This window comes from Patiria miniata, unplaced genomic scaffold, assembly GCF_015706575.1.
Source record: "Patiria miniata isolate m_02_andy unplaced genomic scaffold, ASM1570657v1 HiC_scaffold_19, whole genome shotgun sequence".
Taxonomy (NCBI): Eukaryota; Metazoa; Echinodermata; class Asteroidea; order Valvatida; family Asterinidae; genus Patiria; species Patiria miniata.
In genome coordinates, this window is record NW_024037057.1 from 529414 (window position 1) to 587762 (window position 58349).

Genomic DNA, 58349 nt, shown 5'->3' on the forward strand with positions numbered 1-58349 from the left:
TCCACAGGAACCGAAGCATGCATCGGTCACACTCTAAAGTGCGCACACAGTGAAACATCGCTTTGATGTCACCGGACACAGCTACTCGATGCTGTCTGAATCGTACTAGCACTCCAACCAGCGGTGAACCCAGGGTAGGCCCAGGAAGCAAGTGGTCGTTCAGAGACTCTCCCCGGTACGGGAACGCACAGTTGAAAACCAGTCTTGTCTTCCCATTCTGCCGAACAACATGGTGGGGTATATACCAATGCCGCTCGTGGTTTCTCTCTTTCTCCTCAGCAGTGAGCATGCGGACGAGTCCTGCTTCCTTCAGTTCCCGGATTTTCTTGGAGTGCTCAACAGCGAGTGCTGGATCTCTCTGGAGACGTTGCTCATTCCGTTTCAGAGCAGGTGACACTGCACTTGCCGGACAGGTAAGTACCTCGTTGTCACGTCTCCACAGGAGGGGGGTTGCGACACGGTCAATTCCATCTACATTTAGGCTTGAGATCCCTTACCGCCCGGTTCCCAGACGGTCTGGGCTAAGCCTCGCCCACTCCGAGAAAGGGATTGGGACTCATCTCCAAAGTGGGCGAGCTCGGATTAAGAGAACGAAGTACAAGTCTGACTGGTGGGCCCTCTCCTGAACCTAACAAAAGAAGCAATTTGCAAGACGATAATCCTCACTGCTGGGTAACAAAGACCCGGCAAATCAAAGGGCATGCCGCCGGTAATCCCTCCCGTGGACTGCTATTGTTGGTGACCCATTGCCCTCGCAGGCCTATTGAAAAGCTTGAGTGATCAGTGAACATGGGTTTCAATTAGTTACGTGGTACGTTTTTCTCCCCTTAAATGTATACAAATGTATATGGACTTGCACCGATGAATCCCTGAATCTGACTTTTAAAGCAAACGGAGTTGGTATTTTGTTCAGTATTAAGATCAGAATTCCCCAGTTTGTTCTATTTACGTGCATTAATTAATTTTTTTCGTTCAACAGATAGTCCAAAGGCAGGATAGGGAAAGAGGTATACCGATGATGAACAATAATAAAGATGGAGAGCTTTCAACCTTTGATTTTCTTTTCGTCTTTTCGTTTTATTGTTGTTATTACCATTACCTTTATTATTTTCCCTTGATCTATTCTGATGGTGGTGTGAACATTTCTTCGTGATGATGATAAAAGCAACCGAAGATCATTAATTACACAGAAAACTTTTTGTAAAAAAAGCATAAAAAAATAAACAACTGTATCCGTAATCTAGTAATTAAAGCACACTATTGATTTGAGAAGACGAAGACTGAACATTAAAAAAAGCTTTCCGGTTAGCCCAATATCCAAATACATATATATACGTTATTTAAATGCGCAATTCAAACAACAACTAATCAGTTCGCTTCCAGGGTTGGGGGCACAATGTGAACAGATTAAATGTCACTTTTAAGTTGAAGACCTCTCCTTGATTTCCCTCCTCGCTCTCTTGCAGCCATCATTCAACAACTCAACCGTCTAATCCGTTGATAGCGACCAAGAGAGCCACTCCAGTCAACCAAGCTCACGCTTGAATAACCAAGCGTTCATACCGATCGGGAGCTACAGAGTGGGTCATTCCCACCCGCTTCTCGAGCGTCACGCTTGAATAAAAAAGTGCCCAGTATGCACACCGATCGGGGCTACCGAGTGGGCCACTTCATACCGATCGGGGGTCAAGCCCGCCCGCTTCTATTCTCAAACGGGTATCAGACTTTTCTGTTTAAAATGCGTATGAATTAACGTGAATAAGGGGCAAGTGCGGTGTTGTAGTCTAAAATTCAACAACATCACATCATTACCACACGCAAAACAATTCATGTTCGTCATATGGGGAATACTTTATTTCAATTAATACAGAATGAGGTATTTCGTACATTTGATCAATCCCGAGAATATAGATATCGAACATCGTATTTCGAAAATTTCACAGAAAAAAAATCACACCATTGTTCATATACAGACCTTGCAAACTAGGCAGTTGTATCAAGTTCATTTGTCAAATGATTTCATGCAAAAACAAAACACTTGCATTCTATGAAGCTAGAAAAGAATACAATTCCACAAAAAATATAATGATTGCCAGTGTCTTCCACACCAACCCAACCTGAGTTTGGCGCTGTAATCCTCGAACAATAACCACTAATCTGTTGATAGCGACCAGGAGAGCCACTCCAGTCAACCAAGCTCACGCTTGAATAACCGAGCGTTCATACCGATCGGGAGCTACAGAGTGGGTCATTCCCACCCGCTTCTCGAGCGTCACGCTTGAATAAAAGAGTGCCCAGCATTCATACCGATCGGGGCTACCGAGTGGGCCACTTCATACCGATCGGGGGTCAAGCCCGCCAGCTTCTACTCTCAAACGGGTATCAGACTTTTCTGTTTAAAATGTGTATGCATTAACGTGAATAAGGGGCAAGTGCGGTGTTGTAGTCTAAAATTCAACAACATCACATCATTACCACACGCAAAACAATTCATGTTCGTCATATGGGGAATACTTTATTTCAATTAATACAGAATGAGGTATTTCGTAAATTTGATCAATTCCGAGAATATAGATATCGAACATCGTATTTCGAAAAATTCAAAGCAAAAAAATTCACACCTTGATCATCTAGTTTTTAACCATAGTTCATATATAGAACTTTGCAAACTAGGCAGTTTTATCAAGTTTATTTGTCAAATGATTTCACGCAAACATAAAATACTTGCATTCTATGAAGATAGAAAAGAATAAAATTCCACACCAACCCAACCTGAGTTGGGCTCTGTAATCCTCGAACAATAACCACTAATCCGTTGATTACAGCTATTGTTGTGACCCCGAGGGCCACTCCAGCAGGCAACCGAGCGTCACGCTTGAGTAACCGGGCGGGTACAGTGTTCGAAGCGGGCGGCAGCTTACTGGGCGGGCCGAGCTCGCCCGGTTCTCGAACGGTCCCATTCCGGATCTCATACCTTACATAGGTCGATTTTGCCTCAAGGAGATCAACCGCTCGCTGGTCCTGCTTGGATCGAGTGGCTTGTTTTCGATCAAGATACATCTGCGCATCGTGCTGCCACATCTTACAAACATTCTCGTGGAGAACTCTGTCGGCTTCCATGGGTGGTAGTACAGACAAGAAGTTTTCTTCATTCTTGTGCCTGGACTTCAGAATGGGGCCCTGGACAGCCCACCCAAGTTTGGTGCGCACAGCCACTGGTGCACCTTCGGGACCAAAATGACTCTCAATGGGAACAATCAGATCTGGGCGATCACTGCCGATCAGCAATAATGGCCGTGCCTCCTTGACTTCCTGCAGTGGAAGACCCCGCAGATGCGGCCACCTCCTTTGCAAATCTCGTGCAGGAACAGAATGCTCTGAAAGCCTCAACATGGAAGACGAAAAGACATTGGAAATGGTGATGCGTGAATCTTGGTCGTGGATTGGTGCAAGATCGACCGAGACTATCACGCCCTTGCAGGGGGTACATTCCTCCCTGGCGGTTGCAATTGGCATCTGGGTGCTCTCACCCTTGAGGCCAAGTGCCTCGGTAGCTTCGCTAAGCATCAAGGAGAAGTTGGCAGCATCGTCCAACAAGCAGTACGTCTCCAGCTGTCGACCGTTGGCATAGAGCTTGACTGGCAAAATCTTCATGCTGACGTCAGGTAGCCAAGGGTTTCCATCCCCGTAAAAGACAGACAGGTTTGGGTCGAAAGAGGAATAGTACACTCCATACCCTGGTTGCTCCATCAGATCATGGAGAACGGTCAGGTGCATCTTGTCGCATCGGCGACAAGGCTTGCGTAGGTCGCACTCCTTTCCGTTTTTGTGCAGGCGTGCACACTGCCAGCAGCGTTTGTCAGCCTTAATCCACTTCATGCGCTGTTCCATCGTGAGATCGCTGAATTTGTCGCATCGAGAGAGCCAGTGTTCTTCCCGGCAGTGGGGACAACTCTTCCGGAAGGGTTTCTTGCCATCACTTCGGGTAGCCTTATAGGCAGATGCGCCCTTTGGCGGATTGCTGGTAGTCTTTCCAGCCAGTTCCATGTGGTAGGCAGCTGCACCTTTTCTGCGGCGGTCCCGGTTGGTTGGGGGGAGTTCAACCTTAATACTCTCGCTGAGCTGCACCTTCTTTCTGGCTATGGCCGCCGTGTCTTGCAGCCACATGTTGATGTCAAGCAGAGAAAAGTTGTTGACATTTCTGGCCTTCATAGCCTTCAAAAAGGCCGTCTGATGGGTATGTGACAGGCGACTGTACAGGATGCAAGCTGTAGAGTTGGCATTCAGTTCCGCCTGGCCTTCCGGTGCACTCTTGAGTTGCGTGACCAACGCTGACACCGCTGCTGCAAACTCTACCATCCCCTTAGAGTCACTGGCTGTCAGTCTCGGCCACGACGTAATCTGGTCAATCTTGGCACGTATTAGGACACCAATATCTCCATAAAGCTTCTTGAGGGTGGACATGGCCTTAGTGAAGGGGCTACCATCATGCTCAAGCCCGAGGACATCCTTCTTGGGTTGACCACTTAACTTCGACCTGACGATGAAGTATTTTTGTAGCTCGCTGAGGTGGACTAAGGGCTTGATGCAGCCATCTATCATTGCCTCAAAACAACGAAACTCTGCTGGGTCGCCTCCCCCGAAGTTGGGAACCTCCATGTTTATACCTCCGGCTGAGGCTGCCAACATGGAGCTTAACATCATTTGGCTTGAGGAATTGAAAGTAGGCGGTTCAGGAAAATCAGAAACCCTAGCAGTAGAGGCAGAAACCTGAGTAGGAGTGGGGTTTGTCCCCAAAGTGGGAGAAGTTTCATGGTAAAGATTATGAATACCAGCGTGGTACGGTGCCATACTTGGCTGAAAGGCAGTGAAGTTGTGATCAGGTGGCAAGCTGCCTGGAATCATGCAGCACTGAGCAGAGGGCTCAGACCACGCGAGCGCGGAACTCGCGGCGGTTTGCGTGTGACCCGCTTTCGCGAGGGGGCTCGCGAGAGGGCGTGCATGGCTCGCGGAAAGGTGCGTTTGCCTCGCGACGGGATGCGCGAAACTCGCGGCCGGTTGCGCGAATTGCGCGAAGCTCGCGGCTGGTTGCGCGAAGCTCGCGACGGATTGAGCGAAGGTCGCGACGGGTTGCACGAGACTTGCGACTGGTTGCGCGAAGCTCGCAACGGGTTGCACGAGACTTGCGACTGGTTGCGCGAAGCTCGCGACGGGTTGCACGAGACTTGTGCCTGGTTGCGCGAAGCTCGTGGCTGGTTGCGTGATTTGCGCGAAGCTCGCGACGGGTTGCGCGTAGCTCGCGGCTTGTTGCGTGATTTGCGCGAAGCTCGCGACGGGTTGCGCGTAGCTCGCGGCTTGTTGCGCGAGACTCGCGACTGGTTGCGCGAAGCTCGCGGCTGGTGGGGGGAGACTTTCGACTGGTTGCGCGAAGCTCGCGTCTGGTTGCGCGAAGTTCGCAACAGGTTGCGAGTAGTTCGCGGCTTGGTGCACGCATTTTGGGCTTAACTGTACCAGACTCGCAGCTGATGAGTGTGCAGCAGGTAGGCCTATTGGATTTATGGCCTGGAGCGCCGCCGGGTTTTCCGCTACCGGCAAGCTCGGAACACTGGTGGAGGGTGAAATTACAGAATGGCTTACAACACTAGTAATATTTGGCAAATCATGTGATTGTGAATACAAAGGTGTGTCACTCATGCTAGTTTGTACAAATTCGGATTCTACCCTAGCCAGATTAAAATTGAGTTCAGCAGTTTGTAATTGTCTCTCGAGCTCAATCTGTCGAGCAAATTGTTCCTTTTCCTTCAGGATGCGGCTTTCTTCATGTTCGGCGACCAGCCGTGCCTGGGCCAACTCCATTTGTCTTTCACGCAGTGCCAGCTCCTCTCTTGTTCGCTGTACTGCCAGTAGTCGCTCGTCCAACTCTTTGCTCTGGGCCATCGTGGCTCTTTCCAGCTCGAGTCGTCGCTTGGCGGCTTCATACTCCTGCTGCTTTTCCACAGCACGCATGCGAACAGACGAGTGGCTACTACTGCGGCTTCGCTCTGATGCAATTGAGCTGCATGTAGAGTGCTCCGACGGAAGTATTGCAGACTCAGCTACTGCGGGTAGTTTGTCCGTTGATTCTGGAGGACCCTCAGTGGGTGGTTTTGGAGCTGTTCCTCTAGGTCTGAGGACTCGTTTTTCTACGTTGCCGTCCATTTTGTTACTGTTTTTTTATTTGTATGCCCTTTTGTGCTCAAGCTTGATTCCTATCACGTCTGGGTCACCAATTGTAAAGGAAAAATAAGGACACAAGGGGAGTCCTTAGATTGTGTGTTCTGTGAGCACTGGCTGGGCAGGCGGGATTGATCCTGTTTTATTTCAAATTAAAATGTCCCATCATCCTCAGTGGAAGACAAGTGGGGAAAATTAGGCCGGTGGAGAGACTGACCATGGTGGAGATCGTTCTGGAAAATACAATAAGGGTAATCATAAATTGAGGGCAAACTATTCAACATCAAAATCGTCATGGTAATAAACTGGAAGAATAGGAGCCTATTTCCGACACCTCGTGTGACGTGGCCTATTTTCGCCCATCCCAAACAATTGAAATCTTTACATATGTGGATTCAAACAGTGCAATCAATAACTAGGGATCAATAACTGGGAAAATCACAGGCTTTACAGTTAACAATAAACATGAAACTGGGTTTAATCTGGAAATAATCTTGCTCACCATCCGTAACCAGCCCAATGCCCTCCAATTCCCGCGGTTGCTATGTTGGTTTGCTGCATTAGTCCGCATGGTGGCGCTATTGAAATATTAAAGTCGCAACACCCACATTAAACTTGGTCAACGTAACGGCAAGTTAGCAATTAGGCCTATTTTGTTATACCCGTTTTGCAAAATGGACATCTTGCGACGAAGGTGTGCTCTATTTTCATAAAATTGGTTTCAAAATAACCGAAAGACATCGGCAAGCATTAAGCCCATTGCCATAATATTTGCTAGCATTTACATAGAAAGCCTGCAGCCCCCTCACGGCAAAAGGGTGTAACTTCGATTGTGAACTTGTTTGTGGTGATTGGGGCCTTCAAAGACCTTTATTTCACGGTCTTTTAGGGATAGCAGGGCACATCTCATGCAATAAATGTGCTTGTTTGATTCAGCATCTTTGACAAAAGGGTGTGTGAGATACTCCCTGTTTTGTATGGAACGCCAAAGAGGCATTTAATGTGATCATCGAATCGGTGATGGATTTTTGCAATCGGTGATGCATATTCACGATCGGTGATGGACTTTCGCGATCGGTGATGGACTTTTACTGGTGATGCATATTCACGATCGTTGATGGACTTTCGCAATCGGTGATGGACTTTTAGTGGTGATGCTTATTCACGATCGGTGATGGACTTTCGCAATCGGTGATGGACTTTTACTGGTGATGCTTATTCACGATCGGTGATGGACTTTCGCGATCGGTGATGGACTTTTACTGGTGATGCATATTCACGATCGGTGATGGACTTTCGCGACCGTCGCATCTGTGTGTTGCGTCGTAATCATTTGCACGTATTATACTTATCTATGTTCCTTGCTCTGGAGCAAGTTAAATTTAATTGCAAATGCGCAGAGCCTTTATTTTGCTCTTCTGTTTTTTTTAATACCTTTCGCGAAAATCTGATAAATTTTACTTCCACGTAAACCGATGTAATTTTCGAACCATGGTGTGTGTGTTTGATAAGAGTTAAATTTAGATTAATCATTTTTAAGATTAGAAAATATTATCATTGTTTTTCCAAAGAGCAATGATTCGATGTGTACATTTTTGTAATGCAGCATGGTACTCAATCTGCTAAGACCACTGTGGGAAATAGAGCTAGCTCTATGGTTTGTGCCAGCCATGTCTTATTTGGCAATCAATCACCTTGTCCCTTTAGCCCTCGCAACAACACGTGCTTCAGGTCTCCACTTACCAGCTACCATTTTTTTTTTTTTTTGCAGTCGTGGAATTGGAGCACGATCGAGGTCAATCATTTTTACATGGGGGCTCACAAATTGGGTGTTCCACGTGCAAACGCGTTCCATGCACCAACTGACGTTCAGCAAAATAATGGAATCCTTTTCAATTTTAAGAACATACCGTCATGTACATGATGTATAGGCTACAACGGTCTACAATCGAGCCGCAACTTCCGAGATCTTTTCGAGCTTGTCTTAAGCATGGAGGAATAAGAATGTGTTCTTATTCCTCCATGTCTAAGTGGCCTTGTCAATTGTATAGTGCACAAACAGAACAGACATTCGCTATTTTAACCCAATTGGTTACATTATGATTCTTTAACTAATGAATAATAAATTATTCACCGGTGTGCACAGTCTTTTTAAACATCGGAGTTATCAAAGGAAAATATTGAATAATGTATAAATAAAAACACACTAAAATTTTCCTATAGGAGTACAACCGCAACAGTTACCTATGTACCGACAACCTAAACAAAGCTTAGTCTGCTCATGACGCCGGCAGCCTCCGTCGCCCAGAAATCACAGCATATTTAAGTTGAAGAAAGTGGTTTTTTTTTTTTTTTTTGGAGGGGGGGGGGTTGGCTGGGATATTTTCACCCACTTACTTTGATACTATTAAAAAAAAAACTCTGCACCGATAGCAAAAGTCCATGCAAGGTTGATCACCGATCGTGAAAGACCATCACCCATGGGCGTCACAAGGGGGGGGGGGGAGCACGGGGGCGCTTCCTCCCCCCCCCCCCCCCCCAAAAAAAAGATGGGGGAAGAAGACAGAAAAAGGGGCGCGAAGTAATATTGTTTGAAAAATGCCCACCCTCGAAAAATGATAAATCGTGAATATGCTGGAAAAATCCAGGTATTTCGGGGAGAAAAATGTTTTGCCCCTCTGCAAAAAAAATCTGGCGACGCACAAATCACGGTGTTTTATAGCCACATTACCAATGATAGGGAAAACCGGTCGACTTATCAATTGTTATGGTTATATTAATAACGGCAACACCAAACCGTAGTGGGCAACAGCGGAGACTCAAAGCCACGACATACACAATATGCTTGACAATAACTGAAATACATGAACATGAGATATGTGGCAATAATAACAACAAATGAAAATCATACTTGAATTACAAAAAAATTACTTCCCACATCATAGCCTCGTGACACTTGAGAGCGCTACGGCAAGTATCAAATTAGCCTAACAAAATAGAAAAACAAGGGATTGAATGGTTTCATTTGCCCCATAAATATGAGGAGCAGGCTGTCCGTATCCTAAAAATTGCGAACATTTTAATCCTTGTAATTGATATAGTCTCTTGAAACCTTGGAGCACTATAGCTGGCGGATGTAAGGGGGGGGGGTGGTGGTGGAAAAACATTTGCAAGGAAAGTTCCTCTGTGTACTGTCCATCATGTGCTCGCTTAAGTGTGCTTAACAGAGGGCCCCACATATCTATACCAAGATTGGCTATTAGATGTATTTATGATGATGATGATGATGATATTGCATTCCTGTGCCCCCTGGATGCCTGGTCAGGCCCCCCAATAACCCCGCCATATGCTGTCTCCGATGGCCCACCCATCAATCATCAGGTGCAAAAAACTTTTTACCATTTATTGGATAAAAACAAATCATTGTGTTTATGCCACATCCACAGAGGAGTGTTTTTATTCCGGATACCATCGATTGGGCATTTACCGGTTGCAATATGGGCAGCACCAAAGCCCAAAGCCACAGCGGCATACACCAACAACAAACATTTTACGCACATTAATTTAAAAAAAATGCAGTTCACATATGAGAAAGACACTTTCAAACACAAAAACACCGTAAACAAATATCACCGTCAGGGGCAACACGAGAAACCCTAAGCCACAGCGGCATGCACGTTCAATAACTGATGCACTTTGGCGATCGATGATGGATTTTGCAATCGGTGATGGGTCGTTGATCATCGGTCGCAAAAGTCCATCACCGATTGCAAAAGTCCATCACCGATTGCAAAGTTGATCACCGGTCGCGAAAGTCCATCACCGATCGTGAATATGCATCACCAGTAAAAGTCCATCACCGATTGCGAAAGTCCATCGCCACTCGTGAATATGCATCACCAGTAAAAGTCCATCACCGATTGCGAAAGTTCATCACCGATCGTGAAAATGCATCACCAGTAAAAGTCCATCACCGATCGCGTAAGTCCATCACCGATCGTGAATATGCATCACCAGTAAAAGTCCATCACCGATCGCGAAAGTCCATCACCGATCGTGAATATGCATCACCAGTAAAAGTCCATCACCGATTGCGAAAGTCCATCACCGATCGTGAATATGCATCACCAGTGAAAGTCCATCACCGATTGCGAAAGTCCATCACCGATCGTGAATATGCATCACCAGTAAAAGTCCATCACCGATCGCGAAAGTCCATCACCGATCGTGAATATGCATCACCAGTAAAAGTCCATCACCGATCGCGAAAGTCCATCACCGATCGTGAATATGAATCTCCAGTAAAAGTCCATCACCGATCGCGAAAGTCCATCACCGATCGTGAATATGCATCACCGATTGCAAAAGTGTATCACCGATTCGATGATCACATTAAATGCCTCTTTGGCGTTCCATATCTTTTGTCGTGTTATAGGCAGTATATGTTATTCGCATCGTAGAAGTACAATGATATTGTATTTGGATATGTTTTCTCAACATCCAGCCTTAAGCTTAAAATAATCTTTTAATTATGTGGTACATCATGGTGAAAATAATGTAACTGGTTTCAAATTGCCTCCCTCTATCTAAAACTAAATAGTGGCAAAAGCTAGGGTCTATAACATTTGAGCAGATTCGCTTATTAATTATGCAATAGAACCGCACCTCTAGATTTTGGCAAATCAGCGCGTGCTTTCTATATCGGGTCTTCGGCCATTAAAGGTTGGATCATTAAAAGTTTTTAGAGGCTATCACGGAAAATGTTGAGGGGGGGGGGATTCCGCCCCCCCCCGGCCCCTTTAGGGTTAAACATGGATTAAAAACACCCAACAAGAAACAGCATCAAAGGCTGTGGTCTCGCGCTCCGTGTTATACGTTAAGCGATACGCTCCTGCAGGCCGCTATACAAAGTACCGTAATTTCGATTTGATCAACGTTTAGTTCTGATTTGGGAATAAAAGAGGCAAGGGATCGCATAAATCTGTATGCTTTGACATACAAGACATTGCTGCATGTATGACGGGTGCTACTAAGACTATCCAAAACTCAGTATAGAGACAAGAAACTGACATTTCCACTGTTTATTAAAAAACTTTATTCACAACCTGTGTCAGAAAGTAGTAGCTGTATTGTTTGTGCTGACTAGCGCCCTCTTGTGGTTTGCATATTCATTTGGCTTACTGCTGGATAGCATGTAGGGCGCCCTCAATAATATCCTTAGTTTCCCATCACATTTGTGTCAGTAACTTCCGTTCCAGTGTTTGATCCAAACTTGACCTGTTTTTCCATTTATAACCAACCAGGTTGCCTAAAATCCCATTCCTTGTTATGCCATAATCATCCAAGTTAATACCTGTGCGTGATTTTGAATAGTAAGTACACTTTTGATGCTTTTATGGGGACCTTTCTGGGGTGATTTGTAACTGGTTTGATAATCATTTTTAAGTACATGTGTATAGTGATAAAAACATGTACATGTTTACAGTGTTATAGGGTCAGTTTCACCCACTTAGTAATGTTAAAGTGTTATTAGTCTTAATCATGGCTATAATTAGTTCCATAGTGATTAAGTGTTGAAACTATTTACACCCAATACCCATTTGTTTACCTTATTATCCATGTAACTCTAAAGACATGTAGGCCCATTTTCATGTACATCTAGATCACATGACCCCCTTTATTCATTATTACATGTAATTAGGACACAGGACGCACAAGTATGAATGCACTAGGGGTTTTCATTTATTTCCTTCCTTATTGTGTTCTTTATTTAGAACCACGGCAAAATCTCTGGGGAAATCTCACAGGGATAACTTTTAACCTCATACACGGGATTAACATCAGAGCAGGGTGGATAAGCTGGCACTATAATTAACTGGTTCACTTTCATCCAACCGGTTTACATCATTCAATAAACAGTCTACTTGGCTTTTTACCGGTTTTAACACCCTCACGTTTGTTCATGGATTCGAACCAGCGACCCATGGATCGACTGCCAACATTCATCCGTCCATCCCGGACTGTTCGTCCACCAAAGCGCTTAGAAGATTTTGCACTTGGTTCCCCTACTGGTAGCCATCGCACTATCTCCACAACTTCACATCACTCAAGCCGGTCAAACTGTTCGCACATCTCCCAACTGAGCGATTCACAAGTTGCGAAGCTCACCGCCATGAGGAAGCAATCCCAGCTTCAGGAACTCCAACGGCAGGTAGCCGAAGATGAGTTATACGACACACAACTCAAAAGAGCAGGATGACCGAGCAAGAGCAGCACGTATGCAGCTTGAGAAAGTTGAACGTCAAGCGCTGAGAGAGCGAGAGACAATTACAACGCGTCTTTCTAGACAAAGAAGACTGCGTCAAGCCGAACTGGAACTACGAGATGCCGAGGCTGTTCAATCATTCTGCAAGAGGATGCAGATCCAGCTATCCATGACATCAGTGAGATTCCATGCTCCCAGCCAACTGAGCAATACATCTTTGAACACCCCAGATGTAGCCGAGACTGACCAGACTGTACTGACCACTTCACAAGTCCCTGTGAATGGTTCACCTCCCAGTGCACCCACCTGCTCTAATACTGGACAGCAACCAGTTACTCCAGTGAGCACCCCGCAGGAAACAGGATGTGACTCTCTGAAACTAGTGTTCCCAACCAGTAACACGCTCCAACAGACGAATCATACTCCTGTCTGCAACCCTGGTGCATCACTGTCATCAGTCATCACGCCAATATCTCCTTCCACTTTGGGAACTGTTCCAGCAATTGCATCAGTGAACACCAACCTCATGGATCGCCTCATTGCATCATCCCTCGGTGTACCGAAACCAGCCCTGCCGAAGTTTTCCAGTGGTAGGGAGAAGGACTTTGCGCTGCTGAAGATGGCTCTCCAGAACCTGGTTAATGTTCACCCGCATCTCAGCGAGCAATACAAGTACCAAGTGCTAATCGGCAGTTTGGACAGCAAGGCCCTGAAGCTTGCGAAATCCTACCTCCATAGCAGCCAACCATACACCAAGGTATTGGCAGCATTGAGCGACAAATATGGCCAACCTCGTCAGCTGGTGCAGACTGAAATAGCTGCAATTATTATGACACCACCAATCAAGCACAACGATACCGAGTCCTTTGAAGACTCCTGTCTCAATGTTTCCTCCTTTGTGGGCATGCTTGAATCCTTAGACGGCCGAAGTGGAGCTTCGATGTGGCTCACATGTCGACAAGCTGATGAGCAAACTCTCCCCGAGTCTGCGCACCAGTTTCATAGAGCACTGCATCAAGAAGGGTATACTCAAGCCGAATTCAGGTGAAACGTACACTCTTCCTCAGTTTGCCGCGTGGCTTAAGTTGAAGTCGCAGTCGCAGATGCTCACTAAACAAGCTGTAACTGGTCACATCCAAGATCGGAGTGGTTCCAGGGAATCCAGAGTAAACCGCGATCATCGACCGGTGAAGCAGAAGCCAAATCCAACATCTGCATTCCTGACAGGTGGAAAGCAGGAAAAATCTGTGAGCCCCAAATACACGTACACCAAGCCGAAACCAAAGCCGTTCTGTCCGTTCTGTGATGGTAAAGATCACTTCTTGAATGGCTGTTAGACCTTCAAGGCACTTTCTACTGAGAAGATAGTGAAGTGGATCCAAGGTACCTGTTGCAGCTACGCTGCATGCCTTGCTTGAGGGCGCGCTTCAGTTTCGTGCATTCGCTTGAGGGCGCCCTTTCTGCCGCGACCGCGCGGCTGACTCCACCGCTAAAAGTGATGTTCAGGGTTCAAAACTAGCATTTCCATACACAAATAGGGGTTCAGAGATACTTGGTTGGGTAAGTGATTATTCCGTAAATTGTTATTTGACCGGGGGATATAGTTTTGGGGCGTAAATGTACTTTATGGAAAATATTGTGACGTTTAGATGGGCTTTCCGGCATCTTTTGATACAGTCTGTTATTATACAAGTTATTGTAGGGTTATGGACTCATCTGATCGCCGTTATTACCTGGTTCTCATTTGTATATGTGTGTTGTTTCACCTTACTGATAGGCTAGTTTAGGGGTGATAATTATGGCAATTACTCTTGATGACCTCATTGTTTATTCTCCCTTTCTAATTAAAGCGCACATTAAAAGGGAGGGATAATCACCGAAGCTGTTCAAGGTGTTATCGGGAGGGTATTTTACTGTTTGTACAACTGTTGTTCAACTGTCTTGGCTGTACAACTGTAACCAGATCATCCAGTGTAACTACTATCCAGTGTAAGCAGATCATCCAGTAAACTATACTGCTAATATACCTCATCTCCGTGCCGATTGGTGCCCATATACCTGTACACTGAATTGTTTGTGCTGGAAAATAAAAGATTAAAGTGAGCAACCATTCAAATTGGATTGAGTCTACAACAATAAACGCTGTTGGAAGTGTTGCCGCAAGCATGAACCTGATGCATGCACCTTGAAGACACCATGCCACCAGTGTAAGGAAGTGTACCTTACAATTCTGCATGAGGCTGCCCAGAAGGCTACAAGTGTTTTCATGGTGAAACCTACAAGCCAGTCCGCTTATGTGGACAAACCTGTCGACCATGCAATACCATGCTGAAATTGGTAAGAGTTACCCTCCACGGTCCAAACAGCAACATTGACTCTGATGCAGTACTTGATGATGGATCAGAGCGAACCATGTTACTTCAAGATGCAGCACAACAGCTTAAGCTCAGCGGAACACCAGAGACTATGCATCTACGAACAGTCAGAGAAGACCTTGTCATCTTTCAAGGTCAACCCGTGTCTCTGTCTGTGTCAGCCCATGACAAGCCAGATGTGAAGTTCTCCCTGGATGGTGTCTTTGCTGCTGGTAACAGAGTTGTAACGAGTCACTGATTTTTGTGACTCGAGTCGAGTCGAGTCATTTTAAAGAAGTGACCCGAGTCGAGTCGAGTCATTAGGTCAACAAGGTCGAGTGGAGTCAAGTCGAGTCACAGAGTGTGGTCGAGTCGAGTCGAGTCGAGTCAAGTATTTAGCTCGAGTCAATTCGAGTCACAAATATTTGAACACTATATAATAAATTACAATAAAAAGCAACAAACACAATAGAGAAATACAAGGCACCAGTCTATTACGAAAATCAAAAGACATAAAGTAGGCCTATGCTGTATGGTACCCAACCAACAGTTTCCATTGCTAGCTCACGTCACAGATAAAAAGATGTGAAACTTCGGACTTATAACTGGTTTGGCTTCGGGTCTAGATTTTGTTGTTCGCTGATCGCTGACAACGTCAAAACCTAATTGCATTATACAAAACTGTTCCTGATTATTTAAAGGTGGGCCCGTCCGTATCCATTTGTTTTGTGAAATCGGGACATAAATTTAGCCAGCGTTCCACCAAGAACTTCAAAATCGCCCGAAACCAATGATGAAACCACGGATTGAGAAATGCGTTTTAAGTCTGGTTCCGGGTTAAGCATTACATGCTATAGAACCACAAGGTGAGAGTCCGCGACACCGTGTATGTTTGTTGTATCATTATGGAGGAAGGAAAACAGACGGCCGCTGTATATGAGCGTACATTATTCGCGAACATTAACGTGACGTGAACAAAAACTGGCAACGCGAACGGCGCGGCGTAAGTCATTGCAAATATCTTTCGCAAATAAGTTTTGCTTTTATTTTTTGGGACTCGAGTCTTATTAGCCTTCCTCGAGTCGAGTCGAGTCATTCTGATGAGGGACTCGAGTCGAGTCGAGTCATTTGATCGCAGTGACTCGAGTCGAGTCGAGTCATTTACCCGTCGGGACTCGAGTCGAGTCGAGTCGCCAAAAAAAGTGACTCGAGTCGGACTCGAGTCGAGTCATTGACTCGAGTCATTACAACTCTGGCTGGTAACCTATGCCTGTCCAAAAACACGTATCCAGTCAAGATACTGCAAGAGTGCTACCCACATCTTCGTGACTTGCCACTGCCTTTGGTTGATAAAGCTCGACCAGTCATCCTAATTGGGTCAGATCACGTTGACCTCATCGCCCCAAGACGACCTATCAGGTTCGGCTCTAGTAGGACACCGGTAGCCGCTCTCAAAAGATTGGGTTGGACTCTCCATTGTCCAGCCAGTATTTTAAAGCAGAAAGCTGGTGAGCAACGGTGCTTCAAAGTCTCAGCCCAATCAGAGACAGCCGAACTGATGAGGCACGTTGAGAAACTTTGGCAAGTTGATGTTGTGCCTTATGTCAACAAAAAGCACGTCGTTTGCTCCAAGCAAGATCAACGTGCGGTGCAACATCTAGAAGACAAGACAGTCCGTGTGGATGAGGAATTCAGCGTTATGTAACTCCTCTCTTGCGAACTGACAACGCCAAATTCCATGCTCCAAAGGAGGCTGTCCTTCCAACCCTGAGAAGAACAGAAAGGCGCCTTGCAACCCGACCATCGCTGGCAGATAAACACAACGAGCTGATCCAGAAGCTAGTAGATGCTGGTAACGTCAGAATCCTGGCAGCGGAAGATGCTGCAAAGTCTGAAGAATCCTGGTATATTCCGCATCACACAGTCGAACACAACGGGAAATTTCGCCTTGTGTTTAATTGCTCCTTCCAGTATCAGAACCAGATACTCAATAAGCACCTACTTCCTGGTCCATCCCTCGGTGCATCGCTCCTTGGGGTACTGTTGCGTTTCCACCAACATGCTGTAGCAGTGTCAGGGGACATTAAGGCAATGTTCCACCAAGTAAGATTGCAGCCCACCGAGAGATGTCTCTTCCGCTTCCTGTGGAGAAACAGGAAGACCGACACCGAACCCAAGATCTATGAGTGGCAGGTACTACCCTTCGGAGCAACATGCAGCCCCTTATTTCGCCACTTATGCGCTACGTAAGCATACCTTTGATCATCGAGAGAAGTCTGTTGAAGTTGCTGATGCAGTGGATAGATCGTTCTACGTCGATAACTGCCTAGTCAGTGTACCACATGAAGACGAAGCCAAGACTCTCGTCCACAACATGCGTGACTTGCTTGCCAAGGGTGGTTTTGAGATTCTTCAATGGGCCAGTAATGTACCCAACGTTGTAGCCGATCTCCCTCCTGAGGCACGTTCAGATGGCTGTGATCTCTGGCTGACGTTTGGAGAGACAGACTTGGCCGAACCCATGCTCGGACTCCAGTGGCACTGTAGCTCGGATGATCTGCAATACCGGCACCGGGTAGTCAACTATGATTGCCTGAACATGAGAAACATGTACAAAACCTTAGCCAGCCAGTATGATCCAAATGGGTACCTCACACCATTCACTGCCAGAGCCAGAGTTATCGTACAGGACCTATGGAAGCCCAAACGTGACTGGGACGATGCCCTGGAGCCCGGAGAGACTATGGACCGATGGCGAACCTGGGAAAATGAGTCACCAAACCTGTCCGTCATGAAAGATGTTACACGCCCCCTGATGTCAACCCAGAAACAGCCAGTCGCCAGCTTCACATCTTTTGTGACGCGTCTGAGAGGATCGACGGTGCAGTCGCCTACCTCCGGACGGAAGATGAGAAGCATACCATACACACCAGCTTTGTAATGGCCAGGTTCCGAGTTGCGCGAAAGAAACAGCTCTCCATGCCCCGCCTCGAGCTCTCGGCCGCTTTGGCAGGGGCTCAATTTTGCAGTCTCCTTCAGCAAGAGTTGACTCTACCCCTAGAAGATATTGTTCTCTGGAGTGAATCTACGACAGTCCTGACATGGCTGAAGTCGGAGTCCTGTAGGTATAAAGTCTTTGTGGGGACCCGAGTGGCCTAGATCCAGACCCTGACTGAGTCGTCCAATGGCGCTACGTTGACACGAAAAATAATGCAGCTGATGATCTGACAAGAGGGAAAAGTATGCTGTCACCAGTCAACCCTGCAGATGGCGAGACGGGCCACCATTCCTATCCGCAAGCCCTATTCTTTGGCCAACCTTCCCACCTGCCCTAGCTGAGGATTCCTCGGAGCTGACGAAATCCTCCCTCTGCGGTATAGTGACCGTGGAACTGGCTGACAAATCTATTGATGAGCTCATCGAAGCATCTAAGCAGCTCTGTGACGGGGCGGCGAAGGATGATCCTGTCGTGTTGCACTAACAGCTGATCAGCGAGTAGAAATTGAGCTTCACCTATTCCAACGAGCCCAGAAATCCAGTTTTCCCGAAGAGTGGGGTGCCCGCAAGGGTGGTAAGGAGCTCCCTCGAGGAAGTAGACTGCTGCAGCTCTCGCCAGAGTGGGATGGAGATGACAAATTCATCAGAGTTGGGGGCCGGCTGCGTCATGCTGAAGGAATCCCGCTCTTCACCAAGCATCCAATTGTGCTCGACCCTGCACATCCTGTTACTAAGTTCCTTATTCAGGACTTTGACCAGAGACTCGTGCACTATGTTCCAGGGCGTGTCCATGCAGAAATCAGAAGAAGATTCTGGATTCTGCGTGGTCGACAGGCTGTCCGCAAACATCAGCGTCAATGTTTTGACTGCCAGAGGTGGAGAGCCACTCCAAGTGTCCCTAAGATGGGGGATCCTCCTTCTGCCAGCCTCCGCATCCAGCAGTCACCATTCTACTCCACAGGCGTTAACTGCTTTGGGCCGAAGACCGTCAAGATAGGCAGGCGAACAGAGAAGCGTTGGGGCATCATTTTCAAATGCATGACAACGAGAGCAGTGCATTTAGACCTACTTGAGAGTCTTGACACCGATGCCTTTCTGATGGCTTTCCGAAGATTCGTCTCCCGAAGGGGGAAGCCGTATGGAACCAACTTTAAAGGGGGTGCTTCCGAGCTGAAGGAAGCCTTCTCAGGGATGGATCCAGCTCTACAGCATGAGCTTGCCAAACACCAAGTAAGATTTCGTTTCAACACTCCAAATGCCCCGCATTTCGGAGGATTGTGGGAGAGAGAGATCAAGTCAGCCAAGTATGGCCTGCGAGTTGTACTCAATGATCAAACGGTACCAGAGCAAGTCCTTCGCACAGTACTCATCGAGGTCGAAGGAATTCTCATCTCGAAGCCTCTTGGCTACACATCCTCAGACATCGGCGCAATTGACCCTGTCACACCAAATGTCCCTCTGATGGAGCGCTACGACCCAGCTTTACCTCAAGTTGTCTATCCAGCCAAAGACCTGTTGGGCAGACGTCAGTGGAAGCATAGCAAAGTTCTTGCAGACCACTTCTGGACCAGATTCTCCAAGTTCTACCTACCTTCACTTCAGAGTCGTCAGAAGTGGCAAAGAGATGTGGTGGGATTGTCCAAGAACGACGTCGTCATGATCATTGACCCGAATCTCACTCGGGCGCAGTGGCCTATCGGCAGAAATACTGAAACCTTTCCTGGACCTAATAGTCCCCGAGATGAGCAACAACGATGAACTCAAGGACGCTCCGACCTCATAGGTTGATGAACAGTTGGATGGTTTCACAAGATGCTTTATTTTGTACTTATACATTTGTTTCCCAAATTTAGGGGCGGCTGTGTCAGAAAGTAGTAGCTATATTGATTGTGCTGACTAGCGCCCTCTTGTGGTTTGCATATTCATTTGGCTTACTGCTGGATAGCATGTAGGGCGCCCTCCATAATATCCTTATTTTCCAATCACATTTTTGTCTGTAACTTCCGTTCCAGCATTTGATCCAAACTTGACCTGTTTTCCCATTTATAACAAACCAGGTTGCCTAAAATCCCGTTCCTAGTTATCCCATAATCATCCAAGATAATTTCTGTGCGTGATTTTGAATAGCTAGTACATTTTTTATGCTTTTATGGGGACCTTTCTGGGGTGATTTGTAACTGTCTGATAATCATTTTTAAGTACATGTGTAATAGTGATAAAAACATGTACATGTCTACAGTGTTATAGGGTCAGTTTTGCCCACTTAGTAATGTTAAAGTGTTATTAGTCTTAATTAAGGCTATAATTAGTTCCATAGTGATTAAGTGTTGAAGCTATTTACACCCAATACCCATTTGTTTACCTTATTATCCATGTAACTCTAAAGACATGTAGGCCCATGTTCATGTACATGTAGATCACATGACCCCCTTAATTCAAAATTACATGTAATTTGGACACAGCACGCAAAAGTATGGATGCACTAGGGATTTCCATTTATTTCCTTCCTTATTTTGTTCTTTATTTAGAACCACGGGAAAATATCACGGGAAATCTCACAGGGATAACTTTCAACCTCATACACGGGATTAACATCAGAGCAGGGTGGATAAGCTGGCACTATAATTAAGTGGTTCACTTTCATCCAACCGGTTTACATCATTCAATAAACAGTCAACTTTGGCTTGCAACCGGTCTCAACACCCTCACGTTTTTTCAACCTGTGCTACAAACTGGTTTAAATTCTCGTAAAACAACCCAAAAAATGAAGACCTTACACCCTGACATGTATACGGTTAGGCCCTCCTCTTTTTGGAAAATGGATAATTTGCGACAAACGTGTGCCTATTTTAATAAACGTGGAGTAAAAATATCTAAAGACTGCAGCAAACCTGCCAGGGAAACTTGGCAGATTTAAAAGTGCAATGCAACGATATAAGCCAAAATGTACGCCGCTACTAAGTAAATTAGTCTGTTCTACAAGAGCCAAGGCATCGAAGAAAATTGGTTTGGTTTTCTTATTTGTCGTCGCATTGCTACGGTATCTGTGAAATTCTGATCTAAAATCACGTTTAAGTTATATTTCCATTATCTGTGAGTGCCAATTTATCAAATGATACTGGTTTCGTTCTTGTTCTCAAAATGTTGAATACGTGCAAAATTGGCCCCATTTGGCATGGTCCCAATGAGCCTCGGTCTGATCTAGTAAAATTAAAAAACCGGCCATTCTGTGATCATTTTAGATGATGCTAGGCTGTTAGACAATCATGGCTTTGTTCCCGAAATTTGGATTAAATCCAATCCAGCTTTCAGTCTTATTAACCTCATATTGTGACTTTCACGAGTGTACAACCGTGTATACACAGACAAGCTACTCGAAAGCGACCGTTGAAAGAACTCTCACGATATGGAAGCAATGAATGTTGCGACTTTTTATAAAAAAAAATACAAACAATCAATGAAAATCCTGTAAAAGAAATGAACAGAATAACACCGGAAAGTCATGGCAAGCACTATTAGCTTTGATACAGGCAACTAAGAAAATACATTTCCCAAACACCAATATATACATAATCACGATAAAGAAATATAACCATCAAAGTATAATTTCAATTAAAAAAATAGTGTATAGTAGTACATATAATAGGTTCTACTTTAGTTGCTATAATAATTATACACTCTAAAAAGTCTCGGGTCAGATTTGACCCGGAAAAGGGTCATGTGGGCCCTGACCCTTTTCCGGGTCAAAAATGACACTTTTCCGGGTCAATACACGTCTTGTGCACAGAGCAGAATTGCCATTTTTACATATGAATAATTAATTAGCTATAATTCCGAAACCCTTGACCTATAGTGACGAAATTTCCTGGGTATGTTTATGAAGAGTTGCTCTATGCATGTTCCGAGTTTCAGTTTCTTTCGTCACTCGATGTCCGCGATCTTGGGGGGGGGAGAGAATTCCTGGGCTGAGAGATGGTCAATTGAAAATAACCCGGCCCTTTTAGAGTTTAGTAGTAGAAACATCTGGTGGGTTGGTAGTTATGCTGGAAAACTGGTAAAACAATTGTGAAATAAGGCGGAAATGGTGTTAATTATTTGGGATCGTTTGTTCCCAGCTTGCTATGTTTATGTTAAGTTTATTATCAATGTCACTCATTGGAATGTTTTAAAGCTAGTCCCAAATTAATTTGGTCTAAGGGTCCAATGCCGTAGTCACTCGAGTCAATAATTTGGCGAAGGTGGAGACTGAAGCAAGTCTAATTCACACGTAAATTGTCTGTACGTCAGTCAGTTAATTAGTGAGATCTGACCAGCAATAGGTGACTTGGAGGAATTATTCAGCAACGCCCGTCACACATCACTGGAAATAAGTGGCTTCTGTTCCTCGTTAGTTGCGTTAGCCTCCATCTCTAGCCGTGATCTCGGGACCCGTCTCCTGTAAGGTCACACAATATAGAATTCTTACCTATAAGCAGTACGGGGGGGGGGGGGGGGGGTTAAAAAAAAAGTAAACCCAAATGGTGCCCACTATTGTTGAAGAAATTTCGCATGTAGCGCGCAAGATCAAGGATGTCGTAAAGAATCATTCAAATCCTTCATGTTCTTTTCCGGTTATGAATTTTCAAACACAAACACAGTTTATAATTTGTCCAAGGATCACAATAAAATAAGTTATATAATCATTTCAGCAAAACAAAGAGCCAGATTACCTATGAAACAAAATCAGAAAACTCTCATAACCATGATAACTGGCACTTATCATAACCTTTATTTAAACACCTTCTATGACCAATGTTGAAAGAACATGTCAAGAGTTTACCGTCTTGTTCTGCCTTTTACTGTACTACCGGGTACCCCGGAAACCTTTAATCCTTGGACAACAATACACGAGTGTTGTGAATGATTGTTTAACTAGACAAAAGCTTATTGGTTTCAGGAGTACCAGCGAGGTTTTCAGAAACTCAGTATAATGTACATAGCGACTCAACCAAGACTAAACTCCTTCGTTAAGTTCCATTAATTATGCAGCTAATAAGGGCGCTTGTTTTATTACAGTGTACTCACCCTTTGCCACAGCGATACTCCCAGACTCCAAACAGACACACCACGATCAAGACAATGATTAAAACACCAGCAAGAATTGTAGTCGAAAAAGCAAATCCATAAATCTCCGTCAGGGCGCCCCCAAGCAAGGGCCCTATCAAAGACCTGTCCACAAGAGAATGTTGCAGTTGAAAGGAGCAACTACTTTTGGAGTATCATGCTTCAGGAACAGTATCAACATTAAAATAATCATCGAAAGTATCACCATCAGCGACAGTAAAACAGTGAAAGGCAGCAGCAGCATTATCACAAGCATCACAAGTAACAGAAATCGCACTTACTGCAGCAGCAACCAAAACAACAACATTAACAGTAAACCAAAAAAGGACACTGATTATCCAGATTATCTGCAGAAACCATAGAGTTATATTAAAAACAAACTAGAGAGCGTACTCATCACCTGACCCCGTGCTTGCAAGGACGCACGGACGCCATTTTGTAAGTGGGCAAAGTACGTGCGCAACAACACATAACGTTAGGCAAAACAGCACGGTAAAACAAAGCATCGTCGGTGGGCTGGGGGGATTTATAAGTAGAACCAACAGTAAAAAATGAATAAATAAATAAATAAAATTACATTTCTCTTGAAACATTTGCTTATCTGAACAGAAATTATTCCACACTGGCAGACTTGCTGAATTTTCCTGTGGATTGCGTTGTTTATTTTTTTTTTTTCATTTTCATTTTTTGGACATTACAGGAGTTCCATCACGTCTGTTTGCAGCGTTAGCTGCAATAAAACCTGTTAATCTAGGAACCTTAACATTCATGAGGTTTTATTTTTCTCAGTGTGCACAACACTCTGAAGCTTTTCTATTTTGCATTCGAATTTTCCTATTTGACATGGTATTTAGAAATGTTACTGAGCAGTTAACACGTTAACTTGAAAACAGAAAAATCATCAGCCAAAATAATGTCTCTCAAGATGACTAGTTGCACCCCCTCCCCCGATTAGTTTCATGTTCCTAGCTCTACAAACATGAAACAGCCTGAGGGCTGTAAACGGCAAACACTGCGAAAGATACGCATTGCAGTCAATCCTGAAGGGTGCACATCCAGGTATTTTTTGCCCACTTACAAAATCGCGGCGAGGTCTACAAGGTGGCACGTCTGCATTGTGCGTGTGGTATAGTGAATGTGCCTCTACTTTTTTTTTTTTTTTAAATTATAACTTTATTGCAGAAACCAATCAGCAAACGTACCCGACTGAAAATGCACCCAACCAGATGCCAGATATTACGGACGTCAACCCAAGGTTGTTAGGAATACCATACCATCTGTTGAGGTAAATTTATTATAAAAAAATCGTCAATACGATTACCCTGTAGATATTCATCAATGTTTTTGTATGTGGGAAGTTTAACACGAAACATGGAGGTTCAACCTCGAGGCACCGCCTGTTTTATTTAGCATTATTTGGTAACAAAATCACTTTATATGCTATTAAAAGCACTGATACTATATCAAACGAAATTGGCAATAATTGTAACGAGTATTATGTAACAAATGGCGGTACTCTCTTAGAGTGACGCCACGAATATTGAATATGTTTTTTACTACAATCTACAACATGAATACAATTACTGTTGTTGGAGAGGTAAGATGGATGACAGTGACTTCACTTCTAACAGCCTATGGACTATACAGATTTTGTTTTATAGTGATCAGTGGCACTTACTCTGCTGAGCTGAACATGTCCACAAACGTCGGCATAACGATCAAGCTAATCATTATGGTGCCAGTGGGAATGACAAGAATAGCAAGCAGCTTGGAGCTGTAGAAGCAAAAACAACATCGGTTGTAGTTGCGAAGAACACCTCAAATGAGTCTTCAGCATCTTTACGCACAGTCATGGACTACAACTAGACGAAAACATGTTGCCTGTTTTGGACTGATACATTATACTTTTTTTGAATATTTATTTATACCATTTCAGGAAATAATGCGATACGGTTACGGAACGTTTCCCTAAATTGTGAAAGACAATAAGCGTGACAGGTTTAAACATTTTTGAGAGATAATGGCGGACACATACGGAGGGCACTATTAGGTTTGTTTGAACTCTTGTTATATTGTGTATTCACCGAAATTTACCAAAAACCAAATAGCGCCTTCCTGTTGTGCCCGCCATCATTTTCGAAAGGCTAAAAGAGATGCCGTAACTACTGATTTCACTTACGAGTGCATGTTCAGCAATGGCGACGGTCCGAGGAATAGGAAGAAAAGTGCGCTGCCAAATGCTCCGATGACGATCATAATTCGTGTGGCTTTCTGAAACCAACAAAATCCACATGTTCTAATAGGACCAACGTAATATTAAATGATCTTTAAACCTATTGGGGCCGGGACGGAATCCGACTCCCCTCAACTTTTTTTTCCGCGATACCTTTGAAGAAAACACATTTCGCGACCCAAGCTGTTTCGACTTTTGTAGCCTCGAGCCTTGCGCATCTTTGATACAAAAAACATAAAACTCAGACCACGGGTTGCTGCGCAGCGAAAAAAAAAATCGATGAAACTGAATTTCCCCATATACGTTGTGCACACAGAGCAGAATTATCATTCATGCATGTGAATGATTAATTAGCCATAATTCCAGAACCCCTTGACCTATCATCATGAAATTTCTTGCGTATGTTCATGAATAGTTGTTCTATGCACGTACCGAGTTTCATAATTTTCCGTACTCGATGGCCGAGATCTTGGGGGGGGGGGGGGAATCACCGCGGCTGTGAGATGGTAAAAAATAACCCACTCTTTTAGGGTCAAACGAGGCAAAGAAGTGGCGGTTCAACGAGGGGGGGGGGGGCTATTTTTGCCCACCATTTAGGGATGCAAGGACATTCCGACAAGATTGTCTAGCCCCCCCCCCAAAAAAAAAAATATTCCATAAAAAAAATGCACTAGCCAAATGTAAGAATGTGACGTACATGCGAACGGTCTCTCCCTAGATAAATAGTCGTGAGAAGGGTGCATTTGAATGTTTTAGTTAACATATGTGCCTGATTGTAAGATTTTATCAGCGCTCCCATTGGAGTTTTTTTAACTCTCAGAGAGGTAATGAGCATAAAACGCCCCACATCTATTTAGCCCCACCCTTGCTCTTACGTACCTTTGCGTCCGCAACAGCTCCCCAAATAACGGAGAAAATTGCGTAAGATAAACCGAAACCTAGAAAGAGTAAGCTGATCTGCATCACAGTGAAATCAAGCTGTATAAAAAGAAACACAAGAAAATCGGGAAACTAACATACAAGTATATACTATTTTGACAGTAAGGGAATTGCTAAGTGGGTATATTACGGGAAAAAAACCACCGCATTATTAATACATGTACAATGAATATCCATGCATGGCCGATTTATAGAACCATGACATCAACGAAATCGGTTGTTACTTCGCATGCACTACCTGCTTTATGCGTGCATTATGCATTTCGATTACCATCCAAACGTACCTTTTTTAAATAAACCGCTAATGTTGGGCTGATGGATGCGAAGCAAGTCGCGGCCACAACACCAGCCAGGAAGGCCACCCAAATGGCCGGTATGCTCAGAACTCGAATCATTGGACCAGACTCTTCTTTTCTGTTTCCTGATGACAAAAGAACCAATATAACCAAGTGCAACCCATTTCAAGACCATACATTTATTAATCGTTTTGCCAAAGCAAGATCTATGCGAAAATGTTTATCGCCTCAACTTTTTGAAACAATTAATACTTGTTTAGGCGAAATCATTGGATCTAGGGGGAACTCACCTGACTGAGGCAATAAGAAGAAATTGACGACATCTATTGCTAGAACAACCCCGCCCAGAACAAAGAACGGAAGCCTGAAGCCGCCAGCCTAGAGCCAAAAAAAATAATATTAAATACACTACTAATACTATTATAGGGCGACTTTCCCTAGACTTGTGCACAAACCTAAACCGTCACCTAGCCCAGGTTTACCTTATCCTTTCTTCTTTAAACCTTATCACGTTTGTTAACAATCAAGCAATCTTGTTAATCGTATGAAAAACCAAGCAGGTTTTTTAATGCTTGTAGCTTGGAAATGGCGTCCAATGAGAACAACATGGTCAATAATTAGATGACAAAATAATAAACTCAATATTGAGTTTGTCCTCCACCGGTTTATATTTTGTATAAACAGAATGAGCATATAAAAAAATGCATACATACATCATAAAGCACACCACCAATTGCTGGTCCGATTGCTAATGCCAGCCCTCCCGCCATCTCGACCAAGCTCTGTTTACAAACATGTTTACAAACGTGTAAATAATGCAGTGATCTTACACCGATCTTATGCACTAATCTAACACTGATCTAAGACCCATATTATACTGATCTTACGCCAATCTCACACTAAAACAACATCAATATTGCACTGATCTCACACTAATTTTACACCATTATTGCACAAACTTAACACCGACTACTTCACACCGACAACACATGAACCTCACGTATTTCTCACGCGCAGATCTCGTCTCACGCATCTCATAAACACCGGTTCACATGAATCGCACACCAGTCCGACACCGATCTCACTCTTGATTTCACACATTACACACTGACACAACATCAATTTCTAAACAATATCGTTGTCAGTTTTTACACCAGTTTTATACTGATCTAGCACCACAACTAAAGAGGTCACAAACAGATCTGTCCACGCATTTCCAGCGATTTACCACTGCTGTTCCGACGTTCTCGGGAAAGTTAAACGCCACAATGGCCGATGACGCAGTAAATGTGGCCGACGTGCCAAGCCCCTCCAAGAGCCTTATGGCGAAGCTGAACGCAGTGAAAGTTGCGTAGGTTGGCATGTCAATAACGAACCTGTCAAGCAAAGTGTCAATAGATGATTGATTCGCAATAAAGGACCGATTATAAGTCATCGAAGTGCATAAATTAAGCAGAACCGCCCACCTACGGCTTAATTCGTACCACTTAGCAGCAAAGAGCTTTTAAATGTTCCACCAAGAAATTGCTCACCCGAACAAGAGATTGCATCCACCTGTGACGAACGCTCCTGCCAGAAAAATGAAACGAGCTCCCAAAACAGGAATCTAGACAGAAAAATAACAAAACAAAATTGCTCGTTCATTTAAAAATAAGCTACAAAACCTCAACAGTATGAAAACTTCTTTTGGTGGAGTCTACTGCGTTTCTTTTTCCTTCAAATATTATCTTGTTTGCTTATCTTTTTTTTTTTCTTTTTCTTTTTTTTGGCTCATACAGCCTTTGCCATGTATTCATTGTAATGCCTCTGTCATCAGTATATGTTCCCTGTCTCGTATCTGCTTACCATTGTAATGTTTTGTTTGTCTGTTTGTTGATTTCTTGTTTGTTTGTTTGTTTGTTTGGTTGTTGTTTTTTGTCCTGTGTTGTTTCTGTTGGCTGTTTTCCACAAGCTTCTGCTTATTAAAACAGCCACATGCTCTATTTGCTTCTTTTATTTTGCAGTTGTTGTTGCCGTATGCGTTCAGCACGCTCTCTCCGCCAGCCACTCTAGGGCAGCTTCCTCGCAGTTGAGTAGGGCTTCGATTCCTCCGTCTAGTCTGGTAATGGGACATTCATTCACTATGTGATTCATTGTTTGAATCTATCCACAATCACAGCTTGGAGAGGCGGCGTATCCCCACTGGAACAGGCTGGCGCGACAGGGTCCAGCGTTCCCTCGATGGCGGTTGAGGAGTGACCACTGGCCTCGGGGAAGAGTTGTGCCTGGCAGTTGTTGAGTGGGGTCAGACACAAGATGCTTGTTCGGAACATCAGCCTCCTCCCATTTGGATCTCCAAAGCTGCTCCATGTTGGTGTTGTTGTCTGGAGTGGAGGTCCATATGGGATTTCTTGATCTCAGTCTGAGTCTGGGGTGGTCGTTTATATCGGTGTTGATGGAGAGATCTGGCATTGACGCTATTCTGGTTAATAGGTTTCTTGTGGCCATCTGACATCTGGCGGGGGGATGCTTAGGACCGGGAGCCAATCTAGTTTGGTGCATTGGACCGCAACAGATACAGTCCTCATGGCGTTGTTCAGCTTACATCGACTAGTTTGGTGTGAACATAGTTTTTTTGCCAGACTGGAGCACAGTACTCGGTGAGGCAGGGCCAAATTTAACTTGTAGTTTTTACTGTATTGCTTTTAGTGTTTACGTATAGGTGTAGCTCCCCTGCATAAATCACCCCCTTTTTTTAGATGTCCCCTACCCTTTCATGGAAGTGTGTACCCCTGATTAACTTTTCCCTCTTCCCCAGTAACATGATCCCTTAGAACAATTGCCCCTTTGATAAGACCATGTGCTCTGCCACCCTTTAAGTCCACAGCCCCTCACTTAGCAGACCAGCGGCACAGAAGAGAGTTCTGTTTTAATGGCGAGTTATTTCCTCTCTTCCCCTTTTCTTGGGAGCGCCTGCCCTGTGTATTTTGAGCTGCTATAGTCACCTGGTAAGTTTTATTGTGAAATTGTTGTTCTTTTATATTGTATAATCATGTTTTGAGTTCTAGTGCAGTTTTTGGAAGGTTTTTACTTAGTTATGGTTTAAAGTGTTTTCTTTTTCTTTGGAAAGTTTTTGTGAAAGTTTAATTGTGAAGCATTGAGATGTTACTGTTCCATGATGGGTCATGATTTGGATTCTGCACAATTATGATTTTTTCTGACCTTTTTGATATATATGGGGTAAGGACGAGTATTGTTTCGTATAGGAATTACGTTTCTTTGACAAGTTTTACAGTATGGAAGAATGTTTTTCATGAGTTTACATTTATTGAGTTTTGTTTTATATCTTTTGGTTCCTCTCTGAAAGATGACATGATTTGCTTGGAGAATTGATTTTTGTTGAGAAAGATTCATATTTTACCCCTAGAACATGTAGATTGAATGACTTTTTTAGTGTATCTCTACCATTGTTTAGGCTAGGAGGTATGACTTTCCCACAGATCTAGAGACCCAAGTGTATACATTCCTTTCTTAGAAGATCACCAGATGTTTATTCATGAAATTAAACTTGTCTTAGTCCCACTTCCTTCACTGCATTTTCCTTTATGTTTAAATCCACTTTCACCACCTGTTTACATTGAGGCTTAGTTTGATTGTCTTAGACTGGGTGAAGTCTAATTAGAAGTTATGTGGAACAGATAAGAGCCAAGGATAAGTACTCATTAGACATTCAGCCAGAAACTTGTGTTGCCATTGTGTATGTTGGGAAGTAGTGACCTTGTGTAACATGCTGTACATAATAGAGTTAGACTGCGCTATATAACCAATTTAACTTTCTGTTGATATATTTCTTTATTGTATTCTTTCTTTTCTTGTTGTTTCTTGATTTTTAGGTTTCAGTCAGAGTGCATTTAAGGTTCACTACTTTGACGCTCTGTGTTGTTTTTTTTAAAGGGAATATACATCATTTGCTTTTGCTGTAATTTTCATAAATGGATGGAATTGGGGGGTTGGAAATATAAAGCAAAAATAGTTACACTGACTTTTTTGAGGTTTTGTGTTTGAAAATGCTATAAAAACCAAGAAAAACGATCATTTTCCTGTAGTCTGGTTCCCTGACTCCATATAAGAAGAAACAGAGCCTTTAACATACATTGGGGAATTGTAAGGTCAGGGAACCAGTCTAGCTGGCTCGTACCCGTTCATAGGTTTGTAATCGATTGCAAACAAGTGTGATGGTCAATTGGGGCCAGTATTTGAAGAAAAGCCAGTTGTTTTCAACGCTGATCGGCCGATCAGCGTTGGAAATTGATACAAAAATACCACTTTTCTTGAAAATGACAGTATACCAGGTGCCATGATTTTACAGGATGCTTTACACTGTCATTCACTAACAGTCCAGCAAGGTATTTCAAAATGATTTGGTAGTTTTATTTTTTGATGTTTGCAAATGTTGTATTTTCCCTTTAAAGTTGGTTTTTAAGTTGGTTTTACTGTTAATTTTGGTTTTGGTTTTAGTGTTTTATCTCAGTTTTGTAGTTTTAACTTTTTTTTTTTTGGTCTCAACTTTGTTTCATTTTAAAATCCTTTTCTTAATAAAATAGTTCGCGACTTGTTCTTAGATCCTGGTCTTGTATTAAATTATTTGTGTCGAGTTGAATCCCCAAGTCAAGTGTGTCAATTTTCCAGGTTACATTTTTTTTTTACAGCAGAGTAGCAGAGGGTGAGAGCCGTGATGCGCAGGGTCTTAGCTGAGGCTCCCCACGTTGTTCCAGCTAGCATGTTGAGGAGGTTAATTTCTCGTCCTGACTGTCTTAAGGAGATGTGGCTTGAGGTATGTTGGCTGGGCATCATGTTTGAGGCGAGCTCCATTGAGGAAGATGTCCAGTTCTTTTGAGCTCTGATCATTGTGTAGGTGGAACACACGGGATACCGTCTTGGCTGCGCTAGGCTGAAGACGCAACCTCTTGCAGTAATAATATTAATAATAATAATAATATTGGACATTTATAAAGCGCAAACATATCCACCGAGGTGCTCAAGGCGCTATACATAATTGTATACAAGCAAAACAGCAGCAAAAAATAGGTAAACAAAATCAATATGAATTAATAAACAAACTAAACAAATTAAGGTAAGCAACGGAAGAGCAGAAAAACAAAATAAACATAAATGCAAGGGATTAATTGAAAGCTAACGACATGAGGTGAGTTTTGAGAGCTGTTTTGAAGGACTGAATGGTTTCTGAGGTTTTGATGTGAATAGGTAGCCGATTCCACAGACGAGGTGCTGCTACAGAGAATGACCTGTCTCCCCAAATACGGTGTGATTTTGGCTCATGTAGTAGATGCTTGTTACTGGATCGGAGAGTGCGGGAGGGTCTGTAAGGGGAAAGCATGTCCATGATGTATGAGGGGGCTTTGCCATTTAGAGCTTTGTAAACCAACAACATCATTTTATAGATTATCCGAAAGGAGAATGGTAACCAGTGTAGATTTTTCAGGATTGGGGTGATGTGGGAAGATTTTCTGGTTAATGTGACCACACGTGCAGCAGTGTTCTGAATACGTTGGAGCCTGGTAAGTTGTTCTTGCGGAAGACCAAACAAAAGGGAATTCCCCATATCTAGCCTCGACGTAACAAAAGAATGTATGATTTGTTCAGTTGAGTTGCGGTTGAGATATTATCTGATTTTGCTGATGTTGCGAATATGAAATGAAGCTGAACGAACAATGTTGGAGATTTGACTTTTGTGTGACAATGAAGAATCAAAAATAACACCCAGATTACGGGCTTGGCCAACTGGAGTGATATGGGAATCGCCTATACTAATGAAGGGAATATTGACTTTTGAAAGTTGTTGTGGGGAGCCATTCATCATAAATTCTGTTTTATCATCATTTAACTTCAAGAAATTATCTTGCATCCACTGTCGAATTTCACAAATGCTAGTCTCTATTTGAGAGATGCTAGAATCGGCTTGTTGTTGTGAGGGTTCAAAAGTCAGATATAATTGTGTGTCATCAGCATACATATGATAATGTAATTTGTGGCGCAAGATGATTTCTCTCAGCGGATAAATGTACAAAGTGAACCATTGCGGGCCTAGAACAGAACCTTGTGGTACAGAAAAATCGACAGAGACGGAATTAGAAGTAGCGTTACCTACACGCACATACTGCTGCCTGCTCTCAAGATAAGACTGGCACCACTGAAGAGCTAAACCCCGCAGGCCAACAATATCATGGAGTCTAGACAGCAGTATGGTGTGGTCCACAGTGTCGAAAGCTGCACTTAAATCAAGGAGGACAAGAGCAGTGATCTTTTGCTGATCTAATGCACTCAAGAGATCATTTTGAACATGCAACAGGGCAGTCTCAGTGCTGTGATTAGGTCTATAAGCAGATTGAAAAGTATCCAAGAGATCATTGTTCCGCATCACAGCAGACAATCTTGAGGACACAATTCTTTCGATTGTCTTACCCAAAAATGATAGGTTGGAGACTGGTCTGTAGTTCTTGAACACGTCCTTGTCTAAGCCAGCTTTTTTCAACAGAGGACGAACACAAGAAACCTTAAGAGACTCGGGAAAGGTACCAGTGGTGAAGGACTTATTTACTATATTGGTGATAAAGGGAACAATTTCATCAATACAATCCTTTAACAGACTTGTTGGGATAGGGTCGAGCTCACAAAACTTGGATGGGGAATTCAAAACTAACTTTTTAACCTCAGTCTCACTGACAGACTGAAAAACAGTAAGACGTGCCTCGTGCGAATAACACAGAGGGTCATTACTAAGTTGTGGAGAAAAACCATTACGTATGGTGAGAATTTTGTTGACGAAATATTCAGAAAAGTGTGTCGCTAGAGTGGCTTCAGATTCAGAAGATGGTAATATGGGCTTTTTACTCTTACTCAACAATTTATTGACAATGCAAAACAGTTTTCTCTGATCTCCTGAGCACTCATTGATTTGAAAAGAATAAAAATCAGATTTTGCTTTACTGATTGACTCAGTCACAATGCGTCTCTGAATAATGTAATTCTGCCTGTGGATTTCGAGCTTGGAACGACGCCATCTTCGTTCGAGTTGTCGTCGAGTGCATCTGGCAGCACGAATGTCCTCATTGAACCACGGTTTGTCTGTTCGTACTCGAACACGTCGGGTGCGAAGGGGGGCATGCTTGTCCAGCAAACCGCCAAGTGCTGACTGATATTTACCAACACAGGAATCGAGGTCGACACTCTCGAGGTTGATGTGAGTAAATGCCGATGCCACGTCATGGCGAAAGTCTTCGATGTTGATCGACTTCAATCGACGGGTGGATATCACTGTGGTGGGAGAGGCTGGTTGATTAAGTTGAAGTTTAGCCACAATAGCAAAGTGGTCAGAGAGACCCGGATGAAGGTGAAGGTCCAGAATTAGTGGTACATTTTCACGCGTGATCAGCAGATCTAAGCAGTGACCATGGCGATGAGTGGGCTCGGTGATATGTTGAACTAGACCGTATGACGTGATGAGGGTGTTGAACCGATCTGCAGCAGAATCTTGAGGGTTGTCAACATGAATGTTGAAATCACCTGTAATTATGATGTCGGATGGGTGCGAAAGATACAGCTCAATCATGTTCTCGAACTCATGAAGGAATGAGGTTACACTGATGTGGCGACCAGATGCATCTTTTCCAGGGCGATAAACGTTCACAAGCCGAACTGATCTGGAGTTGGATGTGATTTCAGCGTGAAGGGATTCAAATGTAGTATATTCTCCCATGTCAAATTTTAAAGTTACAGATAGGCTGGACTTAAAGAGAAGTCCGACCCCTCCTCCTTTTTTGTGAGGTCTTGGGACGTGTTGAAAAGTGTAACCAGCTGGTGTTAACTCAGCGATTGTCATATCATCCCCAGATTTCAACCAAGTTTCGGAGATAGCAACTATGTCCAAATTGTTTTCAAGAACAAATTCCACAAAGTCAGTAGCTTTATTTCGGATGGACTGGACATTCAGAGAAGAGAAATGTAGGTTTGATTCGATGTGGGGCGCCAAGTTTCTCAGATTTGCCAAACAGACTCCATTTTTCTCAGTGGAAGGTTGCTTCCGCCGTTCAACTGAGCACACCTGTATTTTTCGTTGTTTTCTTCTGCCGCCACGAACACCTCTATGGGTAGGGGGTCGCCTATTAACCCTTAGGTGTACCAGATTTTTCCATAAATCAAGAGGTAAAGCACCTATTTTGGTGTTTTTGCCACTGAGTAGTTGGGATATGTCGTAATGGTGAGCAGTTTCAGTTTGGTTGGGTTGAATTTCTCTGTGCGCATGGTTGACATCCCGATCAGGACCGGGATTAGAACTAACGTCGCCACAAGACAGTAACTCAATAATTAAAGGTGGCCAATGTATTGCAATAATAGGTAACTCTGATCTTCAAGTAGCCCTTGGATTGCCACTGCAGGTTGAGTCTGTAACTGGACTTCAAATCACTAAGTGAGACGTTCTGCGAGTTCAGGCAAACACAGACACAAAGGCCAAGTAGGAGGAACAGTTTGCGCAAAGCCATTGTTCGAAAAGTCACTGTTACCTAATAGTTATTGTGAGACAGGTATCATCCCTTTGTTAACAAATCGGCGGACAGTGGCGTCTTGTGGATCCCATTGTTCAATGACAGTCCAGATGGACAGAGTCAATGGTGGATCCGTGTATCTGCTTAGTGCAATGTACATGGAGTCAAATCAAGAACCAAGAAATGACGAAAAAAGATAGTTACATTACTGGCATCGGCGATCTTCATTATCCAGTAGAATCCATGGTATATGCATAAACAGTTGGATGTAGAGGAAGAGCAGAATCATGTGGCAATCATGGTCAAAAATGAGAAATTAATCGGAGCACAAATTTCGTGTGTGGCAGCCTGTTAGGCGCTCACTACCCTTGTGAGTACTCTCTGATGGTGATCATATCAGCGTTCAGGACAGCATTCAAGGCTGGGAACTGCTCTGATTGTGTTGCGATGCAGATTTCATCCGCATAGATGAACTTGCGACTGGTGGTCTGGGGTAGGTCATTAGTGTACAGGTTGAAGAGTGTGGGCGCTAGCACAGATCCTCGAGGAAGGTCATTTCTCTAGTGTCTCCAAGTGATGTTAGCATCTGCCATATGGACACGGAATCGACGGTGTTGTAGCAACAGCTCGATGGCCTTCACTGCCAAGTGAGGCAGTTCTCTTGCTCTCTTCGTCAGCAAGCCCTTGTGCCAGACAGTGTCGTAGGCGGCAGTAAGGTCGAGCAGCACGAATGCAGTCTTCTTTCGTAGTTGGTATCCGTTCTCGATGAAGGTGGTCAGTGCAAGTACTTGGTCTGGTGTACTCCTTCTGGGTCGGAATCCTGCCTGGTCTACACTTAGAGTGTCCTCAACGGTGGGCTTGATACGCTGCAGAATGATCCGTTCCAGGAGCTTGTAGCACATAGATAGCAGAGAGATGGGACGATAGCACGATGCTTGCTTCAGGTCTTTCCCAGGCTTTGGGATTGCGATCGTTTTGGCCGTTCTCCATATCTTTGGCATGTTGTTTTCTGCAATGATGCGGGTGAGAAATGATGCCAGCCATTTCTTTACAGTCGGACCAATGTGCTTCAGGAACTCTGGATGAAGATTGTCATAGCCTGGGGCTTTGCCATATTTCATGCTCTTGATGGCCTGGTCAGTTTCTGCTACTGTGATCCCGGTCAGAATCCCGACTTTGATGACACAAGCATAGATATTGACATTAGAAAGATATTTGGCCATAAGGCCATTGCAGATTTGTCCTTTGAATCAATATAGTTGGAATCACAAACATTTTCAAAGTTTTTAAAAAAGTTGCATTGAATTACTTGTTGTTTCACCTATATTTGTTTTCAACTCTAAGGACTGTGTGCCAATTTCAATGCTTAGATCATGAAAGGCACAATCCCATTATCTCTCTGCCCAAACTATTAACTCCAACCACCAATGGGTCATTTGAATTATATAGAATCTAGTTGAACTGAGCATCATGGTTATAAACAACAAAATGTACACTCGACGTGATCTGCATGTAGACCAAGTGAAACAAAACCCTGCCTTTCGGCGATGCTTTTTTTGTTATAATCAGAGTTGTAATGACTCGACTCGAGTCCGATTCGAGTCACATTTTTGATGACTCGACTCGACTCGAGTAGGGCAAATGACTCGATTTTTACTGCGAACAAATACCTCGACTAGACTTGACTCGAGTCGAGTCGAGTCATCACTGCGAACAAATGACTCGACTCGACTCAACTCAATTCAAGTCGACTTCCTCATCAGAATGACTCGACTTGACTCGAGGAAGGCTAATAAGACTTAAATCCGAAACATAACAGCAAGTCTATGAAAAAAAAAATATTTATAATGACTTACGCCGGTGCCGGATTTTGTTCAGAGTCAAATGCAGGGTCATCACATGTAGTAGCCCGAATGTAAAAAAAAACAAAAAATTCCTTCTCTCTTGTGTTTTATTTATTGTATAGTGTTCAAATATCTGTGACTCACATTGACTCGAGCTAAATACTTGACTCGACTCGACTCGAATCGACTGCACATTCTGACTGGACTCGAGTGACTCAACTAGAGTCACTTCTTTAAAATGACGCGACTCGACTCGAGTCATAAAAATCAGTGACTCGTTACAATTCTGGCTATAATGAAGTCAACTTACAATTTTGCCCCAAATTGGTGATCCAATTCCTGAAGAGAAGGCGAATGCGCTAAACACCAGTCCAATTACAGTCGGTGACATCCCTTTTGCCTTTGCCTGTTAAGTGTAAAGTAGTATCAATAATAATATAGGTTTTAAAACTTATATCACACGAATTCCTCGATTTCGTCCCGAACATGGCAAGCTCAATTCTCAATTTAAATTTGAAAAAGCCACCACAAGATTTCATTTAAAGGGAATAAACAACATTTGCAAACATCGAACAATAAAACTACCAAGATTTTACGAAATACCTTACTAGGATGTTGGTAAATGACGGTCTAAAGCATCCTGTAAAATTATGGCACCTGGTGTCAAGTCATTATCAAGAAAATGGTATTTTGTATTCATTTCCAACGGTGGTCGGCCGACCACCGTTGGAAAAACTTAAACTATTTTTCAACTACTGCTCCAAATTTGCAATTTTTTTAAGTCCAAATTTTGTTTGCTTTTGGTTACATGTTCATGAACGGGTGCAGGCCAGCTAGACTGGTTTCCTTACCTTACAATTTTCCGACATCTATAAATTGATCCATTTTATCTTTAGTGGAGTCAGGGAACCAGACTACTGAAACATTTTTGTTTTTCTTGGTTTTTCAAGCATTTTCGAACACAAAACGTCAAACATGTCAGTTAAACAATATTTGATCTATTATACTAACCCCTCAAATAGTTCATTTCTGAAAATTACAGCAAAAGCCAATGATGTACATCCCCTTTAAGGTTCAGTATAATTCAAATTGTTATCACACCGATTCATCCTGAGTTTGTGAAATTCGTGTCGTGTAGCAATAATCGGCGTTGTATTGAAAGAGCAAATTCGTTTTTGTCATTCCTTTTAGTGTTGTCATTACATTTCGTTTCTGGTGACTTAACATGTTACGATTAATAAATATGTTCATGTCAGAACAAAGGTTCACGAACTTTAACATTTCAAGTACAACCAATTAGTTTGTTAAAAAAATTCATCTATTAAAACCTTAGCCGCAGTCAGTGTGAATAAAATCACTTCCACATTTCTTTGTTTTTTATTGTCCCAGCCAGGTGGTAGCCATGCCCAGGTCATCTATCACTAGATCCTAGTATGGACCATGGTACATCCACTAGAGGGGGTGTCAGTCTTGTAATCCTACTGGAGGGGTTGGAAATTGGCGGGGAAAACCTAGTGTGCTTGTGCGCATTTACATAGGCTTGTGTACAAATGCATTGTTCACATAGGGATTACCTCGATCACCCCCGAGACCAAAATGGAACTGTCTAATGGCATTGAGGAGGTTAGTGTCTGGTTTTATTGACTGTTTGGGCCTTAGGGATACCAGGGGTTAATCTGGGGTGAATGGAGGACTTTCAAGGTCAAATTACATTGTGTCATGGATTGATTCGCAGCAGGCGTCTGATATCTGCCAAAAATTGGCACGCGAAGTGTTAATACTAGGTACGATACATTTTAGTATTCATTTAAGGTATACGTACAAGTAATGTCCGGTTTGATAACGAATTTCCTTCGCTCATTTTTAAAACTAACTCTACAGACTGGGCCATATCAATCTAAACACATTTAAAACCCCGGTTACGACATTGGTCAAAACAATGAGGGGAATGCTGATTTAGTTCAAGGAGAATACCTGTTTATCAGTAAGTACAAAATATCGCACGGAAATATAGCAATTGTAAATTCATGAACAGGTTTCCCGGTTATTTTAACACTTGTATCACACGAATTCCTGATAAAGATACTTAGCATACCGATTCGTCCTAAATTTGTGAAATTCGTCTCGCGTAGCAATCAGCGTTGAATTGAAAAAGCGAATTCGCTTTTTTTGTCATTTGTGTTTTATGTTATTGTCATTACGTTTCGTCTCTGGTGACTTAAAACGTTACGATTAAAAATGTGCCCAATATGTGGACTTATTGAAAGAATTGTGCGTAGTAAAGTTTAACTTTAAAAAGTAATTCCTTATAAATGACAGAAGCTAGCTGTAAGATTTGATATTTGTTGTTGACAATTAACATTAGAATCAGGAATAGAACTTCTACATTAATTATGCTCTTTGCTCAGCACATGGAAATTAAGCATTAAGGTCAAACACCTTTGTAATGTTGATCGTTGATATACATGTATATGAATAAAACAACGGAAATAAAGGTATGTCTACCAAAGAGCAACAATAGGAAGGTATTTGACCTTAATGCTTATAGTATCCATGCCATAAGTAAAGTGCATATTGTGAGGGAAATGTCTATACCTGACTCTAATGTTAATTGTGAAACACAAAAATAAAACTTTGCATAACTACTTTTATTTATGCATATCAGAACATATATGTAGAAATTATAATTGTGTTAATGGGCATAATTCTTCCAAAATGTTTAAAGATTGGGTGCGCACTTTCTAATCTAAGTCACCCGAAACAAAATGTAATGACAAAAACAATTTATACGAATGACAAAAAAAACATGAATTTGCTTTTTCAAGTCAACACCGATTGCTACATGAGACAAATTTCGCAAATTAGGACGAATCGTGGTGCCAAACAAATTGAAGGAATGAGGAATGTGTGTGATACAAGTCGGGAAAACCTATACATGCACTTACAATTTCTATATTTCCGTGCGATATTTTTACTTAATGATAAACAGGTATTCTCCTTGAACTAAATCAGTATTCCCTTCCCTTGTTTGACCTTTATCTAATAAGACCCAACTTCCGGTTAGATGACGTCATGGTATTTGCAAGCAAACGGTTATCAGTAATTAAGTGTAACATATGTCATTATTTGGGCTAGGTACAAAGTTATGACACAGGGAGCAAATGATGGATCTAAATTAACAAAATGATCATTGTTAAATTATCCGGTCTGATGAAGTCATGATCATAAAACCTTGCAAATTCATTTGTGGTTGCTCACAGAATATATAGGGGCAATCTGATTGAGGATTTTAACATTTGAAAAAGTTAAACTCTTTTTTATATGCCGCTCGAGGGCGCCATTTCGGGGATGACGTAAAGATTATGTTTTTTTTTTTAGTTTTGCATTCCTCACTTAACAATTCCATAATGTATGTATCTGTAGTAAACTGATTTCGTTTAAAACTTAGATTCAATTACTTTTGGACTTCCGGTAACATTGGAAGTATTCGTCAAGCTGTTTTGTACCCGGGTATAAGAAATGTTGCTCAACGCACCGTCTACAGCGCCACAAAAAAATGAACACTATACTCTATTTAGTTCGAGAGATATAGCTCAAAAATATTTTTTTTCAACTTGTGCCAATAAACTGCTTGTAATTTGAAAACCAAATGACGTCATGATGACGTTTCAAAACATGGTACAAGTTCACTCTAGGTTTAATGATCATCCCGTAAACCGTCCAGAAGGAGTGTTGCTTTGTTCTAATTTCAGGTTAATTTCTTCATTTTGAATTCAACTATGTTTGACCTTCCGGTATATCCTGAAGAAAAGGTCAGTACGAGTTCACATACACGACAAAACAATGTTTATCAATTAATAGTCTATCTGATTACAAGGTTGGGACATTATTGATCATTACGTTCAAGAGTTATAGGTGAAAGAACTTTGCGGTCTAAAATTCGAAAACAGTCAACATTGAAAATGTCAAACCATTTTGTTCAACAAACACCTCTCTAGCTATAATTGGATTGTCCGGCTCGTGAGTAATACGTAAACCACTCCAATAATAAATGACTAGGAGATGCAGCTGTGGAGAGTGCGTTGTGAATTAAGGACTATGAAATACTGACTCACCGCAGTATGGCAGTATTGCACATGCCTACGTGAGTTTTGTGAACGTTCAACCAATGAACTGATAACAGGCACTGGATTTTATAGGAGTCCAAATGTTATGTGACACTGGAAAACTTCTTAAGACCAGCCAGCCATGTCTTTATCATCCGTTTAAGAACGGCCACTTGACGACCGGGCTCTCACATGGGAATAGGTAAATTACCTTAGGTATTTATGAATTAAGCATAAAAGTGGACACTGCTTACAACTGAGAAATGAAGTTGCCACAAAAAAGTTAAGCCGAGATTGCACGTTACAGGCTTTGGCCCACGGCCTATCAGGACCAGACTTCGAGGAACACACGTGTTCATTATTCTATTTTTGGGAGACTGTTTTAAAGACATACAGTCGTGGAGCGTGTTTTTGTTTGTGTTGGGGTGTTTGTTTGTTTGTTTGCTGGGGTGTTGGGGTGTTTGTTTGTTTGTTTGTTTGTTTGTTTGTTTGTTTTTTTTTTTTGGGGGGGGGGTGGGGGGGGTAGTCTGAGTATCACCCGTTATCCACGGAGCCAAATCCTGTATAACGTCTGACATCTCCTGACATGCAAATTTATGCAAGCCCGCACGCTAGCCAATCGGAGTCGACTAAACTAAATCGTGACGTCATTTCATTCCCAAATCAGGACTAAATGTGTTTTTTTTGGTCAATTCAAATGCAGTGTTTTGTAATACAACAACAACTGGCACCATATCGCCTAACATGATACAGAGTGCGTAACACTTTTCTTGTTTAATCCATTGTCTATGTGACGCGCAACGGGTGAATGACCGAAGACTCGATATAGAAAGCGCCCGCTGATTGGTCAAATCTTGGAGGTCAAGACGGGCGGGGTCTTGCCTAATTAATCAGCGAATCTGTTCACGCGTAAGGTTGGGCTGGAGGCGGGGTCTTGCCTAATTAATCAGCGAATCTGTTCACCCATAAGGGATGGGCAGGATGGGTCCAGTCCTAAAGCTGACAAATTCGGTATATTTTATTAATTGATTGTTACAATCCAACGTTGTTGTTTACATTTCTCGAAAACTTGCTTCTGATAGTTTTCTTTTTCACCACAACTTGCTAAAACATAAATATTGTTAGAATGTAATTATTATTTCTAATTTTCCCATGAAATGCATGTCAAGAAGAATATTGTTGCCCCTCAAAATGGCGTCGTTGTACACAGTGCCCTCATTCGCTCGAAAGAAATATGGCCCGTTTGGGTACTCACCTCGATGGGGTAGAAAACAGAAATAATGGAAAAGGCCATCATGCTTGCCAGTGAAGTCAGCACAGCGCTGGCAAATGTGGCTTTCTGCTGGTAGGTGTATTTGGCTCCCGCGGGTTTCTCCCCGGAGCTTGTGTCGGTTTTGTCGTTTTCTTGGTCTGCTCTGTCCTGATTGGCCAAAGATAACGTGGGCGGGGCGTCATGGGACGGGGCTTCTCCGGTTGAATTTGCATATTCTGTCGATGATGCAGCAGCGTTATTTTCGACATTGTTTTCCATGGCTCTGATAAAATAATTCGGACCGAAAACAAATCAGAAAATAACCACGAATGTTTATTAGGTCTATTAAGTTGAGAACTGTAGGCATTTTGTTTAAAGAATAATAGAGTCTGAAAGTTCAATCCCATAGAGGCGCGCTTCCGTAACCGTGAATAGGAACATTATCTTGCAAAAACTATAAAATAATGCACTAATTTTTGAAACAATGAAAAGGACTTTGTAAAATTGTAACTAGTAGGCCATGAACACTGAAATGATGCCTGATTTGAAAGAGAAATATCGTGCCAAAAACTGACCTATCACTACAAAAAAATATAAAATGCACTAATAAAAGTGAACACGGTGTACTCGTACATGCATGAACGCATTTTTTGACAAGTAAGATTTGAGGTTTTGCGTGGTGGAGATACTAATAAATGAAAGGTTTTCGGAAACACCATGTGCGAATAATTTCTCAACTAAGAGAATGGTTCGGAAAAGAAACAGAGGCATAAACTCGACGTTTCGGTCAGTGTGTTTTGACCGTCTTCAGGAGAGTGCCTAAATTCTAAGGTGTTTAGTTTCTTAGAGTTTAGGCACTCTCCGGAAGACGGTCAAAGCATACTGACCGGAACGTCGAGTTTATACCTCAGGTTCTTTTCAGAACCATTCTCTTAGTTGCAATTATTCGCGTATTGTGTTTCTGCAAACCTTTCATTTACTTGAATTTTGTGACGGTTATCGGGTGAAAATTGAAAATTAAATAAGAGACTAAGCTGTTTTTTAGAATGAATATTTTTTTTTAAATAAACTTGAAGGACTCATTGGTACTTTATCATAAAAAAATAACCGCTTAAAAGGACTGTATTCAAGCCAGCACGACTGAATTGGAACCCGTCGGCTGTAGGTAAGTAAATCTCGGCGTCGTTTATAAATGTTGCGTTCTTAGGCAAAACTGCAATGTGAGACTGACAAACTTGAACGAATAAGGATATCGAACAGAATTGCCGGAAAGGTTGCTTACAAATAATTCGTTTTTACTCATCTGCAAGTGATTTCTCAACAGTTTTATTGAGGAATATGAAGGTCAAACTCTGAACATAGATGAATGTTTCTTGGGGAGATTACGGTTAGAAATCATTCTGACAAAAAAAATATAGCTAAGGAGAAATTCAAGGGCAACCCTCGTCGAGTGACCTTTTGCTTTCAGGCTCTGTCAAAGGAAACGGGTCAACTCGTTCCCAGGTTAATGCGTACCCGTGTCAACCCCTTCCCAACACTTTCGATTCGTATCCAAGTCAGTTTGCATCCCAGTCAACTCGTACCCTCCTGTGCGTGGCTCAAAATATTTGCCCTATTGAAAAAAATACGTACAGGGAAACGAAAATGTACACATGCAAGTGCTTCCTTTTAATGCGTTTACCTTGCAGATCGACTGTCGATTTTCACGTAGTTCGGAGCATATAGGCCTACAAACAATGGACGACCTCTACATGTAGTTTACCCGGACGTTTTGTCCGTTAACAGTTGTGTATACCACCGGATATAAACGTGCACATGTATATTTGCAATATGTAAAGTCACTCGATTTAGTATTCACATATCCTCAATTCTAATGCTGCAATTGTCACAAAATGTTCACACAAATATTGACTATAATGACGCTACTCCAAGTGTCTATAGACGGTTTCCTACACAGAAAGGGGGTCATTGCATGAGGTGGAATTCCATATTCTGAGGCCACATGAATGTCATTTTTAATTTGCAATGACTCATTGTAGGACAAATTCAGAACCAACACGGCCGCGGCCGGCTTCAGGATAGGCCTAGACCTACTATCAAAATTCCAACCATAAAACAGATCAAATTTGCTGCCCAAAAGTCCTGATGTAAGTTGATCCTGTCTAGAGATATCTGTCCACAATTCTCTAAAAACAACAAATACTTGTTTGCAACTATATACGTACATGGGCAAGTCGCAACTGTTCTCCTTGATCCGTTGTCCCTCAAAAAAGCGATGGGTGCGTGGAAGTTGGGTTCGTCAATGGTCATAGTACAATCGTACTAAAATGGCGTTCAAGTTCCTATGCCTCAACTGGCTGCTTCAAAAGCTCTAGAGCGTACAATAAAAGCCTGCCCCTTTTCAAGGACTAGTATTGTATGACACTTTTTTTGTTGAGCACTGTTACCTTTGAAAAATCCCTCCATTGCCTTCGTAGGCTCTTCGTTGTACTGCGAACTAACGCATATACTATTGAACTATGTATATAGTGGTTCAATGCATACGCAAAAGCTTATGCAGTGCACGATAACCATTCATTGAGTATAATTATGTCGGTAAAAATCAGAGTGAAAACCATTCGAAATTCAACCGATTATTATTAAACACAAATTAAAAAGGATCTCCACTTAAAGCTAATTAATATTCTACGGAAGTGGCCCGCTTGTGCAAAAGTGAAAAAAAAAACGTGATTGTAAAACACTGCATGCATTTTTGATTGTGATTAATTAGTGTTTTTAGACAACTTCTGTCTGAGTTTAATGCTAAGTTAAACAACACGATCTCGAGTGTATAGAAAACGGCCAAAAACTGGGCCGAGTCCATGTGGCATGCAGAAAGTGGGGCAAAATGATCGCGCACTGACGTATTATACGGTTTGAGCTCACCCGAGTCGATAACTCCAACCCAAATTCAGTCAATAAACAATCACAAACGTCCACGGAAATAACTTGAAATGATCACAAGAACTAGAGATATGGTGATTAACTGATATATATATATAAAGCAAGATTGTGCTGATTCTAGCTTGTAACTTCTAATTAGCGAAAGTATAGTGAATTAAAAAATGCACTGTACATTTTGTGCGACAGAAGACTGAACGACGTTAACCAAAGGAATGCTCAGGGGCTGCCCGTAAACTAACACATAAACAAGACCCGTTAAAGGTGCAGCCTTCGACTTAAAGGGGCACGCTACACTTACTGATCTTTTAGCCATGGAGTAAACAAGCCTGCGACTGCTGTACAAAACAAATTGAAGTTGATCACATGTGTATGCTATCAAAACAAATGTTATAACCAGTTTCCTTGCATGCGTGTATCAATGGGGGGGGGGGGGGGTGCGTATCAAGGATGGGGTGTCACCCCCAACACCCCACGCAGCTCTGTGAAACATTTATTGTTTCATAGAACTTCATTGAACATAATGCGACTCCCCCCCCCCCGCTCTGACACCCACAAACAATACTATTAATTATTTCCACATATGTGGACAAATTATGGACAGAGCCAGCATGGTTATGGATTTTAGTCGGTATTGACAGTCTTCTTCTTTCGTATTGCGTGCATAGCCTACAGTTGTGGGTCAAGGGTACATCCAGGCCAGGGCATCATCGGTTATTGTGTTGATTAATAATCGTCGTATTTGAACAGCGACCCCATTAAAAGTATTGTGGCGGTCGTGCCGACAGCAACCCCGAGTACGGTCCTCGGCCGACGTCAGCGAGCGGTCAATTCTGAGAAGGCCAAGGGAGCAGGCCCGTTTTGGGGCAGTCTACCGCCAGGCGCAGCAGGGGAACAACTTTATTTGCGGGCGGGTCTATTACGCCTGCAGCACTCGCACGAGCACACAGGGTTAACAGGGCAGTGGAAGGAAGACGGGGCACCTCTAAATCAAACACGGGACTCTTCTATTTAGGTTGACACTTGTTTATGATTAGCTACTCAGGGCGGACGGTAAATCATATCTAGGCCTTGACAGGTGTTGGTCACCTTCCCAGGTGCCTCCCCTAAACAGGTGCGGGTTTCCTAAACAGGTGCGAGTTCCCTGTACAAGTTATAAATCTTCCCCACTATAAGTTAACGTCCACTCACCACTACGGCCTCGCTACCTCTTCCCGTGGACGGAGTTCCTCCCCTCTTCCATTGACTGGACTATCGCGCCCCCGCTTACTTATCACATTAAGAGCTTCACTTACGAACACAGCTGCCTACTACCACTAACATTACTATGGAATTCGGGGTGTTCTACTTCATTGGTTCACTAGTGTAGCGAAACGCCAGTTGAATAAGAGGTCCAGACGCTGGTTTTATTCACATAGCCTTCTGGAGGGACAACTCTCCGTTTTTATTGCTCAAGATTCTCCACTCAAACACCACAACTTTGTCCACCAAAAACCCGTTTTCTTCTGTTATCTTTCCCACACACCTCCATATCCATGTATCAATTCACCCAAAGGTCAAACCATGTATCAATTCCCTAAAGGTCAAACCTTATTCATGGCTTAAAAGCGCGGGCGAAACTAACCTTTGACCCTACTAATACGGGGCAGAAGTACCTAAAAATAGAATACGTTGTACATGGCATACAGGCTCGTTAAACTTAATACCAGTCGCCTGCTATGTGATCGCCCATTATGTGTGCTTTATGTAAACCCACATCGCTACATTCTCCCATACTTGGCCGATCTACACCTGGAGATCGATAATAATATTATGAATTAACTGTAACAATATGGTCTGATACCCCCTTTTTTCCAATGTATGACCTACATATTCTTATTTTAGATAAACAAACAAATTAACGTTTAATTTTTTTTATTTTCTTTCTGGTTAACATTTACTTCTCAGTTAAAATTATGTTTTTATAAAAACTGCTAAACTCAGTACAACAATATTTTGTATTATCCGAGAAAAGCTTCCTACTTATTTACTCCCAAAGGTGTGCACGAAAAAATGCAATCATGCGGCGGAGGGTTCTCTGATATTGTCTACGTCCAGGCTCATTGAAATGAACCCCATCAAGATTGTATCGAGGATGTTCTAAGCCTCGATGGGACCAGCACCACCAACGATCTTCTACCAACGTTCCAGCCTCGAGTAGGCCATTGAATTCCACCACCCACAGATTGAATGTCTCCACATCCATCGGATTATGAAACAACCCCCCCCCCAGTCGTTGGAAGAACCGGAAAAAATACGATAGCTTCAGGAGTTATTCCTTCATCTTTAATTCGCCGAACAAAATTACAGAGTTTATCATAAACTGCAGACGGGACAGCTTCTTGTGCACAAAGGTCATTACTTCCCAAGTCAATTACAATTTTTTTTGGATTGAGCTTGCTTAGCTTTCTAACATAAATTCTCATTTTGGCGTCAATCCGTGAAAACGAGAAGCCTCATCCCTCTCCAAAACAGCTCACTGACACAGATTCCTTGCCGAACTCAAACTTGAGTTCAAATTCTTTTCTGCCACCTAGGCGTTTTACAAAACTGTGTCCAAAAAGAACATAAGACATCTTATACTCAATGCTTAACACAGTGTAGTGGTACATTTCAGATTCTCACTCAGGGAACTGGATATCCCAAGCCTTCCCGCAGAGAGGACCTGACAACTCGATGAGCTGGGTTGTTTACCACCGTAACACTATTGCAATTTAACCCAATAAAAAACTTACTAGAGTATGCCAAATGGAACCCAAATGTCCAGGGTACAACGAACCTAAGTCACCTCGGAGAAAACTGGATAACCCGAGTCTTTCCTACCGAGGGTTCTTAAACTGGCAGTTATTCCCCAGGCATTTTACCAAATGACCCACTCATTTGAATACAGAACGTGGCAAGTGATGAGGGTTGGAGTGCACACCCCGGGTGCATCGCTGTGACCTCCTTAGTGGCACAACCCCCCTACCGTGTTGTGTGGATGGCTCCCATACTTGATCCACACTTACCCCTTCCCTTTCATTGAAATCTACAGGTCTACTCTCGCTTGGGCCCGTCGCAGGGGAAGGTACAGGGTCATTGTCAGAGTCGGTTTCCTCTGAACTCTCTGATCCCGACCCTTCCGAAGGGTGCAGTCTCAGAATGTTTCTATTTACAGTGCGCTCATTCCCCCCTCGACATGGACGTATTCGATACACATCCCCCTCTTTGTTCATTCCGGTCACAATATACGTCTCTTCATGGTATGCGTTTTGCAGCTTGTGCCTACCCTTGAATGCACATCTTTTCAAGAGGACTCTGGCACCTGGTTTAATTTGTTCACAGCGCTTCATCTTAGAATCACGGTAGGCTTTGTTGCGTTCAGCCGATTTTTTGGTCATTCCTTTCACAAGTTCGCCAGCCCTATCAATTAGCTCCGTTTGGGTTTCTACAAGGTCCTGATCCCATGCCGAGTCCGTGCGACCAAGTATTTGGTCAAATGGTATCAGCGGCTCCCGCCCGAACATAAGCCTATAAGGGGCTACGCCAGTGATGGCGTGCGGGGTTGCGTTATACACATACACTAAGTGGGACAGAAAATCTGGCCACCTGTGCCGTGTACGCTCGTCAACAGATTTGACAAGACCAAACAGCGTGCGATTAAATCTCTCGGCTTGGGCTTTGCCCTCAGGATGATAAGGGGTGGTGTGTGACTTGTGTATCCCATACAATGCGCATAATTCTCGAATTACATCCCCCTCAAAATTTCGCCCTTGGTCGCTGTGCAATCGGCTGGGAATCCCGAATTGTGTAAACCAGTGGTCTCTGAGGGCACGTGCGCCTGTAACGGCAAGCTGGTTTTTACATGGGACTGCTTGTGATAATTTGGTGTACACATCCTTCATTATCAACACATCTTCATACCCCCCACTTCCCCGATCAAATTTCACAAAATCAATGGTCAGAACTTCTAATGGCCTGAAGGCAATCAGATGCCTCATCGGCGTTCTAGGTTGGGGTTGCGTCTCCTTAGCCACGATGCACCGCTTGCAATGCTTGATATGACGGCGTACTGTTGCCGTCATGCGCGGCCAATAGACCCGCCTTCTCAAAAGCGCGCTAGTACGGGCTAAACCCTGATGACCCCATTTGTCATGACAACCTTCAAGCGCGCGATGTTGTAGGATTTTTGGCAGCAGGACCTGACAGATCCCACCATGCAGCGGATCGTTAACCCTCCTATGGAGGACACCGTCACGAACCACAAACCGAGGCCATTGCCATAACCATAAGTTAACCTCTCGCGGATGCTTCGGCCCATTAACCAGCTCCCCTGGGACCAAATTTTGTTCCCAATATTCCCACACAACCTTGAGCTCCGGGTCTGCGCGCTGTAGTGCGACGAGCTGTTCTGCAGACCAAGAGGGAAACAGTCCTGGGGGCCCAAATCCTAAAGATGATTCATTATCATTCACCTGATCAGTATTGGCCTGCGCCACATTTGCGCGCAGTGGAATCGTACTGGTGGGGACTGTATGCACACTCTCTACTTCCGAGGTACTATGCCCGGGGTACCTGCTTAGTGCATCCGCACATCGATTGCTTCGGCCTGATCTAAATTTTACTTCGAAACTGAAAGAAGCCAACTGCGCAACCACCTCATTTCACAGTCGCCTAATTTTGCCGTCTTCAAATGCGCTAACGGATTATTGTCCGTTAGCACGGTAAAGGGCACACCCAGCAAATGATCTCGGAACTCATCCACCACTGCCCATTTAAGAGCTAAGAGCTCTAACTTGAGCGAACTATAGTCGGGATAATTCACCTCGGCACCCCGCAACCCCCGACTGGCATACGCTATCGGGTGCATGCAACCATCCTCACCAACTTGCGACAATCACGCACCCAATCTCTTCAATGAGGCGTCCGTTTCAAGGACAAATGGCTTTGTAAAATTAGGATAGGCTAGAATAGGAGCATGTGTCAGCGCTTGCTGCAGTTTATCAAAGGCCACTTGAGCTTCCTGATTCCAAACATAAGCCTTTGCTTTGCATGCCTTCTTCCCCTTACCTTGGTTAACCGGTGGCAGAATGGCATGCAAGGGGGCCGCGATTTTTGCAAAGCCTGACACAAACCGGCGGTAATACCCCGCCAGGCCCAAAAACGAACGCAGTTGCTCGGCTGTCTCAGGTTCGGGCCATTTTTCAATCCGCTGTACCTTGTCACCATCTACTGCGACCCCCGTTGCATTGACGATGTGGCCAAGATAACGAACTTTGCTCTTGAAGAGCTGGCACTTGCTACCCTTGAGTTTTAACCCAAAGTCCGACAGTCGTGTCAAAACATGGTCTAACCGCGATACACGTTCCTCCATTGTTGTTGAAAACACCAGTATATCATCCAGGTACACAAGCAGTTCAGTCAAATTGAGATCGCCCAAACATTGCTCCATCACCCTTTGAAATGTGCTGGGTGCATCTGCCAATCCGAATGGCATTCGCAAGAACTCAAATAAGTCAAAGGGCACCCTGAATGCTGTTTTTCCTACTGAATCTGATTCCATGTGTACCTGGTGATAACCATGTGCCAAGTCAAGCGATGAGAAGTACCGAGCTCCGCGCAGGGCTTCAAGGGATTCCTCAATCCTCGGTATTGGGAATGAATCGCGGACCGTGTGCGCGTTGAGTTTCCTGTAATCGACGCACATGCGTAACGAACCATCCTTTTTGCGGACTTACACGATTGGGCTCGCGTAAGGGCTTGCGCTCTTTCGGATAATCCCTTGATCAAGATACTTTTGAACTAGATCGCGAACCTCTTCCATGTACTGTGGAGGTATCCGCCTATATGGCTGGCTTATAAGGGTCTCATCAATTGAGTGTATCTTGTGAGCCAGTTTGTCGCAAGAACCGACATCGAACGAGGACTTGGAGAAAACAGAATCATGCTTACGTATAACCCCCAATAATCCTATCTTCCAAGCCCAGATAACCCTAGCTCCAAACCCAGGGGCAGCGTGTACTGCGACCTGTCACTGAACGTGTAAACCTCCGGTTCCGGGGGTTTAGTTTGCTAGTCACACCGAGCACTACAACAGACATCTGGGTCTCCCTGATTATTACCTCCAACCAGTACATGGTTTATCGAGACGCGTATGAGGTCAGGTTTCTCATCGGGTTCCAGGGCTACCTTTGGAACCACTTCAGCGATAGCAGCCAGTTTGGTGTGAGGCGGGATGTTAATAGCTTGCGTCCCAGCGTTGGCCATCAGGACATTGACAGTATTGTTTCTTACATCTTGAAAGGTATCTACTACTCTACATGTCCCATAAAGGCCGATAGCATTTTCCTCTAGGCCTTCAACAGCCACAGATTTACCCTTTAACTGCGTCGACGAACGTATGAAACAAGTAACACATCGCTGCACTTGGGATCAATGACTAAATCTTTCAACAGCTCAAGGTTATTACAGCCTATTACAACTGGGTAACCATACCAGTTGCCGACCTCACCCACAGAAGAACCCTTAACAAGCAGAAAATGTGCATCAATCGTGTGGATTTTGAATAGCCATGGGTAACCGCACATAGCCTTCAATGGGAATGGTAGCATTCCCCGCCCCCGTTACACGGATATGGTGACCAACTGGCTTAACGCTCTGCATTTTACGAGCCAATTGTTTCTCATTGAAGGTAGAACTGATCAGGGAAACCTCAGCCCCAGTGTCCAACAAACACGTTGTGTGGACACCTGCCAGATTCACAGTTACCTTGGGAGTTTGTCCTGCTAACCAACTTAAAGCATCATCAGCTGAAAACATGTATAAGTTCTCCCTTCTTATGTGCTGGTTCTTCAGGTGAGGCCTGCGGGTCGATTTGTTTGTACTATGTCTACCTTAGGCACTCTGGTGGCCTATTCGTCAGCATTACGCTTCCAGCAATCAGCCTTAATATGCCCGAGGCGTTTGCAGTAGAAGCATCGCAATTGCGAACGCCCTTTTGCCTTAGCTTCAGACTGCGCAACTGGGTTTTCCCGCTCGATCAAGCGTTGCAGCAATTCTGCTATTTGAGCTTGTTGTTTACTCAACTGTTGCAATTGTGAAACCACGCCCTCTGGCAGACCCTGCCCATTCATGTTTGCCCCGGCAGAATTAATGCTAGTGTCCAGAGGATTAGGGGTTTCTGTGCATTTCCCTGGGTCCAAAACCTCATCACCCGCCACGGCCGTAACTGTGTTTGCCATACCGCGCTTTGGCTTCGAAACTCGTTCGATGTCTCGAAAAAGCTCACCGCTGCATCCCTCATTTCATTAAATGTTTGATCTGGCTTGTGCAATTCAAGCCGCCTGAATTCCAACCGTACAGATTGAGCGCGAACCCCTGCAACAAATTGCCTTATGAGGACCCTCTCGGCTTCAGTGGCAACCTCCAAAATTCAGTGGCAACCTCCAAAATTCTGTCGTGAATTCTTATAAGTGCCCTAGAGAAGTCCATTAAGGACTCTTCTTCGTGCTGGTTCCTTTCAGAGAGCGTCTTTTGCAAACCCTGCACAGTTTCAACCTCCCCAAAATGCTGTCGCAGCAATTTCTTAAGTGCAGCCAAATCGGAACGAACACTTTCGGGGTGACATTTTACTTCCTCGCGAGCAGACCCAGCAAGGTGGTTGAACACAACCTGTGCCTGCTCACCACTAGGAATTTTGCACTGCTTAATATATACCTCAGCTTCCTCAAGCCATTCCCTAACTGTAGGGTCACCCAACTTTGTTGGTTTTCCATGAAACTTCGAGAGTTTTAGAGGACGCTCTCCTCCCTTAGAGCTAGACTGGCCAGACTTTAATGCTTCTGTAAGGCCCACTACAAGTTTAGAAATCAAATCTGTTTCAGATTCAGAGGTTGCCATTTTAGCCTGAATAACAGGGATTGCTCACGACTGACTCAAAATATTAAATAAAAAATACAACAAATATACATGTACCCTATACTACCCGTATTATTTATAAGACAGCCATCAATTTGTAAATCAAAATCTCATGTCATTTGACCGTATTAAGTTCCCCATCAAAATGTTCATGGCGAATAGGGCTCTATCTCACCAACAGTCCCCGTCCGATCCGGTTTCCTTCGGTCAGCATGGTCAGGCCCCTCATGGACGACGACATGCTCGCAGGCACTTTCCCCCAGTTGGTTGACAGTGGCCCAATTCAGTTCGGGGAAAACTCCTGGGACTCACACTATGTCCAGACGTCGGCCCGTTCTGCCCAGTCTACCACAGCACGGACGAAGGGAAACAGAAGACCGCCGCCAGCAGCTCCGGCCTACTCTCGATCCTCCGCAGGAGCCGTCAGACCATGCTCAGACCAACGGCCGTTCGTCCCTGCACTGCACTGACACTCGCCGGGCAAAATGCACAAACCACCGCCTACGCGTACACGTGTCAGCGTGTGTCACCACCGTTGGGTTAGCATCTCCGTCGACGTCCCACTCGAGTCGTACTCACAGATTGGACACAGTTTTGGTCGGCAATTTTCACGAAAAAATATCCCTTCAGCACCCCATCCGTGTTACCTTTGTAGCGAAACGCCAGTTTAATAAAAGGTCCAGACGCTGGTTTCATTCACATAGCCTTCTGGAGGGACAACTCTCCGTTTTATTGCTCAAGATTCTCCACTCAAACACCACAACTTTGTCCACCAAAAACCCGTTTTCTTCTGTTATCTTTCCCGGACACCCCCATATCCATGTATCAATTCCCCCAAAGGTCAAACCATGTATCAAATCCTCAAAGGTCAAACCTTATTCATGGCTTAAAAGCGCGCGGGCCAAACTAACCTTTGACCCTACTAATACGGGGCAGAAGTAACTAAAAATAGAATACGTTGTACATGGCATACGGGCTCGTTAAACTTAATACCAGTCGCCCGCTATGTGATCGCCCGTTATGTGTCCTTTATGTAAACCCACATCGCTACACTAGTTATCTTAACAATCGTAGGAAATATGTTGTGGTGAATGGTGTTGTATCAACCACTAATGAAATTAATTGTGGAATACCCCAGGGGCCTACTCTCGGACCTTTGTTATTCCTAATTTATGTTAATCATTAACCCTTGTGTTGTTCATTCTTAAAACCTGTATTATTTGCTGATGATACAACTCTTTCTGCATCCGGTAGAGATTTAACTGAATTGACTGATAATGTAAATAGAGATTTACTGATACTTCAAGATAGGTTTAAAGCCAATAGGTTAAGCGTTTATCCTGAACAAAAACTTGTTATATTTGTTATTCATCTAAACATAAGGGGCCATTCAGAATTTTCAATGTTTTAAAATTTCGACTTTTTTTCCAAATTATTTTGACCCACCCACCCACCCCTAATTTCGGTTAATAAAAAACTGAACATGTACATGTACATGCACTTGCATGTACATGTACTTGAACACCATGTACATGTGTTTCTAGTTCAGTGACGGCGTGAAGTTGTCGGTCTTCCTCTTGCACTGGTGACCTTAAGTTTTCTTGTGTTTTGCCAGCTGATATGCTGTTGGGAATGACAGGTTGCAGTTTGGAAGCCACAAAGATTACCGTAGTTTTGTCGTTTTCTGGATGAGGTGGATGACAAGTGACATACGAGGTTGTGCCTATCACGTGAGGTAGCTGAGAAAAACATTCGCTCTCCCCCCCCCCCCGCCCTGTTTGCAGGGCGGGGTACGAGCGAAAGAAAACATCAGGTTTGGGCAGACATCACATCACAGGCTGCGGTCCTCGTAGTCTTGGAGTCCAGTGGTTGAATAGTCCAGTTTTATAGCGATTGGATACACGTAGGCCTACATGGCGTACATGTACAGTACACAGTGGCGTACCCACGGGGGGGGGGGGGGGGGCGTGGGGGACCTTGTCGTCGCCCCCCCCCCCCCCCCCAGTCGCCCCCCCCCCCCCCCCCCCCCCCCCCACTGAGATTTTGAGTTTCTAAAAAAAATATCATTGATCTACATGACGCCCCCCATGAAATGTTCCGGCCCCCCCCCCCCCCCAGCGCCCCCCACTGAAAAATTCCTGGCTACGCCACTGGTTCCGGTTGACTAAGCACACCATGGCTCGAACTATAGTGTGATCCGGTACACTCCTGGCCCCGTCCAGCTGTTGCTTCCCCGTCACTGTAGCGGTCCGCTCCCGCTTCAGTCCGGCCGTCTCTGCGACGCGAAAGCTCGTACCGTGCCACTCGGTTCAGCTAAAATCTTGGGCATACTTGGTTCCCCCAGTTAGTGTTGTGAGACTCCGACACCGGTGTTGAAACCAAGGAAAAGCCTGACGTTGGAGGAATCCCCACGAAGTTAAATAAACCAGTAAAGTCACTGTGTGAAAGCTCTGTTTCCCGCCAAATTCGTTATCATAGATAATAATGTTGATTCTAATATAAAGTTAATGAACTAATAGGGAATGCAACAATAATTTCAGGAATGAATTGCAGGGCAGCTCCATCGCACAGCCTTTAACGTTTCACCACTTGAAACTTAGAACTGATAGACACATGGATTACAAGATAAGAGAACTGTTCAATTGCCTCATTCATGTTCTCCGAAGTCATCGTGTTAAAATTAGAAAAAGTTTTAACTATGGAAGGTTGTGAATCTATTCTTTCAAAACTGAGGGAGGAATTGTTGCAGTCATATTTATTTTATCGTCAATGTAAAATTGTGTCTTATTTCATTTTGTTCCCGGGTATTTTCTTGTTGTTTCTTTAGTGTGTGTATTTAATGTGAGTGTAGACCTATGTATGTCAACTAGGTTGTTTGTTTTTATGGTTTGCATTTTTCTCTCTGGGGAATGGGATTGCTTTTGTTTCTCGGTTTTGTTTTGTTTTGTTTGTAATAATCTTTTTAGCCCGTTTGTCATTCATTCCCGTTATTGAGTCTGGTTGTTTGTTTTGTTTGTTTGTTTGTTTGTTGGGTTGTAAGAGTATTTATTTATTAGTTCGTTTTTATATTTTTGTATCTGTCTGGCTTGTCCAATATTTCACTCTATGATTTTTTTGCTGAGTCTTGTCTCATCTCCCCGTCTTGTCTCGTCTCGTCATGTCTCGTCAAGTCTCGTCTCGTATGATTTGTAGAATTTACTTTTCAATAGTACTTTAATTTTTATGAATGGAATTTTAAATCTGTTTTATTGGCAGGGGTTTGGATAAATGTCTGATGACAATTTTTTTTTTTTACTTTTACATATCCGTGGCAGCCTGTCCAACTTTTAGCTTTTATTTTATGTTTTAAGATTTAAAATAAAATAATTGAATCAAATAAATCAAATAAAGTTTCTTCAAGTCTTTATTACGCTGGAGTTTTCCCGATCGCAGTACATATGAGAGGCAGCCCAAATAGGCGCGACCTAATCCGGCCAAATTACGATTTGGCATTTTTTACACTTAAAAATGACAACGTCCATAAAAAAGTAAGAGTTGGTGACTGTCCATTAGTCTGCTTTTCACATGCAGGTAAATTGAGTTTGAATCTTTATTTGAACAATATTTACTGTGAAATGAGGTACATACTACAACAATCTTTACTTTTTATTGCATTTTTAAATTAAGTGAGAGTCAATTCATGGCACTGTAATTCCTACAGTGAGACTTGCCACAGTGGTCATCTGGAACGTTCCAGAGAACGCTACGTCAAGGCATGTCAGCTGTGGTCGACGTGATTGACCCTCCTCCATGAACAGAACTTCAAGTGTCCAAGCATCCTCTTAGCCTTGTCAAAGGGACACTCGTTTCACTCGTTCACTGGCAGCTCCATTCAAGAAGGAGATGTGCTTCTTCCGCCAAGAGGACACTCCTGGTCAGACCATCCATGAAGTATCCACCTTCAATGCAGGCGAGCATTGAAAGTTTGTTAAGTTACAAACACAGACTGGCTGGGCATACTTATATTTTTCTAGACACTGCCCTGTTTTGAATATGTTTACGTCAGAACAAAGGATTGCGAAATGTAACCTTTCTCATTTTGTAAAAAAAAGGCATCTTTAGGGTATGATACATTTCATTATATTGTATGTACGTACAAGTAATTTCTGGTTAAATGACGTCATCAGTCAAACAAGAGGCAGTGAACAATGATTTAATTCGGATAAGAGACTTGTTCATTATGATGTTAAAATAACGTATGGAAATATGGAACATACAAGTAAATGTATTAATAACACCTAACTTCCAGTTTGATGTCACAACGTTAGGGATGCAAAGGTCAACATTTCAATAATATCAATATTTGGACTACATACATAGTCATATATAAAAACAAGGAATAAATGAGAAAAAAAGAACATTACAGTTTCAAATTCTCCCTACAGTGACTTCCGGTCTGATGACGTCATGGTTTTGAAATTTTGCAAATGTATCTGTGGTAAATGAAAAAAAAAAATATAAAGGAGCGATTTTTGGTAGAATTTGGACGGATAGTTTTAACATTTAAAAATGAAGATCATATTGATGGGCCGATAGAGGGCGCCCTTTAGGATAATTGCATCGTCATTATTTGTGTTTGGTATTCCTCACTAAACACTTCCATAATGTATTTGTCTTTAGTGTAATATTTCTTCTTTGATTCGAGTTATATTCAATTTTCTTTGCACTTCCGGTAACACCGCAAGTAAAGGTCAAACGACTTTGCGTTCGGGAATAAGAAATGTTGCTCAAGGCACCGTCTGCAACCTCACGTAAAATAAACACGATTCTCTATTTAGTTCAAAAAGTAAAGCTCAAAATGTTGTCTAATTTTGACATTAAGCTGGTTGGTGCGCACCGTTCCTTGTACTTTGTGTGAGGCACACGTACACCAGGGGATTTTGTACTATGAACACGCAGTGGTACGGCCGCGCGTCGCCACTAAATTGCAGTCAGGCAAGATGGCGTCGGTCGGTCACCCCCAACTGTACTTTCTTTGCCGGTGAGGGGGTACTTGTGAACGGAGCGGATAGACCAAGTGAGAAAAAAACTCATGTTGGGCATCTTTTGGCACATTCTTTTGTACTGCTTATTAAAAAAAAAGAATACATTTATACACTCAAAAAAAAAAATAAAAATGGATATTTGTTATTTTTCTAAGGTGTGTTAGCTGCCCCAACTGTTATTGAGGGCAAATGCACAGTGTTTCAGTTTAATTAACAATATTTAACTACATTTCCTTAAATTATTTGTATAATTTTTGTTTAATGTTTGTTCTGATACGATGAACGCTTTTTCTAAGAACAAAATG

General features: G+C 43.3%; 1 protein-coding gene across 1 annotated transcript; it reads right to left on the reverse strand.

Annotated features, from left to right (window-relative positions):
* Positions 1-21595: 21595 nt before the first annotated feature.
* On the reverse strand, positions 21596-44501 carry LOC119725263 (MFS-type transporter SLC18B1-like). The gene is made up of 14 exons (XM_038196604.1): positions 44371-44501; positions 42149-42428; positions 37098-37193; positions 27933-28006; positions 27629-27776; positions 27114-27182; positions 26691-26778; positions 26389-26525; positions 26045-26143; positions 25112-25203; positions 24611-24706; positions 24135-24209; positions 22894-23037; positions 21596-22264 (listed from the first exon to the last, which is right to left on the reverse strand). Exons 2-14 carry the CDS (start codon positions 42422-42424, stop codon positions 22180-22182), a joined length of 1479 nt encoding a protein of 492 aa, XP_038052532.1. The 5' UTR covers positions 42425-42428; positions 44371-44501; the 3' UTR covers positions 21596-22179.
* Between the last annotated feature and the right edge of the window lie 13848 nt (positions 44502-58349).

Coding starts and splice junctions, on each gene's coding strand:
- LOC119725263 (XM_038196604.1), bottom strand. CDS start 42,424: ATGGAAAACAATGTCGAAAATAACGCTGCTGCATCATCGACAGAATAT. Junction 26,779..27,113: donor TTGGTGGTGTGCTTTATGAT/GTATGTATGCAT, acceptor TTTTGGCTCTAG/GCTGGCGGCTTCAGGCTTCC. Junction 24,707..25,111: donor CCATTGCTGAACATGCACTC/GTAAGTGAAATC, acceptor TTGCTTCTACAG/CTCCAAGCTGCTTGCTATTC.